The following is a 72,089-nucleotide window of genomic DNA, read 5'->3' as shown; positions in this document are numbered from 1 at the left end:
GAGAGATTTGTTACCATATACGACTACAAATTACCAAATTTCAGCGTATTCGGTTGAAAAACGCGCTCAAGAACCCCAAAATTCCGAAAATTGGGGGGGTACCCTTATATGGGGGATATCCGAAAAAATTCACATATATTTATAATTTTTTGTGGAGAGATTTGGTACATATTAAGAACTTGAAATACTAAATTATAGCCAATTCGGTGGAAAAATACGATCAAAACCCCCAAAATACTGAAAATTAGGAGGTACCGTTATATGGGGGCTACCAGAAAAAGTGGACCTATATTTATAATTTTTTGTGGGGACATTAAGTACCCAATAGGAACCCAATGTACCAAATTTCAGCGTATTCGGTTGAAAAACGCGCCCAAGAACCTCAAAATACCGAAAATTGGGGGGTACTGTTATATGGGAGCTATGTCTAAACGTGGACCGATATATCCCATCTTCGAACTTGACCTGCCTGCAGACAAAAGACAACCCTATGCAAAATTTCAGCATCCTATCTCAATTCCTTCGGAAGATAGCGTGATTACAACAGACGGACGGACATGGCTAGATGGTCTTAGAATTTTACCCTGATCAAGAATATATATACTTTATAGGGTCGGAAATGAATATTTCGATGAGTTACAAACGGAATGACAAAATTAATATACCCTCCATACTATGGTGGAGGGTATAAAAAGGGGTTATATGGGGACTACCCCAAAAAGGGGGCGAATATTAAAAATTTTTGGTAGAGAGATTTGTTACCATATACGACTACAAATTACCAAATTGCAGCAAATTCGGTTGAAAAATGCGCTCAAGAACCCCCAAATACCGAAAATTGGGGGTACCCTTATATGGGGGCTATCCGAAAAAATTGACCTATATTCATAATTTTTGGTGGAGAGATTTGGAACCTTTTAAGAACCCAATGTACCAAATTTCAGCGAATTCGGTTGAAAAACGCGCTCAAGAACCCCAAAATTCCGAAAATTGGGGGGGTACCCTTATATGGGGGATATCCGAAAAAATTCACATATATTTATAATTTTTTGTGGAGAGATTTGGTACATATTAAGAACTTGAAATACTAAATTATAGCCAATTCGGTGGAAAAATACGATCAAAACCCCCAAAATACTGAAAATTAGGAGGTACCGTTATATGGATCTATATTTATAATTTTTTGTGGGGACATTAAGTACCCAATAAGAACCCAATGTACCAAATTTCAGCGTATTCGGTTGAAAAACGCGCCCAAGAACCTCAAAATACCGAAAATTGGGGGGTACTGTTATATGGGAGCTATGTCTAAACGTGGACCGATATATCCCATCTTCGAACTTGACCTGCCTGCAGACAAAAGACAACCCTATGCAAAATTTCAGCATCCTATCTCAATTCCTTCGGAAGATAGCGTGATTACAACAGACGGACGGACAGACGGACGGACAGACGGACGGACGGACGGACGGACAGACGGACGGACATGGCTAGATGGTCTTAGAATTTTACCCTGATCAGGAATATATATACTTTATAGGGTCGGAAATGAATATTTCGATGAGTTACAAACGGAATGACAAAATTAATATACCCTCCATACTATGGTGGAGGGTATAAAAACATTGTATAGGAACTAAAAGTTCGTTTAAATTTAAAATAATAATATAAAAATCAATGAATCTATTAAAAATCGATTATTTTTTTTGTATTTAAATATTTTGGTACACTCTGATATGTAGAGTGTTTTCTTGCACTATTTTCCATTCACATATATATCTGTGTCTCTCGAAACATACATTTATTGCGGTTACTTTATAGTTTATACTTTATGATCGAAACGTCGGAGGGATTAAAAGGAGCTTTGAATGTCCTGTGACCACAATAAATGTTCAAAACGATTCAGTTTTAAGAGGATTACAATTTGTACATATACACTAGAATACAAAAGCATACAGTCACCTATACAGGCATGTACACCTTTGTCGTATCGACGTCGAAACCAAATGCACGAATGTGCCTACATACACATGTATTAGTTTGTGTGCATGAATTGGTGTATACAGATATTAAATTGACATAGAATATGAATATTTTGAATATAAATGCTGCCAAAGATTCCAATATCGTTATTTGATTGCAGACATTGTATGGGATTATCTTTATCACCGGGTTCTGCCCATTTGGTGGAGGGTGTGTTTTAATGTGGGCCGTTGGTTGTTTCTTCGAAGGTCTTTGCTGTATAAATTCTACAGTCGTTTATATTTAAAATCCCCAAAAGCTTTACTAGCTCAACGGAAGCCGTTCATAAGAATATTGAAATTTCATATCATACAATGATCGAGAATACCGACAGACAAATACAAACACACACATACACATACACCAAGCTATACATTTCGAAAGTATATTTTTTCCATTATACTCTTCTCATGCTGCTGTATTATTAGTTTTCTTAAAAACCCGTTTATGTGCATACATACAACGGTACACGGATTCTCCTTTACACACATATTCATTTTCGCAAAGGCGGAAGGAAATGCTGAAGGAAAGAATAAGAAAAGCAGTAGCAGCAACAACAACAACAACGGGAGCAGTGGCAGCAAACTGTTTCGTTAATTTCCCTTGTGTTTTAACAAATGTTCTTCTGACTGTTGACTTTGAAAACATTACTTGCATTTTGGACTAATGGATGCATTCAGCTGTTCTTCCTCATTTCTTCGAGACCACTTTTCACATCTGTTACATTGGTGGCAAGTGATGGTTACAACTGGCGACGGAGGCGGAGACAACGGCTACGAAGATTTTAACGGTCAGTAAAAAGTGAGAATCGAGCAAGAGAAGTGAAACCAACCATGGAAAAGCAATTTGTAATATTGAAGTAAAGATAAACTTCAAACGGGTGTAATTTAATACACGGTTGAAAGCACATCGAACCATGTAATAATGATTCTGTTGAAAGGATTTGCGGTTTCCTTCAATAACTTTAAATAACTTGTCTAAACGCTTGAGGCCAAATTCACATTAGAGATACCACCCACACGTGTATTGCACATATATAAGTATGTGTATTGTAGGCCACAGGATATGGTATGGTGAAGTCATGTAATGAGTGCAGGAAGTCATATAAAATGTATTTAAACTTTCTACTATCAATTTTAACTTATAAATATGCAAAAAAGATGGTAAATGTGGTGAATAAGGTTAAATACAATTAGTTTGTTAATCAAGCTTAACCGAGTCCAGTTATTCCAGTTACACAATGTACTTAGAATATATTCTAGAATAAAAAGAATATATTCTAGCATATAACGATTCAGATATAGATTTAGATATTTAGATATATGTATAAACAATAGATTCTAAGTATATACATATGGGAGCTATATCTAAATCTATATATGAATCTAATCAGATTTGAATCAAAATGAGCACATACGACTCAATTATGTACGCCTTCAAAAATTTTGTCTCAATCGGACAAATGGTGCACAATTTACAAAAAGTGCATCATTTACCTATAATCAGAAGAATATATATATATATATATATATGGGAGATAAATCTAATTCTGTGCAGACTTCAAGAAACCATAACTAAACTCACTCGATTATTAATTCGGTAGGTTAAGCAAAATGTTGTCTTGATCCGAGTTTGGTCCAGCTATCAATACAGATTTCGCACATATTATCACCGCCCAAATTTATTTATTATTGAATCTGATGCTCTAGATTTTGGCGCATAAAACAACGGAAGTATCTCATTGTATAACACATATCCGTACTTAAAATTATTAACATTGACTCAAGTTTCTGGGTAGCTCCATATACAACGGCAATCCCCCGTATTCGGTATTTTTGACACGAATTGGCTGCATTTTGTATTCTCATTGGCTGTGAAATCTCACGATCCAAAGTTATCAATATTTATCCCTGTTTTGGTAAAGTCCCATATAACGGTATACCCACTATTAGGTATTTTGAGAATTTAAATCATCTCATTTAAATCATCTTATTCTTTATGTTCAAGGTCCTATCATAACATGATTGTTTTATCTGGGAGCCCCATTAATTACCGATTCTTTGAATGTCATTCCCATGAAATGCCGAACTTAACGTCATTTTTACTTGTTCCAATTAAAACTTATTCGAATACATTGTTTTATGCTACTGAAAGTTATCAATGAATTTTCCTTCCCTATGATACTCAGTTTTCCATTAAAATAGTTGTATAATGTTGTATTTGCTATAATCTATTAAAAACTAGGTAAATACATTTGTTCAATACATTGATTCATTTGTTAAATGATTAGTCCTTTGGGTAACATTTAGCATTGTGATATTTGATTATTTCGGCGGCAAAGAGCACTTCGTATAATATTATCTCACAAATATGTGAAACACTCGCAATAAAATGTAATTTCAATTATTAGGTTATAACAGTAATTATCTTGAGAATGAAAATGGCCGATACAGCTTGTTCTTTGATATATGTTCGGCATTGAATTTAATTATCTCTATCTCTATCTGTGTACGCAGATAGACGAAAGGGAGCCTAGGGCCTCCGTGATAGATGTATTAATATAATAAATTAATTAAAATGTCTCTATTGTCGAATATAGTGCGAATACATGTTAGCAAATACTCACTCACACACACACACATATACTTGGGGTACAATGGATATAACTTCGAATAGAGTTTCATAACATTAATCATATTCCACGAGGGCACGATTCATTGAAATGAAATAACAGCTGAAACAAGCGCCATTAATTGCATGATGCCGATCACATTCGAATGGGTTCGCCATTACTTTTATATCCGATACGTTATAATAAACCGACAGACAGACTCTGAGCGCAGAAAACACTTGAACTCACACACGAACGCATACATATTCTATTATTTTTGTTTTGCTTACTTACACACACATACATACATGTGTGGTATTGCGCTATCTTGTGTCGATATTCATTAATTTGTTTGGAGTACACGTTCTGGTGACTGAAAAATGCTCATAAATTCAATAGAGAACTTGAACAAGTCCACATACGAACATAAATAGACAATCTCTTACGTGCCACTCCCACACATACCAACATACTTAAACTTGTAGTAATAGTGTAGAATCTACATTGTAGATTGTATATGTAAGGGGATACTAAGACCGGAAACGAAAACTATTCGAAAAGAAATAACCCACACATTATGTTTGTTGTTGTTTTATATTTTCCTCTTTTTGCAAAAACAAGTTAATATTGGCGCCCATGTTACTGTACTTTAGAACAGTGTATCGAATATTAAACAAGGGGACCACTACAAATTCATTCTTACCGAATTTACATGCTTGACAGAATACATACAAACATGTTATTGTTATGAATGAATTTATTGTAACGACTTAACGGTAAGCTAAAATCAAATGACCCATGAAATTAGAAGAAAATAGATTAACTTTTTTAACCAATTGCATTGTAGTGTCTAGACTGCTAGAAAATATCCGATACGTATACACCGATGAGGGGGAAAAAGTTTTCAAATGTAATTTATTATAAAGTAATATATCTAGAATGTCGTAAATAAGAACACCTATAGATTCAAATAAGTATTTACTTATTGACTACTAAGAGGATAATATGTGAACAACTGACAACACAAAGTGTGAAACGTAGTCAAATTACAGTAAAAATAGAATACGAGTTGCTTTTTTATTAAAAGGATGCATTTTTGGATGAAATTCGATTTTATTTTAAATATTTAATTTTTTTAAGAAGTCATTGTATGGTTTAAAGCAAATCAAGTCAAGTCTTGATATGAAGTAAATCAAATCGACAAAAATGTTTAAATTCGATTTTTGAGTTTCAGCTGAAAAAATGCGATTCAAACAAAAACATCGTAATGTTGAACCGGCTTGACCATTATATGAAAACTAAACATGAACGTATATCGAAATTGTTCGGCAAAATGTTTTTCACTCTCCAAGAACCTTTAAACCTAAATCACTGTCACTTGAGTGTAGTAGGAACACACGAGAACCCATAAAATCTAATTAAATTAAATTTAAATTTAACTCCCAAAAATAACGAAATTTGGGAGGTATAGTTATATGAATGGACCAATACTGATCATTTTTTAACCAACGATTTCTACGCGTCGCCCTGATGGCCTCATGTTGTCTAGGGCAACAAAAATTCGCAAATCGTTTGGGGAACACCTAAATAAGATCCCTATAAACAATAATTAAAAAAGCCGAGCTCATTCGAAACCTATAAGAAAATTATTACAATTGTTTTAGATAGAATATCATATAAACATCTGCAGTGGTAACATTAAAGCGCGAACCATTGTTGGCCCAAAAAGCCTACAAAATTTTCCGATGATATATATTATTTTATTTATGAAATCACACCTTGTCTCGCTTCATGTTTTAGATGGGAGGCATTAAAATTTGTATAAAATCAAAATTTTGTTACACATGATAAAAATAATGACAGTGTATTTTCCACATGTCTATTAATAAATCTATTGAAATTGATACTAATTTAACAAATAAAAAATAAAATAAAAAAAAAAACAAACAACTAGTTGACAACATAGTAATAGGTCACATAAAGATTTTGTTAAAAATTGAAATGTTTTCAAGTGAATGGTATATGGAATTTTAACAAGTCTTCATGCAATAAATTTTCTCATATACATACATATCTATTTGATGAATCATATTTTTTTTATTATTCGTTTTTTTTTTTTCAGAGAGACACACAAATGTTTTTCACTTCTGTCCAGTCAGATTGAAATAAAATCAATGAATTTGTTGTAATGTTTAGTAAAATTCTTTGAAATTTGTTCTATTGAGATACTGTATCAATGAATTCTTTGGGGCAAAATGGCTTACAAATATTCCCTGTTTGCCTTTTTGTTGTTATTTTGAAATTCTGTGTCTATGTGCATGCCAGAATGAATTAAATATATACTGATACATTTGTATAAGTAATAGGGCTGACGATATGGTACTAAGAAGCCAGGGATATTTCATTAATATTTATTATTGAATACAGATATGTGGATTTTTTATACATGGTAGCTTTATAATAAACAAGTTTGAATGTACGACGGAGCAGTATATATTTTCTTAACATATTTGCTATGTAGTCACCATTTAACATCGAAATCTCTAATATGTATGTATATCATTGGTTCATTTTGATCCTTTAGAGTAGAGTTATGACATTTGATTGGCATTTATTGGCCATTGTCTGTGTTCTCAAAACACCCATTGTGCTAGCATTTCACTTGCTTATAATATTATTTTTCTATTTGATAAAATTTTGTGTGTTGGGTTGATTTAAAGAATTTCTACCTTTTTCAATTATTTTCATTCTTAATCAAGTTCATTGAAATTCCCCTCTTTTGTTTGAAAAGCAAGCCATGTGGCAAGTCAGTGGGGTTTGTATTTCTATCGAGGTTCCTTTTGCTTTGTTTGCACAATTGCCATTAATGGTTAATAGGCCTATACAGAAATATTCCGACTGACATAGAAAGACATATGTTTGTATGTTTGTACATTCACAGCAATACATTCCTAAGTTTGATGTTTACTTCTTTTTTTTGTCGGAAATGCTTTCACTTCCAATGGCGGCACTGCTACCAAGTATAGCATATCATTTCGGACTGTCGTTTATTTAGGATGTGTCATTATTTGAAATAGTTTCGTTTTCATCGTGTAATGTTGTTGTTATTATGTTTACTCTCTGCTCCCGCCTTCACCCTCTAGAATGCTTAAAAAGAAGAATAAATTTTGTTTGTTTTATTTTTTTGATATTTTATCCTGACTTGGCGTTTTTTTTTTCTCAGCATTGACAATGATAAAAATGACAAAAGTCTAAAAAAGTCAACATGGAACTGGCTGGCTGGCTGGGTGGCGATTTTTAATGTGTGTGTTTTTCATTACAATATTTATGTTCCAGGAATATAAAAAAAATTAATATTGAATTATATTATAATACCATCATCATATTATGTAATAATCAAAATGTAGTTAAGTCCGAGTAGAATTTCGCCTACCCTGCAATAAAAGCAAAACTAAATAATATAAATGTTTCGGTGGTATAATTAAATATCCTAATTTGCTTCTATTAATGAACGAAGATATTTTTAGGAGATACATTTTCGCATCACTTTGGTCACCAACTTTGGTTCAGTGTATCAAACCTAAATTATCGGTTTGGTTTTATGAGAGTTTTTATGATCGGTGGCGGAAAATAATTAAATCCGTTTGAATAACATCTTACATATATTACATATTACATTTATATCTGTAATATTACCAAAGACAACATAACTAAAATGCAAGTATTTCGAGAATAATTATCGGAATATTTTGAAATGTCTTGGAAATGGGAAATATTGCCACGCCTTTTTTGGTTACCTCCCGACGTAAACATTCAAAATGTCGATACACGTGTTTTCTATTGGAGTCCCTCCATCATAACATAACAGTGTAATTAAATCCGTTTGAATAGCATTATACTATTAATAAACAAAAATAATTTTTTTATTAGTAGAACATTTAATTTTCTTCTCGAATGTAAAATAACTATATCAAAAAGCTGCAAATGAAGCGACGAAAACAATATGCCTAACATAAGGTAAAATATGTCATAAAAAACCAATATATATTTTGATATATTAAGACATGTTTATCCATTTCTATATAAATTTAACAACTCCCCTATACCATTTACCTTGTAGATGTCCCAGTAACCAAATACTAAATAAATATTTTGTTGTTTTGGAAATAATCTTCGTGTTGCTCCAAAAAAGAGAAGAAGAAAAAAAAAACACAAAAAGAAAACAATTGCCATAAATCCCATAATTCTTACGCTCAAATTGACAGTATTTTTCCGTTTCGCATTCAGTCGTTAATTTTTACGAAAAGCAATGAAATTCTGATTGTAATCGTTCCCAAAGAAAAAATGTTGTATGGAAATAAAACACAATGTATGTGTGGGTTAAAGTCGTTATTAGAGCTGTACACCAAGGTAGGTATATTTCAATATTTAGTTCCACATTGGGGTTGGATCATAGATATTTAAATGCAAAAAATAGCAAATTCAATTTTAAAATGTATGTTTTTTAGTTAACCCATGTACAGGTCTCTAAACAAATTTTATACCCTTCAGAACTATGTTGTCAGGGTATTATAGCTTTGTGTAGCCCCAAAAGTTTGTAACGCCGCGAAATATTGGACCTAGACCCACCTTTAAATATACCGATCGTCATATCTCGAATAGCTGAGTCGATCTAGACATGTGTGTCCGTCTGTCCGTCCGTCTGTCCATTATAACTTGTAAACACGATACAGGCTACAGTTATGGACCAATCTTCACGAAATTTTGCATGTAGGGTGGGTTCTGGCCAATGAAGACCCTTATTATTTTGGAAAAGATCGGTTAATATATAGGGGATGAAATGGACCAAAAACTTTATTTTTCTGGTCGCTCCACAGGCCGCAATTGTGGCCCAAACACCGCGAATTTTTGCATGGAGAAGGGTATCGGGCCAAAAAATAAGCATGCCTGTTTTTATAAAGATTGGTCAATATTTAGCGGGTCAAATGGACCCTGACTTTTGTGTGGAAAATGACAAAATGTGTATTCTATGGCGTATATATTTACTCCTGATGAACATAGACCCGAGAAGTTGATAGTATATCCAAGAGGAGTGGTTTTCCCTTTAAATTTATATCAATTGCATTGTCGTGTGTACTCGGATGTGGGAGTTACACTTAAACATTTACAGGTCCTTACGTATTCATATATTTTTAGTAACCCATTACCACACTAGAGGGCGGAAATATAGCGCTGATCGATTTAAAATTTTCCATGAGGATCCAGGTATGGTCGTGGACAACGCCTATAATTTTCGGTGATGATCAGATAATAATATTGGGATGAAGTGACCCGAAAACATAATGTTTTGTGTTTTTTGCTAGTCGTTTTATAGACCACTATTGAAAGCCGAACATCACAACACAACCCATGGTAAAGGGGATGTGGATATTAGTAATATTTGTAGACGTCTAGTCGGTCAAGGGGGGTGCAAATATCGCGAAATATTGTCCAAGCTCAGAATATCGAACCATAGAAAATTAGATTTTCGTGGAAGTTGTGTAGGGTATCATATGGTCGGCCCCGTCCGACTATACTGCTCCGCTCACTGGTTTTTGTATATGTTGATAGTTGTTGAGTAAGATATATACATATAAAATAAAACAGTAAGGAACGGAAAAAATCGGATGATACCCTGCACTAATTAGGATACACTCAATAGGTGCCCCTTTTTATTTTTCAGAAAATAAAAAAATCCTCCCTTATAACCTCCTCGATCCACCTCTCTTTAATTTCTTAAGGCACTGAGAACCGCAAATACGACAATTTGTATACCCTTCACCACACTGTGGCACAGGGTATTATGTCTTTTTACATGTGTTTGTAACAGGCAAAAGGAAACGAGTTAGACACATAATTCATTTTAAGAATATGCATATAATCACATTCTGCGTCGATTTATGAACGTCTGTCTATGTTCTTTGGTTCAAAAACACCAAAGACCGAAAGTTTGGCCGATTGCCACAAAATTTTGCAAAACGTACTGAAGCCAGTATAATCTAACATATGTCAAGTTTTGTTGAAATCGGTTCAGGTTTGGATATATATATATATATATATATATATATATATTCATCCGATTTTAAGTTAATGGTGCACCAAACTCCTCATGTTTGTTAGATTGATATGAAATTTTACACAACGTACAAAATTGAGCATTGAATGACGTATTTGCGTTTTGTAGAGGTAAAGACATAGCTCATATACATTTCCGTCGACTTCGTTTCATTGTTACAAAAAACCCTATATGTGTCCAAAAGAACAATTTAGTATAAGTGGCAAAAATAATTCGGTTCACATTTAGACGAAGATCACATATTTCAGTTAATCCAATTTCATGTTAATGGTCCATCAAAAATGGGCCGTCTGTTAAAATGCATCTGTTTAATATACACATAGTGGTGAAGGGTCTCATATAGAAGGCCCCGTCTGACTTTACTACATTCCTTACTGGTTTTTATTAGCATACCCTAGTTTGACGATTATCTAAACCATAATTTACTCTTAAACCACGTCACTTATAGACCTTCAACTGAAAAGAACAAATTTTGTTTAACAACTTAGTTTGCAGAATTTGGTCATTCATGTATTTTACCAAAATGATGAGTTTTATGAATCGTTTAACAGTGACATTTAATGTTCCCTATAGGAAAACTCTTTATTGCGATTAACGTTATTTTTCATTTTTATATCGAATTTAAACTTAATTACGTCAAATCCCAATTCCATATGGTCATATACAAAGTTTCGGTGCCATCGGCTAAAGTCGAAAACAATGCTCACAAGTTACGAAGCTTTTCAACACTGTAACAATGTCATATTTGTTTTGTTATCTGTTTAATGTGTGTGCGTTTCAGCTTCAATGTGACACCCACAGGGTGCCGTTGGCATAAATATTAACTAATGTCATATTATTAAAATATGTCTTTATTAAAGAGAAGGAGATTATTTTTAATTCCGCTCTTTTATTACAAAAAAAAATAAATATAATAAAAAAACTATTTACGAAACAGTGGTTAAGCTGTGTAACGACTACAATTTTTAATATACATATCGTACATGTCCGTGGTGACCAAATATGTGCACAAAAGGTATTACCTTTACAATAACTGATTAATATAATTAAATGTTACCAAATTAAAAGTCAAAACGTGACACTGAATGCAAAAAATCAAAATATATTTTGAGCTATCGTTTTTATAATAAACCGCGCGATGTCTCATAAAACTATTGATGCAGTAATATTTTGCATTAAAAAACTGCAAATCTGAAAATGTAAAATGAGTCAATTCTCATTTATTTGGTCGAAGGTCGAAACCTATTGACATTGATGAAAATAGGTTCGGATTTCGATATAGCTCCCATATATATTTTCTTCAGATTTCATGAAATTATGCACTTAATACCCAAGGATTGTTCAATTGAGACCAAATCGTTCCGAAATAAATATAGAATGAATTGTGTTAAGTTTGTATAAAATCCGATTTGATATAAATGTCACACTAAAATACCAATATTTCTCTGATTACCCATGGTATAATAATAAAAGGTAACAGCAAGTGTTGTTGTACAAAAAACGATACAACAACCACGTGGAAATTTGTTGTTGTAAGTTCTACTAGTGTCAACTCATTTGACAGAAAAATGTAAACAAACAAACAAATTATCATCAAATTATTTTTATTTTGAAAATGGAATATTTTCGAATCCTCAAAATAAAAATTGAAAAACATGAATGAAAATCTATCAAATTTATATTTCTATCGCTTCCACATCTTTCCTTTAATTGAGCCATTGCCATATATATGTGTAACACATATGAAAATGCTGGGAATAGCGAGTAATTCCTTCAAGAAAGATTTGCTTCCTAAATTGAATATGGGAGCACATTAATAAAGAACAATTTCAAATTGTATGCGTTCCCAATTTTCCTGTTGGGTGATTTTTAAAAACATAATTTGTCAAATTCATATTGACACTAGTATTACATTGGAATCAAATCAGCTGGGATTTGCTGTTACCTTTTATAATTGTACCATGCTGATTACCAAGAAATTGTACTAAACTTCAAAATTGGACTCTGAATGATCTGTGTAGAGTTTTATTCAAATAATAGTACGTTTACATTATACCGAATTTATTATTATTTCTTATACGGCATAAGAATCTTAGAAAAATACATTCTGCATATCCAAAGTTATATGATATATAATAACCGATCAAAATCTATAATCCAATAGATATTTAGTTCATTCACGAAAATAGTTATTGGTAGTTTTACCATAAAAAATGTACGGGAACACATCGTATATTTCCTTTTATTTTCAATTTCAGAGCATAAAAGTAAAACGGATACTTTTAATTGTTTTCACCTCTAAACAACACCATATAAAACCCTTAACTGTGGACTTTAATCAGATACATGCATCATTCATTGTCCAATCGAAACACAACTGTGTTGAAACGCTTTCGGTCATACAATGTTACTTTGAAGCAATAAAAAAACATGTTAGATAACTGTGCACATCTGTCATTTTATTCCTCGAGCTGAAAACAAAAGGATTGCATACTAAAATATATGTCGTTAAATTTCAAATGTTCGCATTTGCACTTCGTTCTGGGTCAGCGTGAACAATGGTAATGGTTAGGTAAGTCTGTCTGTGTGGGTATGTGTGTGGGTGTCAGGATTGGTGTACAAATTTTGTCAATATCTCCCCATTCCAGAGATGGCGGACCGACCATGTTAGAATACGCATGCCATTTGGAACATTCCATTCCAATTAGATTCACAGTTCGTACGAGTGGACTGAGTGTTGGCAGGAGATTGAATATATAGCCCATAACAGCATTCCCTTGGGTGTCACCAACATGAGCTGAAACTTTATTATTAATGTTCCGTTTGGCAGCAACAGTATAAAAATGTTTGCAAACTTTTGGAAGTCAGCATCATGACTTTCGAATTTATGACACTTCGAGCTGGGGATCTTGTGATGCGTTGACTCAACGAAAAATCACAAACCTTGCATTTAATTAATGGTCATTTGATTTCACTGAAAGCTAATGGAATTATTTCGAGTTTTATTGTTGGAAAAGAGTAACTACCTTAAATCAATTTTGTTTAAGAAACTCTGTGCACGGACAACGCCCGGTGTCCCCTTGAAGAATTATTCGTCTTCTTCGCCAGATGAGATTTTGCCTGCCAAAGGATTCACATTATTCTGAGAGCAGTCATTTTGCCGTGTTGAGTAATATTGGCAATTAAGCTCCTCACCGTCTTTTTTGTTTTTGCTTTTTGCCTGGGAGCTCTTCTCGGACATAAATACTTTCATTAATTTATGTTTTACGGAAAACCAAGTATGAGCACAGCACATACAATGTTTACGGTGAGTGGACTGGTGTTGGATAAAAATATGGCAGGAGACGACAGCCTGCAACATTCACAATGCTTGGCCTGGTGAGGTTTGTGTGTGATTTAACATTCTTTTGTTTTATTCTTTCTTTTGTTTGCCGTTTTATGTACTTATTATTAATATATGAAAGAAAAGCTTTTGGGGCTAAAAGAGCCTTACAAGGAATTCCATAATCATATCCACATCTTTGTGCCTACACTCACATACACATACACATACACACATACGTGTAGCACTTGTGCACATAACAACAGCGTGTCATACCATACTTAATCACACAAGCACGCACACGCACACACATATATGTATTCATTTGCGCGTACACATACTCAAATAAGCGGGCACACCAACAGTCGCGCTTATTTTCCATTACAAGGACAACAAAGAACCGAAAGTAATGCGGCAACAAAAACTTTCTTCGGTTTCATAAATTATTGAGTTTTCTCGAGAATCGTCGCCACTGTCAACGTCTTCTTCCACATCAGCGTTGACGTTGACGCACATGTCATCATTGTTTTGTGTTTTCATTTTCTTGAGAAATTAACAAAAAAATATATATTTTGTTCTATCTTGTGCAACAAAGAAAACTTACCCGCACATACACCCACACACACAAACAATAAAGAGACAACCAAAAGAGCATAGAATAACCGTTGGAAAATCCTTCTTTTAAGTTTTGCCTAAAGAACTGTAATCCCGTGAAACCACACTCTGCGACACAAATTTGTCAGACGTCAACTGAGACAACAGGGTCGGAGCCCATAACAGTGACAGCGTTAAATGCTTGTCCTGCTTTATTGAAATGCAAGGCAGGCAGATAGGATGTGATAACGCAACTTCTGGCGTCACATCATATTATACTCGGTTGGTGTCGGAAAATTCTCCAAAAGCGGATTAAGTCGAAGGTCTTTCTTCTTCATATTTTTTCTTCTAGTTTATGTTAGAAGTGTTGAACTAAATATGAAACTCTATTTTCCCATGTTCTATTTGTGTATTTTGGAGTTAAGCCTTTTGTTTATACAAAAATTGTTGTTTTGCTATTCAAGATTAAAGCTTTCTTAAAATAGAGACAAATAATGATATTATTATAACTTGTTTGAAATTGACAGTCGATGGGGGATAGAACGCAAATCTTCTAATTTCCAACAAAAGACTTGTTTCATTTGATTTCATTAATTCGTTGGCGAAATACCCCTTCTTTGTGTAAACATTCGCGATGGTAATAATTACCGCCTCTAAAGTGACTAGAAAACAAACAAAAATAATGACAGAAATGAAACATCAACTGCTAAATATTAACGGACCTTTAACAAACCATGTGTCTTCTTTTGCCAGAGCCGGATTTCGTGACGATTAGTCCATAAATTCTAATCGACAGACGGAAGGACAAACATATCAAGATCGACTCAGCTAGTCAAGATATGACTAGTGATGTAGTAGGACTAGAACCTAAACACCATTCTATATTTAATTTCGAATTGCTTATCATCTGGAAATATTTAAATATGGACAAACTTACTAACACTTGTTGAAACACAGCCCGCTGTGCTAAATTCCATGTCGTTCGAACAAATGTTGGACATTTAATGCAGAATTCTTCAAAAATCATTATGGATCTATCAATATTAATAATTTTCAGTACGGATATCTGTTATTCAATGATGTCAAATTACAGTCAATTCGGTTGTATAGGGTTTTATTGGGTCAAATACCAAAATATAGCCAATTTGGTTGGAAAACGTGCCCAAAATACCAAAACTTGGACCGATATGTCCAAGGAATGATTAGAAATCAGTTGACATACTTTCAATATAATTCAATAGTTATATTTTAACTTAAAACATTTGTTTTTGCAAAATATTCAGACTTAAGTCCAGTTTGTTGTTTTTATTAAAATAACTATGTATTATTGGTAACTTAAAACTCTCTGAACAACAGAATGTCCCCAGATTTCAATTTAAAATCAACAATTTAAACCATGAATTTAATTATGTTTGCAATATAATATCACATAATTCGTCAACATAAACTCATTGTTTTTATTTATTTAAAATTTCCTTCCGTAAATCAGATTTGATCCAACCTATTACAAAAGAAAATAATATATATATACTTCATTCAACAGTAATATTAATATGCCACGGTATTTATTAATTCATACATATGCTTTTAATGGGATTACTCTTTGTGTCCTTTGATTGGATAAACTCTAAGCATTGCCGTACCGACAATCGTTGCTACGCTACAATTTTCATATTTGTGTTAATGATATCAGTAAAAATGCGGCTTAATGAGAATGTGATGGTATTATACGCTTTATGGAAATCCTTTATAATTATATTTTTGTTGAACCTCACGAATATGTATCGTAAATTATTTAAATGCGTAAAAAGTGGCGCACTGCCGTTATTGGAAGCAGAGCCGTTCTGTTTGTTGCGGGCTTTAACAGCTGCTATTAAATTACCACTTTGAACAACTGTGATAATAAGTTACCTTAAAGAAGGATATGCCGTAGTACCGCATACACTGTTTGAAAATTAAATGTATATATATAATAATATGTTGTTGAAAAACTTTGTTGCGTTAATTATATGCGAGAGATTTAACACACATACATAAATTCATATATATATACGAGTACTTGTAGTTTCTGTTAATTGTTGTATTTTTACAAATATGTTCGGGTGACATTTTCAACTTTTGACTATTTAGGAAACGTTGCAAAAATAAATTTCCTGGTGTCAAGTTCACACATTTACAGGCAATACAAAACTGTTGAAAACTTTATTAAAGTTAACATGAAGTGTGGAAATGTAACCATCGAAAGGGAAATACAAAACTAGTTTTAAGGTCGTTCATATATTTGTGGATCCCAGATGTATATTTATTCATGTATGTATTCTGCTAATGTTGTAATGAAGGGTACAAATGAGCATGCTATTTATCGATTTTTTAAAATATACTATGCGTCAAAGAGTTATTGAGATTACTAAAATGTAAGACCGATTTTAACCGGATTTTATGCAGAGTGTAGTTATTCATATAGAAAAAATTATTATACCAGACTATATCAATTATGTCATCACTCCTAAATAAATTATCAGAAGGTTAAGACCACAACAGTAGTAATATCGTTGGAAACATTTGGAGCTTGTCGCCAAATTTTTTTAGTATCTATGCCAGTTTTTTTAAATATTTTCGTTTTTTAAATAAATAAAATCGGCGTTATGTTCATTCGTACTTAACTTCTTATACGTTCCACCATGAGGTGAATATTCAAAATAAATATCCAAAATCAATTTGGCCATTTATGAAAAATACCAAGGGGTATCACTATGGGTCACATATTGCCAATGCTTAGTAGGAAGAATTGACAACCAATGAGAAACCAAACATGAAAAAGATTGGGATATTTTTTAATCAATTAGATTGGTATTCCAAAATATCAGCATCTGTTCCATATAATATGTCAATTTTTAATAGTTTTAGCTACCGTTGTTTTTTTAAGTTAAAATTCCATTAAGCGTTATCAAATTTGCAGATGATTATCTACATCATTTGTCACACTGATCACTATTCATTTCATTCTGACTGTCATTCAATAAAACTTAATATTTTTTCTTCAAACATAAGAAAATCTGGAATCTACACCTATTTAGTGTATACTTTTTGAATTTAAACCACAAGATAAATAAAAGAGACGCACATAAATATACGCGTTTCTAAGAAGTGCAATGAGATTTGTGTATTCTCCACCTAAGTTTGTGGCATTGTGTGGAAATTAAAGTCAACCCCCGTAGCAACATTCGCATTTGACCCATAGCATAAAATTATATTAAGCCTATTCCCTACCGCACACGCTACGCTACTTATGTGTATGGTTCTGAACGTGGGTGTGCAAATATGTGTTCTTGTGTGAGTGTGTGTGTAAGTCTGTGTGTGCCTACTTAAACGGCATACTCAATTAATTATGAACAAACATTTTAATTAGCAACATTTAAACGTGAATTGAAAAGTAATATCATCATCAGTTTGCCTGGCGAAATTGTTTTCGCTTTTCAATTCCCACAAACAGAAAGTTTAGTGTGTGTGTGCGTACGTGCGTGTATGTATATAATATATGTATTATTTTATTTATTTACTGCATACACAGACATGTGTTGTGTATGTATGTATGCGTAATTTAAACTAGAGTAAAAAACATCTTGTCAAGAGTATGAATAAAAAACGTTTATTTTATATTGTTTTATAAATATTTTCACAGCCAACCCGAATGGAACACTGAAATGAGAACTGGAGAAGAATTAAATAAAATGAATTAAATGTGGCAAAAAAAGAAGCAACAATAATAATAACAATAACAAAGGCCAACAAGAGCATGAATAAAAAATACAGAAATAACAAAGACAAGAATTGCCATTAAAGCATTTAACTTCAGAACAATTGTGAAGAAACCCACCATCAACAGAAGCAAACTTGCAACAATCACTAGCAACAGCAAGAATAACAGCAACAGTAGACAAGAGTTACAAAAACAACAACAACAATAGCATCAGCACAAATTAAACAATACAAACAGCCAAAGAAAGAACTTTGTACAGCTGAAAGACTACAGCATAAATTCAAGTATTAAGCACGGCAACAAGCAACAACAACATCACCGTCACGTCAGCTAAAACAACAATAACAGCAACAAAAAACAAGAACAAAGGCAGCATTTCCAGAAGCAGAAAAATCAACGATTCCCTTCAAACCATAGCTACAAGAGCTGTGGCAGTTAGCCACCATAACTGACTTTGCCGCCAGTGCAAGATGGCGACGCTTCAATATCATCCTGGTCCAGATCTGCGGCATTGGCTGCATCACAGCTGGCGTCAGATGCTCTGCGCTTGGTTAACATTCTGGGTATTTTTCATGTGTACACTGAGTCCCGTCTTACCAGAAGTTATTTACCGTGTGGATCCTTTGGGTAAATATTTTACTTGAATTTATACACATATATAAATATATACCTACTACATCCTACTACAACACATGTACAACACACACCGACCAACACACAAACATATTGTTTTGCACAAAACATCTTTGCCCTCTTTACTCAGCGTTGTATGTGCGTGTGTGTTGTTGTTATTTTTTAAGTATTCCCCGTTCGTCCTCGTCGTCATCGTTTTCGTCCTATCGGTCCAACGCTTCAAATTGTTCAGCTGGTATGAAGCGTTGCTTGATACGAATACAAAACACAACGTATTTAGCTTTTTGTTTTCCATTTGCCGTCTGTGGCATAACGACAAAACGAAATCCCCCACCATGGCAGAGGGACCAACAACTCTGGCAAAATAGGCAAGCTGGGAGTAGATTGTGGGCAAATACACAGTAAAAAACACAAAGAGATTTATTTCGGATTTCCTCTTGTTTTTCGAAAACTTTTCTCTAAAACTATTAACATTGGGTTTGATAATATTTTTTGAACAACTAAAATACCAACAAACAGAAATAGTTTTAAATTAGCTTTACTTCGGAACTGCGCTAACACAATGTATAATAAACTCTAGTTGACCTAAATAGCATTACGGTCTGTCGGTTAGATACAACATCAAATAAGAGCATATTTATGCATATTCAGGATATTTGTGGGATCTAATTGAAGTTTTCATTTTTCATTTATAACAAGAAATATATTTATTTTTTATAACAAGAAATATATTTATATTTTCATATTTCAGGAGCAATATACATATATACATACACACATACATATACATGACTCCTGCAAATGACTACATTCAGTGTCAATGTATGTCCGTTCAATCTTTAACCATTTTTAAGTTTCAATTTAGCTTCACTATAAATACAATTTGTATATTTTCGATTATAGTCTAGGATAGTTATTGTATGGAAATTTTCAGTTTTGGGTCTTGAAGCTAATGAGCGATATTTCTAGGCAATATTATGCCTTAGGGATGTAAAAGTTGGTACAATTGTACTAATTTGAGCACTATTTGGAAGTCAAAACTACTATATCACCCCAATGATATATTTAGCACTATTTCTACATTGTATCAAATAATTTTCACTTAAAAGTATTATAAGTGCTTACGAATGGATGAATTTTTGAATCAGATTGATAAATTCTGGAACATTTCGGTACATATATTCATGTTGTTTTTAAATACTCAATAGCTCGATGGCTTTCACGTCAAGAAGTTATTGAAACGATTATGGGGCAATGGCAATCACTTCAATATTATTTTAACTCAAGGATTTCGAAGCTGATTCCCAGAAGTTAAGGCTCAATTTTACTATTTCAACATTTTTAACCCCTTTTTAAAAACTGTTATTTTTGTTCTTACAATATGAAATTAACGGTCTAATATTGCAGATATGTATATGAAAATAACTAATAAAAACAATTTTGTACTATTTCGAATCAGCGTAATTACGTTTTTTCCTAACTCTTTTTAATGGAATTCCATAGTTTTAATACCCCCGTTTGAAATGAATGTAATTTGTAAATATCGAATTTTTCTCATTCCATTCATGCATTGAATGATAAATTTTCAAAATACACCCATACCAATATACTCGGCCGGATTCTCTCTGTGCTCTAATGTAAATTGAAATTGTTGTGATTACATTTTAAATTGACTTTTAATTCTCCACAATCAAATTAGTGGTTTCACCCAATTATTTTCTGTGTAGGGATTTTGGGAGCACTCGTGTAACACTCATGTGAACACGAATGAAAGGCATAATTGCACAAGCAACTTTTTAGAAAAAATGCTAAAAAGAATCCCCTGTGTACAGAAATTTATGTACGCACATACTCGTATGTGTACGATATGTGTACACATGTATTTTGTTTTTCATTTTCAAATATGGGATTTGCAATTTGGCTTCAGATTTAATATACCAGTCGAGCGGAATGAAAAAAGAACACATTAGGGTGGAGTATGAAATCCAAAACCATGTAAAAGTAATATTTCAAGTCGATTCAATATATGAATTCCAAACGTATCTGATATAAATTATATTGAAAAGTTCTAACCCTAATATTCGGTCAAGAGTTTTACATAATAGCGAGGGGAATTGGGCTTCGTAAAATAAGTTTTGTTTTTTTTCTAAAATGTAATGGACATTAATTTATCCTTCCGGTTTCACTTTGGAGGTTTGTCCTTCGGATTTTATTATGTTTAACATTTTAGGGGTTTCCTTTGTTGTCTCTTAACGCCAGCCTAATGAACAAATACACAACAACAAACACACACACAAAATATCTATACATGAATATTTTTGTTATAAAACAAACTGTAGAAAAACAACATTATTGTGGTCTATTCAAAGATTTAGGAAGACGGAAATCCAATAGATTGCTGTTAAATTGTTAATCCAAAGAATCAATTTTGACATCTATTTAAGTCGAACATGGGACATTTGAGAGTCGAATATCCTTAAGTAAAAACATTTACATATATATATGTGTGTGTATGTACATACACACGCATTTATTCAGTCTGTTTCGAATTAAAATCCCATTGCAAAATCTACACCATCCGTTTTTTGTTCAAACATGACAAGTTGTCATGTTCAGAGGGGTTTTTAGTAGTCAGTTTGTTAGTTTGCTGGTTGTTTATTTTTTGTTACGACATAAAACGTGCTAGCACTTGTTGGTAAATAGGGCCATTATAAAGCATTCAGTTTTTCGGCTTGACCAGTTTCTAAATTTCTACAATCGTCTGGAAAATTTTAATGGAATTCTATAAAGCCATTTCGGAAACAGTAAAATGCTGCATATATAAGTACATGTTAACTTTGGGTTGTAGCACAACTGAAATAAAAAATCCTTAATTGATGGTCTGGGTCAAAATTAGATATGACCTAAAAGTTTTTAAGTTTTTTCATATATCCCCACATTTGCATTTTTTACGCGCATATATTCACATATATATTTTTTATGAGAGTACGTGAGTTTTAATCATTAAATAATGTTCCTTCTTGGGAATTTTTTAATATTATTTTGAATTCCAATGTCCCTGCTCAAATGTTTGTCTCATTTAATAAATCCCCAACAGTTTATAATATGAAAGGGTAATTTCGGACTCTATAAAATGTTAGGCAACATATGCAATTTCTTATATGGGAAACATACAACATTTAAAAAACTGGATTTTTTCCGTAAATCGCTTTAGTGCTACGTAAATGTCTCGACTCCCAATTCGTTCGCTACAGAACTTTTGATTGTTGTGCGCAAAACTTATGGATGTTTCAATTAAAATTACACTTCTTAGAATATTGACCAAAATCGTAGATGGCTTACTTCTTTATATATGAATACGGGAAAAAGTTGTAAATTCTCGCGAAACATAAGAAAAATAATAAAAAAAAATTAGTATATATCATTTTAATTATTTTGAAGACTTAAGTCTCAAAATTTCAGCATCATTTAAGGTTGAATGCAGATACAATTTTTGAAAAATGTTACATAAGGGACGTAATCCTCATTTTGTTGGCTTCACAAATCGTTTGTCTTGACCTGTTTTATACATTTTTTATGTTAGATGTCAATATTTTAAACATTTTGCAACGACAGATCAAATAATCCAAAACTATTCAAATTTTCTGATATTATTACAACTTCCGTGCTGTTAAGTGATGACCCTCGGCTTCAGCTATGCCCACATATTTTCTTAATCAGTGTAAATATTTACGTTGATAGATATGTCCGCCTCTGTGTTTTGCTCACACTAGCCTCTAAAGGAATTGAAGTAGTTCTCCAAAATGTTGTATTGAGGTATAATATTGTTTCAGCCAGATCAAGTTCAAATATGGTTTACATCGGCTCACATAAATGTATGGACCTCATAATTTTACCTAAAATTTTTGTTATTTTAAAACTTTCTTCAACTTATTTGTCATCTAAAGAAATTCTGATAGACCGCCAATATCATTCATAACTATGCAGGCAGATCAAGTTTGAAGATCGGTCATATTAGTTCTCATTAAGGTATGTCCCTATCTGACTGTGGATTTGGATTTATATATATGAATGAATTTATATATATGAATGAAATAACTGGGGAAATTTAAGTATATATTAATTTATATGTATAATCCTTTTAAAACGGTACTTCCTAAGTCTGGATATTTATACCCTACACAACTATGTTGCCAGGGTATTATAGCTTTGTTCAGCCCCAAGAGTTTGTAACGCCGCGAAATATTTGTCCTAGACCCACCTTTAAGTATACCGATCGTCATATCTCGACTAGCTGAGTCGATTTAGACATGTGTCCGTCCGTCTGTCTATTATAATTTGTAAACACGATACACGAAATTTTGCATGTGGGATGGGTTACAGGTGCTTACATATTATTATATTATTTAGTAACCCATTACCACGCTAGAGGGCCGAAATATAGTGTTGATCGTTTTGAAATTTTGCATGAGGATACAGTTAGGGTCAAGGACAATTTTCGGAGATGATCTATAATTTTGGGATGAAGTGGACCGAAAACAATTATAAGCCGAACATCACAACACAACCCACGGTGAGGGGAATCTGGACAAGTAATTAGAAGGGCTGTAGGGGAGACTGGGGCACCTTCGGCATCGGGGCACCTTCGGCAATCGCGTTTTCGATATGAAGCTCTCACCGTACATCACTAGTTTCGATACATGGGTATCGAATATCGAAATATATAACTGACACAAAGTTTGAAATTTCTAACTAATAAGCATATTTAGATACATGGGTTTTTGTATTTTTATAGAGGTTTCTGTAATATTTCAATTCCATTTCGTAAGTATTTCGTGTATAAAACTTTTAATTTTTTTAAGACAATATTATTAAAATGTGGTTAACTACGATGTGTATTATTATAGAAATATTTAAAAATATAATGTTTTTACAAAACTGATCGAAAACAATGAAAAAAACTATAAAAAGTACATTCGGGGCACATTCGGCATTTTAAAGTGGGGCACATTCGGCCATTTACAGATTGTGCAATATTATTTCCTTAAAATGTTTTTGAGTTTGTCTTTAAAACTAATCCTTTAATATGGTTCGAAATTGCATATATAAGATCAAACGTGCTTGTATTGACGAAAATGCGATAGAAAAAACCTATTTCTGATAGTGTGTGCGACCTTTAGATTTCAACGTCCGTCGCTAGGAAATACAGCCCAGAAATTCAAACATGTTGTCGTGTATTAAACCCAATAGAGCCTTTAGAGTATCTGAATTTCAACCAGACTGATAGCGATGATAATTACCCGGCTATGACTATGGTGCCGAATGTGCCCCATAAAATGCCGAAGCTACCCCGGGTTGGGGCACATTCGGCAAATTTGACTTTTTTTACAAAACTGTAAAATTTTTTAACTAATACTATTTTTTTATATCTTTTTGGTACTATTTTTTATAATTAAGTGTCCGAGGACAATAATCAGCCATAAAGTTGTTATATATGTTGAATAAGTACTGAGATATAGAGCTCTAAAAAAAAAGTGCCGAAGGTGCCCCAGTCTCCCCTACTTAATATTAGTAATATTCGGAAAATATGTTAGTGTAAACGGGCAAAAGGGTGTAAATATCACGAAATGTTGCCCAGGCTCGGAATAAATATTCGCAGAATGTTAGAGTTCCGTTGCAGTTGTGTAGGGTATCACTTGGTCGGCCCCGTCCGACTATACTGGTTTTACTGGTTTTATGTTTTTGCACATTTTCTAACTTGTATTACACACATTAATAACATCGACACACATTTAGTTACCTAAAAATGTCTACTTTGAACAGACCGGCAAAATAGGTAGTTACAAGCGATAGTAAATAGATTTCAGCGATAGTAAATAGATTTCGATATATGGACCCATATATCGTTATAAAATCGATGTATCTCAACACATATAACATTTGCTTCTGTCGCACTGCACTGTCTTCCGAAGAATTTCCAGTCATACCGACAATAAAATCATTTGATATTTATGGTGGGTTATGTTTGGACAAAAATTGGATACTCAATTCATATCAAATGTAAACATTGTCGGCTTAACTCTAGTTTAGTATTGCCCGCATCAACCATCGAAAATAGGACCGACATTTCAATGAGGCATATTTTTATTGCATTATGAGAGGCTTACCCGTAATTATATTTCATATTTCAAACACACGCACAATGTGTTTTGATTAAATTTTTATTTTGGCATTTACATTTTTTCGCATGACTAAGCAATAAAAATGCATGCAGCGGACTGAAGAAATTGTGCAGATACTGCAATGTAATGTATAAATAACATTTCTAATTTTTTGAGGACAATCTAATTATAATTAAGTGCAGAAAACTATGAAAAGTGACACTATGTAGTACTGTCAAAATATAGACTGCTGTCCTGCTTTTATATTTTTAACTTATTTTTAAAACACAAACTATTTAATATGTAATTGTTAATATATGGATACAATTACAATACAGAAGGAGGAGAGATGATAATCCAAATTTAGAATGATAAAATAAATCAAAATTCTGATTTCAAATTTGTTGTACAATAAGACCAATAACTACCATATATATATATATATATATATATAACAATTATTCAACCGAACATCACAAACTTACTTACAACATACATGTATGTATACCTACATACAACACGTATACCATCAATTTAACAAGAGCACAGCTATATTTTGCTGCAATTCAATGACGTGTAACTAATTGTTTTTCATTACATAAAACTGTTTCAATCAAATTACATTTTCCGAATTTCTCCAATCAATGGATGAATTCACTGTAAGACATACTTGCAACTCCACTCATATATTCAAATGCTTTAACTGTTTACTTTATAAACGTCACAGTTAAATAAGAAATGAATTTTTGTAAAGAAGAAGAAGAACTTGGTGATTTAATACTTGTTTACTACTCGAAAAGAACTCATTGTGATGACATAGCACAGACGAAAGCATATATAGTTGTTTCCCCCTTTTTTCGTTGTAAAATACATTTGTATAGAACTTTGCAAAACCCTTATGAAATTTCCCAACAATGGATACAGACAACAATTTATGAGATTCTGTGAAAGCCGCTTCAAATCTCTTCCTCGGCTTCGTACATTGTAAATGTTCAATAACTGCTGCCGTCAATAATAAAAAAGAACAACAACTTCATGCCCATTATACTCCCTCATCTATTCAGCCTGATTGCGCTTTGTATTTGTTTTACTAACGGAAGTACATTACAATAGACGATGCATTGAAAGGACAAAGCAAAATGAACATGATAGGTACTATGTTGTTGTGAGCGATGGCGAGAGAGGGCGAGTGGGGGTGTGAGTTCTGCTGTAAACTCGAGAATCAAAGCATTCCTTTCATTCGACTTGTTTACATCCGTACAAGACAAGAAAACGACCATACATTATGGCACATGATTTTTGCTCTTTTTCTGTGTTTTCAGCTTGCTTTACATGACATCATATTTCATGTCCATCCTGCTCATGTATTTGTACCCACACATTCACATACGCACACACACAAACACAATAATCAGAGATGTTTGCAGAGATGGGGCAAAACTACCATATATAAGACATAACTTGACAAAGTTTTTTAACAATTACAAATACAACTTAACATAATAAAATGTGGTGGTTATAAATTGCCAACTTATTCAATGTGGAAAAAAGGCCGACTTGTAGGGACAACAACAGCCAAGACAATTGGTTATACCCACTAGATGTCACAAGGACTTATACGAAATCCCAGGCATTTTGTGTTCGTAAAGTTGAAGTATTTGTAGACTTCGAGTGTGTATTAGAGTGTATCGTATGATTTTCGCAGATGTATTTAATTATAAGAAGATTTTATTAAAGCCAAATATATCGAAATATTCGGTTTTCATTTTGAGCAAATTGATGTTATAATAAAGCCACAAAGAATGAACACACCACTTTTTGTGTATTTTGCAAGAGGCGCTTTTAATATTTATGTTATAGTTCATATTAAATTATAACCATAACATATTTATTCCTATATCTGAACCGAATTCATTTTCCAGGATATATTCCCTTGCATATGCAAAATTGTCATCAAATATGTGGAAACAATAGTTTTTTTTTGCGTACCCTATATTTTGAACGATTTGTACAAATACCAATGTTAAATTTTTACAGTTGTTTTACAATTGAGAATATTAGAAAGTCGTAAACTTTTCAACAAATTTGAAAACTTAAAAAAAATTGCAGAGTAAATATTACCGGAGAAATGCGCAGGGAAACTTAACATCTAAATATGATCCGATGTTTTATTTAAATGTGACATTATAATCTAAAGTCGGTTGCCTTGACAAAATTTGAATTTACATGGAATAGGAGAAAAATATTCCTGTGGGGAATAAATGTTATTCTATTCTCACTGATGATACCAAGAAATTTGACATGTCCTCTTTTTATAATAATACTGGTACAGATAGCAGGAAAACATTAATAAATCGACTCAGAAAGTGATTTACCAACTTGACTTGTATTCTTCTAAATGTCACAAAAACGTTTTGCTCTGAGTTCATTTTATTTTTTAAATATAATGTGATCTGGATTGAAGCATTTTCTTAAAAGTATAATTTTAATCCAATTCCTGGAAATATTCTTTAATTTTTGTAACATTTAGATACTATGAAAGATGCAATTTTGACATTGGTGCACAATAACAGCTAGTATTGTTGATTTTGTAAAATGTATATATTGATCCTCATTTTAGGTGTGTTCTTTTTTTGAAAACTTTCTTGCCAAAATATATGTAGTACCAAGAAATATTTCGGTCATTGTTAATCTTTGTTTTAAATCACATGCGCTTTTCATAATGCATGCACCCCTGCCTCATGTCATAAAAATATCTTTTACGCATAAACGACCTGTAAATTTAACAGCCAACGCAATAAACAACAAGTTTTATTTTTGAAACTTTGATAAACCTATTCATTTTTATCTTTCTACATACAATGCGAACTAGCGAGAGTACATACACAGGTTATTAATATTTGATTACCGTTTCTTCCTGGGAAATAGATAACAACTTTTAATCCTTTCGGAAACAAAACTCGTAGTACTTCGTATTTTTTATAACTTAGTCTTGATTTTTTCAAGCAATGAAGGACTACTCATCTTATTCGGTAACAAGAAATTACCAGCTCACATGTTTTCGAGCAATTTTCATCATCTACCACTGCCACTGTTTGTCACTGCTGTGGCTGTTATTGCCGCCGTTTTTTCGGGTAGCATCATTAAGTTTTATTGTTGTCATATATTATGCCGACATGGTAAAGTAACTGCTATTAATGCATTTTATGCGTTTTCTTCTTTACGCATACATGATTTTAATGTTTTCACAACATTAATTCATGTCTGGCTCAAGTGAAACGCCCGCTTATGTTCGCTGTATCCCCCCACCTCCCCACTACCTTCTGCTGAGTGTGGCGAAGTATGTGAAAGGTACGATTCATGTATTTCATATCGTACAAGGACTCACATGCACGGATTTCATTAGAAATGAAAAGATGGGAGGAAATGTCATGTTTTATGCTCGGGCAACCAAGATAAAACCGAAATGACTTGTCGACTGTGGTTGGTTGGTTGGTTGGTTGGATATCTTCCAGTGTGACTGAAGACTCATATAATAAGACAAAAACGTGCCTAATAAATATTCAATTCAATTATACGCAATTTGTTACATGGCTGAAATTAATAAAACACCAGAACGTCGTCAACGTCGACAATGATGCCGCCCGATGTAATGTTCACATTCAAACGATGTAAACGGATGTTAACGAGAAACGGCCGCATCCGAACAACCCAAAAACACGAATACAAAACACCAACATTCATATTTCGGTACCTCTGGAATGAGGTAAATTCGTCATTTTCAGCACATGTTTATGAACACTCACACACATACGTATACAAATACGTAAACCATAATTGCCAGCAACACCTTAAAATAAACATTGGCTACTGGCTCACAGTACAGGAATGACGGATGATAATTTTGAATGAAATGTTGGCCTGCTACAAACCATAGGACTGAACTTAACATCTAACGTGAATGTCGTGTTTTGTAAAATTTTCCTATTAAGTTGACCATTTAAATTAAAAAAAAAAATCACACAGTTTAAGACATGTTTTATAAAATCATTTATAAAATACCTGAGTAATTTGAAACCTTAGTGAAGTTTAGAGGACATGTAATGTTTAAGGATGGTTTAAAAGGTGCAGGAATTATCTTTGCAAAATCTGAATACCGGGTACAAGAAACCCGTGGGCCGGGTCGGGTATAATTAAAATGAAAAATAACTCAATTCGAATATCTTTGCACGTATAAGAAAAAATCAAAATATTAACCCATTGCACCTGTAATGTGGTTTGGCATAGTCTGCACTAATTTGTTTGTGCTTTCATACTTTATATACAAAGACTGAAATTTTTGTTGCCATTTTGAATAGATTTTAGAGATTTTTGCTTGTCTTCGAAAATGATTTATCGGACTTAATTTGATGACACTAAATTGTTTTTATACCCTTCACCACACTGTGGTACAGGGTATTTATCTTTGTGCATATGTTTGTAACAGGCAAAAGGAATCGAGATAGACCCATGGTTTCATTTGAAAATATGCATAGAATCACTTTCTGAGTCGATTTATGCATGTCCGTTCGTCTGTCCGTCCATGTATTTTTGTGAACAAAGTACAGGTCGCATTTATGTTGCGATTTGGATGAAATTTGGCACATTTCACTTATTTGGCCCAAGGACGAGCCCTATCGAAATCGGTTCAGATTTAGATTTTATGTAAATGGAGCACCATACTGCCAATATCAGCCCGATTAAGACAAAATTGTGCACAGAGTACTGAATTAGGACTAGACTGATAGGTGCCAAGTTTTGTTGAAATCGGTTCAGATTTATACAGCTCGCATAAATATTTTCGTCCAATTTTATGTAAATGGTGCACCAAACTCCCAATATTGGTCCGATTGAGACAAAATTTTGCACAGAGTACTGAATTAGGACTAGATTGATATGTGCCAAGTTTTGTTGAAACCGGTTCGGATTGGTATGTGTATAGGTTGTTTTAATTTAGTTCAAAAGTTTATGTACCTCACGCAGTTAATTTCGTCCGATTCCATTTCAGTGGTCTATTCTAGATGCTATGTCTATTCTATCTAAATGATATTATACATCTCTTTTATGTACCCAAAGTGGTGAAGGGTATCATATAGTCAGCCCCGCACGACTTTTGAACAGGCGTGCTAATTAGGTGTCTCTTTGAAAAGTTGACTTGTTTCCTAAATATCGTTATATATCAAACATTTTCCATGACTATTTTCTATTTTTACATTTAATCGCTCTAGTGCAATACTCATAAGTAAGTTAAGAAAAAAAAAACAAATTAAGAAATATTTAAAAATATTCCAAATGAATCGAGGGTTAATGAAAACACTTTTCCCTTTAGATGTTTGATAATTACGTGACTACCACCACTGTATATCGGACCGGGCGAACTTCGTGTCGAACCAATTAACCACAGCCACAAACATTTCGAGTTTTCTACTAAGAACTTTTAATTTTTTCTTAAAATATTTTTTCGTCAATACCTTCAAAGTGAAAATGGCCCAGCTGGTCTAAATTGATGTATTAATAGACACGTTTTACACCAGATATATATAGACATAATTATATGTGATCTTCATATAATACTTAGTAACTTTTTTTAATTTTGAAATTTTATTATTATTATTTTCAGTCTCCTTTTCACGAAACTCCTTTTTCATAATGCTCCACATTGTTCTCAATTCCTAGTTCAACTGATGATGTATTATATAAATATTGAGATAAATTATTAATTTTGCTATGTAAGAAATTAGTTTGTTGGGTTGTGAATACAACAGCCATACATATCTATACACATTTATATTTATGTGTAAATAATATGTAGTGTGTGTGTATGACACATATTGATCTGTGTGTAGTGTGTACATTGAGATGTGCTTTTAGTATTGGGCGGTATATTTTCTTTGACAAGATGTGTGTTTGTGTGTGTGTGTATGTGTGGATGAATCTGAGACATGGGGGGAGGTCTTATGATATTGTCTGTTGTGTTATGTTATGTTTGTGTTTACAATAACATGAGAATCACTTGTACCACCAGATTGGTATTGAGATATGTTAATTTACTCTTAAATCTGCACTTTTAACAAGACCATTTAACTAAAGGACGACGAGTACCTCTACATCAATGTCTTTGGGGATATCATTGCGTATCCGCATGCACACACATACACATACACTGCCAACCATTGTTTGTGGGTGAGTGTGTAGATATGTTACACGATTGCTGTGTTCATTCATATCATGTGTACGTGTGTTTACAAGCATTTCATTTTTGTACAAATGCGATAGGACATGTGTTTCTTTTGGGAACCTACGTTCATTACATATGTGTGTGTGTGTGTGTGTGAACATAAATTGTATACGTCACTGATCTGCAATCACAATTTGTGTAAAATATAAAACGTGTGAGTTGTTGCTGCTATTATATTTGTATTTGAAACACTGCAATCTACACTATGTGTGCGTTCAGTAAACTTACATATCTTTACGAGCAGTACACATACACTTAATGTCAACCCATATCAGATAAACAAGATTCATTTTGTGGCAACAAATTCACAAGAAACCATTGCGGCCGACCACAAACAGTGGAACGACACGTCCTCGTCAAATACCCAAAATAGAACGCAACTGCAAATAAATGAAATTTCCATTTAATTCAAAACAAAACGAAACGGAAACTCAAACAAAAATCAACAAATCTGGCACTTAGCGTGTCGTCTGCTGCTTCAAAAGTTAGAGTAAATCTTGTTTGGAAAAGGAATCGTAAAGCAGCGTTCGAACGACTGTCTTCTTGAGTTTTTCATTGTGTGCAGAACTTTGTGGCAACATCACCTTTTGGTGTCTGTTGTGCGTTTGAAGTTGTCGTAGAGTGGTTCATTAAAGATTAAGGACCCCAAATGTTTTCAAGTCGCTTAGATGTCAAGTAAATGTTTGAAAAGTAATAACGTGACAGGAAGACATCTTCACGTACAGTTGTGAACTCAATAAACACCAGCAGGATTGGGGGGTATTTTCGTTGTTAGATAATGCCATGGAACGTGTACCGAAAGATTGTGTAAAATTGTATTATGTTGTATCGAAACTATGCTGATAATAACGTTTATCGAATACACTTAGACGTAAAGGAAGCGTAAGACAATGCATTTATTAATGTGACAATTGATATGTTCCAAAATAATTATAAGTCAATATTTAAGCGAGTTTGTGTGTTGTCACTTGAAGAGAATGTTCAAAATGTATTTATACTGTATACATACCATACTTTGAAGCCGTATTACTCGGCCCCATCCGAATAACATTTCGTGTGTTAAATATTCAGTAACACAAAAACAGTTTTTTATGACTGTTATAGAGCAAGCATTTTACATAATAGCCTATTTTTTAAATTTACTAAAGAATTTAAAATATTTTGTATTCGATAGTCTTTTGGGGACAATAACAAATACACTTCCCCTAACATAAATCGTAAATTGACAAGAGCATAAATTTCTTTAAAGACATGTATATCTTAAGAAAGGAATGCAGAAATAATTCACATATTTGTTTGGTAAAATTATTTTATTTTGTAATTGTTGTTTTCTGTGTCTGTTCTTTTCAAAAGTTATCTTCTTTTTTTATAAAATTCATAAATGTTTTATTATGAATATATGTACGTACATTCGTACATATATATTATAAATATGTTTACCTTCGACCCATTATCAATGCACTCAATCCTTTTACAATAAAAATATGGAAATAGTTAGATTGTTACAAAGCAGACATATCGGAACGCTTGAAAATTCACCAAAAAATTTCACTCTTTAATATTTGTATATTTAAAGCATTTTCTTTGGTTTTCATTTTGAAAGTCAGCTTTTTTAGGGTCGTACCTAACTTCATGTGTATGCCTACGATTTTATTCACCTCAAAAGTTAAATATATGTATTTCAATGAATGTTACCCAAATACATTGCGTATAAAAATATAAAGTTGAAATTTTTCAACATTGACAATGCGTATTTTGAATTTTTTGGTTTTTGAAAATAGAATTCTAGCCATTGAAAAATTTGTTTTTCTATACATGTAAACATTTTTCAGTTTATTAAGGAAACGATTTCATTCAATTTCGCCGTCTTCAATTGACACACAAGTAAATAAGGTCCTTGCGAACTTGGTTAATACGGACGTTCAACAAACGTGAGAAGGTGAGTGTTTTTGTACGGAGCCCAAAAAATTACGACCCTTATATGTCCTACTCGTTTTTTTATTATTTATTTTTTGATATACTACACTTAGGAATGGTGAAAGACCCATGGTTAATATTGGCATCACTAGCATCCGTTTATGACCATACATTAAAAAAAATGTCTAATAATTTATCCAATAGCAATAAAATATGGCACGGGTCCTTGCTTTATTTTGGGATGGCCCACATTAAAATTTGTGTGGATCTGTACAGTTTTAAATATATAATTATATCATGCTGTCGACATAAAATGTTGCACACAATTGAGTTTGACAGAGTCGTGATAGCTAAACTCAAAAACTACTGCGCCGATTTTAACCAAACTTTATGCACATGCTCTATGGGGCGTGAGCAGTGCATCGGTGTAATTTATTTCTGATAGGTATATCCTCATGTACCTTTGCCCTATAAATTGCACGATTTTTGGCATATTTTCTACCCTATCATGCGTTATAAATATCGGTTTACGTTCGTGGGTTTTGTGATCTTGGAAAAATCCACATTAAGAGTTGCTGAAATTTCTTGAAAAATTGCCAGCTAAATTGACTGCAATTTAGTATTTCTGGTATCCTGTATCATGGAATATCATTGGAAAATATTGTGAGAATATCCCCAAAATTAGCTTGACTGTCAATTTTAATGTTTTGCTTTTTCTCAATGGATTATTATCTTAAAACTGTGCGCAAACAAGAGATTCGTCTTCGTCATATATATCTCTATGGAATCGCTTAAAACCACGCCGCTTTTGGAGGATTTAAAATCTATTGCGAAGGTAAAGATATCAACTTAGGTATATCTGCCTCGAACAATGTTGCGTATGGATATTTAAAAATTTGTTTTCCATACGCCCCCTTTGACCAAAAAACAAACATACATTTTGATATCTCAGTTATTCATTATTAAATCTACTATGTTGTTAAATAAATAATAAAAACACAAAGTTTTTCACCATTGGGTTTCCTTTAATTAAAACACTTATTTTCTCTTATTAACTGGTCTTTAATGTGAAACGATAAAAAATACATACGCTTCAGTTGATTCGAGTGGTCGTTCGGATACAGCCAATAACTTCGATATGTTTACAGTTTTAACCCAACGAATTAAAGTTTCATCACCGGCTTTCCGTGCCGCTTTGCCAAAGATTGAATATGTTCTCCGTTACTCGGATACGCATTAATACTTTATGAGCTCCTATCTAACACTGTGCACATTCTGCTGCCAACCTTCTTCTTCTGTACATAACGAAGTATATGTTTCTCGAATTACAAATAAAAATGTTTTTCAATCACTTGGGAATTTCATGTCGTATCATGTTAAAGATTTTTTTCTTCTTCGTTAAATCGAATAAGAAACTCCTTTGATCTGGTTAACATTGGATGGGCAGTCTGACAGCCATATTAGGTTTTGAAGCGGAATGTAAAAAGTTGTTGAAACAACAACAAAAAATCCAAACAAACATTCGTTTTCTATGTAGATAGACCAAAATAAATAGACACAGTTCGATCGAAAGCAATTACGTTACGGTTGCTCATTACAGCTGATGAACTGGACGTAATTTATCTTCGCAGTATTTTTTGTTTTTTTTTTCAGACAGCATAATTAATCAGACAGAATTGTGGCAATTTTCATTGGACATTTAAGGCATTATTTGCGAAAGCTTTTTAAGTTTTTAATATGCGGAAACTTCTCCTATACTGGCAAAAAAAGTTTGCACAATCGTTATATTAATGTGAATGTGAAATATAGAGCTCTAATTTGAAATACGATGTTTTGACATTTAACGGTTTTTAGCAAAAAAAGAAAATGAATTGAAAATGGTTTACAAAGAAATTTTAACGAACAGCTTAACAACATTTAACCTTTACAGTATTGTAAAATCTGAAAAATGTTATGTAAATAAATTAAAAAAGTCCAGATGATTTTGGTAATAAGTTTATCCACATATTTTTTGTTTCCAACATGGTAACAATTTTACATGGACAAAATAAAAGAATCAAAATAAAGTCATATTATCAATGGCCTATATTTTACTATAAACATTAAATTTATAATAGGTATCAACGATGTCCCCATGTTCCAAGATTCCCCCATGAAGAAAACTAGTATATTTTCCAGTGGGGGACTCAGGACTTTACATCGAGAAAGAAACATGCTCAAAACGTAGAGAGCTTATCATGGACAAACAAACTTCCGAAATATTGAATTTTATTGTGTGGAAGAGAAGACATCGCCTTGAGGAGATGTTAATTCTCCGGAATACTGTCGTGTGACGTATAAGGAAATTTCAGAGCGCTGTTGCGATATGGAGCGGATGAGGATGCAAACATTAGAAAACGTCCCATAATACAGATCGTTTTAATGGAAATAATTGAAGAAGTCAACAGTGATGTATTCTTTTCGGTTTTAGCGGATGAAACTACGGATATTTCCGGAAATGAGCAGCTATCAATATATGTTACTTTTTTCGACAAAGTATCTAAAAAAATCAAATAATGTTTCCTTTGCTACGTCGAAGTGGAACGATTAACGTAAAAAGAATTTTCGACAACACAATAATCAGGCTTGGTTTGGATCCAAGGCCAAGGATATGACGTGGCATCTAACATGTCAGGTATTATAATGGAGTGCAGGCCATTATTAAATCAAAATTCCCTTCTGCAATAGCATTCACTCATTAAACCGAGCTTTGAAGATCCAAGAAATTTGTATTTTCTAAAATTTCGAAAATTTCCCCATTATTTCGAAAATCCCAAAAAAAGGTCTGCTACTTTATGTAGAATATTTCCAGAAGCAAGTACATTTTTCAAACAACAACATTTATATAGTGAAATACGATAGGTTGGTCGGCATGGTTGATTAGAAATATTGAACGAATCTATAAAAGCAAAAATATAAATAAGGGAAAATGTTAAAATTTAATTTGAATTGAATCCCAATAAATAAGTAATGCATGTTAGATAAAAAATCTTTTTATTTCATACATTTGTATTGTTAAAATTACTAAATTTATAGTAGAGAATATTTTCTATTAAAAAAAAATATATATTAATCAGGACAAATTAGGCAGAATGGTATTTTGGCTTTTATATCATCAGAGTACACAACAAGCATTTTGATGTTCAACTAAAGATCTGAAATATTTTCCATACTGTATTTTTTTTCTTCTCCTAACAAACCTAACAAACATTATTCTATCCAGAAAACATTATTAAAAAATATTTTGTAATTTTCTAAAATATTTTGAGGACCTGATTAGCACAGCAAATTAGCTTAAAACACTGCGTGTTCTGCGGTTATAATGGCCAACATACCCATATCGCCATGCTCATTTTGTTGTGACTGATATTTTTTCAGTGATAAAAATTATTCCAAATAATAATATTATCTAAAATTAATTTGTTTTAAGAAGTAATTATACATTTCTAGTAGTTCCACCAATTTCGGGTACATTGCGACTATGTATCTAGCAGAATTCTCGAATATTTCTCAACACAAAAGTTCTTTAATTTTTGTATACTATGTATCAACTTCGTAGTATAGCCTATAAAGAATTCTATACCTGATTACGCCAATAGTACAAAAGTATCGAGCACATATAACTACGATGAATATGCAGGGTTATGTAATATTGCATGATTTGGACCAATCTGGAAAATATTATTTTTTATAACGCGTATATCTATTCATCGTAAAAAAGCACACAAACCTAAATAAACATATATATATTTTGTTAGTTCTATTCATTACATATCAGCAGTATTAAATAATTGACACATACAAATATATACAGAGCTTATTAAATTCGTATGGAAACTTATTTAAATTGTAACACTTTTAAAAGGGAACATCGGTCTCTTTTTTTGCCGAAACCAACAAAAATATTGCAATCGTGCCAAAAATATGTATTTCTTGTCTGTACATGCATTGGCATATTGGTAATTGCGATTTCAGTAGCCGACCATGTGAAATGGGATCAGAGTAACATGAGTGCACACGAACAGGGAATGTGGTGTTTTGGTATTCAAACTTGCATACTTGTCCGAATGCCAAACAACAATTGCTGCTCGAAACGAAAACAAAAATTGGAGCAACTACATCTGAATGTGTGTTCGTTGTTTTTTTTCATTTTTCGTTTGGTTTTCGCTTTGTAACAAAAATTCGTTAAATCTTGTGTTAACATAGTGACCATTAAAGCAAATTCCAAATTAGGGATAAATTTAGTTTTTTTTTTGTAAACTAATGCAGTCGAACAATGCAGTATGGCCAAGTAAATGATATTCGGCGTTTGTGCCACACATCTAATGCGTGTGTAGTGTTTGTATGTAATTTTTCCCATATACAATTGAAATTTTTTATTTAGAAAGAAAAAAATAATAAGAATTCGACATACTTAATTGTTGTACAATATAATTGCTCTATATTCTAAGGACTGAATTGCATAGATTTTTTTCTATTAGCAACATTGCATATCCGCAACTTTCTGACAGCTGCAATGGACATAGACAAAATATGTTGCATTGTTCAGAAATTTGCCCTTGGTTTGATTTACCTATCAGAACTAAAATAGCCGGTGTTTTTAATTAACTTTCAATAACATAGCGGTGGTTTAATTAAATCGATAATTTGGCTTTCAAGTATGGTACTTTTGGTGCTGACGTATACACCATGTTTAATTCAAATTACCAATATACACAAGAAATCAATACAAATGTTCAACATTCAAAGACATATACTGTTCAGGAAGTTGTGTATTATGGTATTTATTTAGAATGCATAGAAACAATTTCTTGGTCGATACATATATATTAGCATATGTCCACCGCTTCGGGTTAAGTTTTATATTGAAATGTGTGTGGTAACCGTAATGAAATTACGATTTTTACAGAAACTTTATGATATTTAATTTAATTTTTTGGAAAATAAAAATATTGTATTCTGGGAATGGTAAGATATATTCTATGCATGATTTCAAAAATCGTTTTATATATATCTTATATGACATAAACAGAGCCACATAAGACCTAACAAAAGAAATGCAGAAAAGATAGAATTAGGGAATGTTTAGATTAAACATTTTGGGTTTGATCCCCTATGATTCTAGGAATTCCGTGTTTTTTGAGAACTCCTTCAGTCTTCTCCATTCGCACCACCTCAGCTCGGTTTGTCCGTTAAAAGTGTCATTTCCCAAGAATTGTTTCCGAAGGGATGTAAATGCTAGGCAATGGCACAAGAAACGTTCCAATGTTTCACTGTCTTCCCCACACGCTCAGATAGCTAGTAGGTTGATTCCTTTGTGACTCGGTACCCATATAATTCGTACAGGTCCTTGGTTTGAAAAATCATTAATGGTATTTATACATTCCAGTACAGTTTTGTATTTAACTGTTTTGAAAGATATTGCATTTATAGCTTGTTAAGACACTCTGTTATAGCTTGAACCACCCCCTGTAGATCGTTCTGTGATCTGTAAAACGAAGAGAAATTTCGGTACCCGGTTCTTCGATAAAATGTCCCAGTCCAGTTTTTCCTCCTAGTTGAGAGCCATCTGTCTAGCAACAATTACCAGCCGGCATCTGAACTAGTGTTCCATTGTTCTCTATCTGGTATTAAAGCTGCAGCCGCCGCTTCCTATTTTATTTGGATGTCTATTGGATGCATATAGTATTGTCTCCAAAGCCCTAGTTAGTGTTGTACGCATTGCCCAACATATACCAAGACAACACGTTCTCTGAACTTTCTGAAACGCTTTTACGTTACATTTTTTATCCATTGCTGTCCACCAGACAACAAATACAGTGAACTATCTTGGGATTGAAACCCCATTTAGAGCCTACGGCTCTTCTGCAGAAAAAACAAGCATCTGTAGGCCTTGTCAGCCCTTTGCTGCATGTGGCCTTTCCATTTAAGTTTCCTGTCTAGAATTACTCCCAAATACTTAGCATTGTTTGATATGGCTATCGTTTTGTTTTGGACGATGGGCTCTTCATACTGACCTATTTTTGTCTCCCTAGTGAAAAGACATATCTCCATTTTGTCCGGATTTACGTTTAAGCCCCTCGGTTTAGCACAAAAGTGGGCGATGTTTAGCACTGTTTCGGCTTTCCTGAAGAAGAAGTATTATAACGTCATCTGCATAACAGACTATAGTGTACACGAAGAATCAATCAATAAGGAACCATATTTAGGAACTGGATCGTTATTTTCAAATAACATGACATTTATCGTGAGCAAATATAATATTTAGTATACGTAAAATTTTATTAAATTTTAGACGTTTAATATACGCTCCAATTATCATTTAGCCACTTATAACGCAACATTTTATATAGATTCATAACAGACTATAGTGTTAATCTATTCCTTCAAAAATACAATATTGTCAAATTATTGTGAAGCCATATTGGCTAGCATCATATTGGCTGCAATAAAAATCGGAGTACATTTAAATGAATTATTCTCACCCACACTTTACAACAATTTTCAATAAATGCCAACATGTGTTTAATAATCAAACAATATATCAACCTTACTAGACTAGAAACATCTTGCTCAATCCTCTAAATTTGTTGGGGTACCCCTCCTTTTTTTAGATAGTATTAAAATATATAAAAAATCATCGTATATGCAATAACATTTAAACTTTCTCAGTATTAAAATTGTGTATATGTGTGCGTGTTTTACTTAATATAAATAAACTCCCCAATGTGTATTTATTTGTTGTGTAGTGCTGCTATTAATTACACTTCTCGTAAATGTTTCACTTATCTGATTTTTGCATTTTTTCCGCTCAAAGTTGTTGCATTTTTAAGTATTTATCTAAATTAGTTTTTCAAGCAAGTTATGGGAGTACCATTGAGTTATAAACAATTTATAGAGTTTGTGGCATTTTTTAATCACGATAAGCCTCACATTTTATTATACAATTCTATAGATAGTCAATAGTTATTTAATAAAATAATGAAAATAATATGAATACATGTTTACACACACGGGCACAGAGGCATTTGTATTAGTGTAGTATCCCAGTGAACAAGAGAGAAAATTGCATTGGACGTTAAGAAGTGTATGTATGATGTACATACATGTACAATGGAATGGGAAGTTATTTAAATTGAAAATATTAGAACGATGTAGTTTAATTTTGAGCGCATAATGGAATATAGATAAATATTTTTTACATTAAATTATTTAAAATAACAAAAAAATCTATAAGGGTGAAGTTAGCTTGATTAAATATATATTCATTATGAGAACGGGGTCGAGATTTTTTGACCAGAGTTCGACTTAAGTTTGATATTGGGTACTTACTTGTAAATAAAATTAACTTAGAATCAGAAAAAAATATTTTTATATAATGTTTGAATGGAGTTTCACACATATCTGTCCATCCATCCATTAGGATCGATGGACGACAAGTTTTGGACAACAACCCAGTAGTTAAATAATAGTTGATGAACTAGAAATTTTACTAATTATCTGTAACTATTACTAGTTACCACATCATGCACTAGACTGGTTAATTTAATATTATTAATATATATATATATATATATATATATATTATTGTAAATTTTCATTCAACAGAACATTTTTGCTTTGACAATTCAGAGAATTATTAATAGTTTCTAGAGTGTGACAAATGTTTTTTTTTTTTTTTTTTGTTTTGTTTGACATGGTACAATTATATGAGGTAACTGCAAAACCCAGCTGATTTGACCCCAACGTAATACTCGTGTCGATATAAATATGACAAATTGGATATATCCAACAGGAAAATTTAGCATGCATAAAAATGGGAATTGTTCTTTATAAAATATTCTCCCGAATCCGATTTACAAAATCTGACTACTGGGAATGTTTGAAGTAGTAAATCATTCGCCATAGAATAATTTCCGAATTTAGCATTTTCATATGTGTTACACATATATTTGCCAATGGCTCAATTAGAGCAAGAATATGGAAGCGATAGAAATTTAAAATTTCAAAGATTTGAGTTTCTAATTTTTATTTTTAAGATTCAAAAATATTACATTTATTTTTTTACATTATGCGATTAAATGACGTTGACACCAGTATTACTTAAAACAACATATTTCCATGTGGTTGTTGTATCGTTTATTGTGCAGCAACACTTGCTATTTTAGTACATTGGTCTTTTCACATATATATTCAGAGTGTATATTATTCGAAATTAGATTTATTAGACATAGTTTTTTTTAGTATGTAAAATGTTCATAATAACTTAACCCTGCTTTTCCAAAAAGTTATGATTACTTTGAGAATTACATACCAATTCTCTGATGTTATTTCGTCGAAATGCTTGTATGCCACCCTTAGATCTCTTTTTTACATTATCAAAATTGAAATTCATGATAAGGAAATTACTAGCTTTATCTTGGAAGAAAGTTTATTTCATTTACTGTTTTCCGTCATCCGTAAAACAGGTAGTTATACAAGACTGCTAACTAAGAAGCAGAGCAAAGTTTTAAAAAAGAAGATAGTTCGTAGGCATTGCTGAGACACACGTAACATATCATTAAAAGTTATAAAAAGTAAAATTAGTTTTAGGTTTTTTTTTTTGGATCAAAACTTTTTTTAGAATCACATCAAAGTTCCAGAATGTTATCTATGCATGTTATTTTCCGTTTTTTATTTTCGTTTTGATTTGACTCATTCTCTGATTACAAAGCGAGTACGGAAAGGAAATATGTTGAGTAGATTTATTTGTTCAGTCATTGAAAGCTGCAATAAATTGCAATAATTTGTTAGTTATTGTCACACAAATGTTATGTTTCTGGTATTATTTATGAACGGGCATTGATTTAATATAACCACAGTTTTCACAATTTTATTATGTTTTGTTGTTGTTCTTCTTGTTTTTGTATAAATGTCATTACCTTTTCGCATTAGTAAAAAAGTGCACACTTCCTCTGGAGGACCACAAAATGCAAATAGTTTACAAATTATTCATTGATTTATTGGGGGAAAGAATTAAACGGAGTTTATTAAAAATCATTGCCATGCATATGTTGTTCTTATTACAACAACGACAACAACAAGTAATAATAACAATAATATTCGCGCATAAAAATAACAACAAAGTTCAACCGCAACAAATAAATTTAATTAGATGAACATGCTAGCAGTGCATAATATTTCAATTAAATATATGTGTGTATGTATGTAGCATTATAGTAAATATAATATTCCGCGCTATTGCTTGCATACACATACATGCGCATGCATGCAAATATAAACATAGAAAACAAATATTAATTTTTATATTAACTAAAGAAGAGGTTATTAAACAAAAATCACCAAATTAAATTGTGCACTTTTTATGAGATAGGGGAATTTAGGTCCCTGATCAAGGGTGAAGTCACAGCGAAAACTTTTTGCTGTGATGAAAGGATATGTCATTTGGAAGTTTAGGGTACAACAAACCATTTCTGCTTTTCTACTTTTACAACTAAAAAATATAAATAGATATTTGAAATATGTTAACAGACATAGCAAATAGATATGGCTAAATGGACTGAAATAATCGATCAAGAGCGCATAAGCTATGTTTGCTTTCATAGGGGTTTCCAAATTTTGATATTTCTAGTGTTTATTAAGTTGAAAGCTATACACTTTCTCCCAGAAAAGTATGACCATGTTCGGGTTGTATTTTGGTTTTCCTTTGCGCATGTTTTCAACTGGATTTGGCTATATGTAAGGAATCTGATATTTCACAGAATAAAATACATCATAGCAGAATTTGTCTATTATAGGTTTAAAGTTTTTTCTGAAATAGCTCGAATATAAATATTCACCCCATTATAAATAGTTGTAACATAGTGGCCGCATTTACCAATTGCAGCGGATAAAATATCTCCTCATAAAAATTGTTATCACTTGTATTTTTTCCCATAGTGAATGACATATAAAAAGTATGTTTTGAACTCGCAACTAGGGTTGTCATCATGGCTGGAGTTGGCTGGATTGTTCGGCTTTGTTAATGCTTGTCCAGTTTCAGTTTGTTAATGCTTGTCCAGTTGTATTGTAATGTTAAAACAAATTTTTAGTATATCTCCCGACATCTCCCATTACACACACTGGCTACTTTCCTTGTCCCTTTGGCACGCTAAATATTGAAAATCATTCATACTTATTCTATGGCTAGATCCCATTTCCCGTGTATTGTTTTTATATCCTCCATAATAAGGAAGAGTGTATATTAAATTTGTCATTTTGTTTGCAACACCTCGAAATAGTCACCGACGTTTTTGGTTCTTATTGAATAACACACAAACGTACAAAAAATGATTAATATTGACCCAAGTTTCAGTGTAGCTCCATATAACGGTACTCCCCAATACTAGGTATTTTGGGGATTCTAGACAGATTTTCCAACCGAATTGTCTGTAATTTGTAATTTATTTTGAGATGTAATTGTATAACACATTTCATTACTTAAAAATGTTAATATTGACCCTCGTTTAAGGGTAGCACCCATATAACGCTAGCCCCAATATGGGGATTTTACACGTTTTTCGATCAAATTGGCTGTAATTTGGTATTTTGGATTCTCATAATGGTATTACCACAAATTATGTGTTTTGACCCAAGTCGGTATATTGAGAATTTTGGACACATTTTTCAACCGAATTGCACTTTGAATCGTATTTTTCTCGCGTATTTTTCGGTACGTTCAAGGTCCAATCATGACATGAGTATACTCCTAGGAGCCTCATTAATTTTAAATATATTGATTGTCGTCCTCATGGTGGAGGGTATAAAAAGTTCGGCCTGGCCGAATTTAACATTGTTGTTACTTGTTTCATCTTTTCTTTTTTGTCCACTTTTTCTTTTTTTAATCTAGTGTCTATGATGTAGAAAGACGTCTTCAGCATTTAATAATCAGTGATTCTGAAATTTGTCCCAAATATTAAATATTTATATATTGCTCACAAGTATATTTTCCTGCGATTTCGGGTTATCAGCAAATTTTTCACAGGGGTCCGTAAATTACGCGCGTTTAGTTTAAATATGTTCAGATATATATAAACAGAATCTAATATGTGAACAATATCACAAAAAGTGGAATAAGAGTATTATATCTCCTATCTCACTTATTTTTTTTCCGTTATGACTACTCAGATATCCAAGAATAAATAAACACAATAAATTTTGAAAATGCTCTATAAAATTAAAAGGGTATTAAAATATGGACCATTGAAACTTGCGTTGGCCTTGCCCACTACTTGATGATATGGAAATAAGATCTATTCATATTCCATGTCATGTAATATTCATCAAAATTCATAAGATATCGATTGAATATTGTCTGCAAAGATGCCAAACGATGCTATTAAATTGCTTTCGATTTCGCGTCTGATGTTATTTGGCATACAAATGATTGCAATTGTTATTGTTGTGGTTCGGGAAACAATGTATTCATTGATTGCTGAAATCTTATTACGTTCGAACATACATACACGCACAGATACAAAAAGCCACCATAATTTGAAATATATGTAATTGCTCAGCCTTGTGTCGTATTGACGGATTTTTATCGATGTTATCGGTCATTTATTACATTCAAATTTTATTGGCGTTTACAATATACATAAATACATATATTTTAGTTCGAACACTTGGTCATGCTGAATGTGTGGTGCAAATTAAAGTTTGTCGGTTGCATTGTCATTTCATTATTCCGTCGCACATACAAAATGTATTAAGGTGGTTTTGTGGTTCTGTCTGTTAATTATGCATTTTCCAGTATTTAATTTAAGATTTTCATTATACTCACACAGTTTTGAACATTAGTATCAAACGTATGAACAACTTAGAAATTATATGTTTGTGGAAAAAACAATTTCGTAGAAATGTCTGTAATTTTCACAATTACAAACATTTAGTGGGATATATATTTGCTAATAATGACTCCAAAAACAACTCTTATATTAAAATAAATTGAAATCATTTAGTGCAGTGAGTTTTTTATAAAATCGCCTAATCATTTATAAAATCGCCTAATCATTAAGATGTTGTCTATACTTATTTAAAAACTTATCAAAATATGATACCGAGATACGAGTTTGCAAAAAAGTCATAACCCTAACGAACACTTTATAACTTTAAAAACACTAAAATGATGTTATATTCTACTCTATTCGTTTCTACAATTATTTAAATTGTTGCAATCTACAACAGAGCAGACAAAGATATAAATTATTGTGAGGCCGTTTAATGTTGATTTGTTTCTGAACTAAAAACAACAACAACAACAATGCGTATCGTGATTTTGTTTTCAGTTTTTGGTAGTTGAAACGTCCTTTCCACACAAAATACAATTCGATTATGTGCTTTGAATGAATTAAGTTTGGTTGCGATTTATATTCAAGTGTCGAATCGAATCGAATCGAAAAAATGCAAATATTGTTTGGAAACTAAATGAATTATGCTTTCGAAATAAATGGAACAAATTTAATTTGTAGTTAATTCAGTTATTTATTGCAAAGTTTAAATTACTTTTAAAAAAGTGTTCAATTGCTAGTGAACGTTTTTGACAGGACCACTGTCTCATTCCTCCGAACGTATTTGAAAACGGTAAAATGTTGAACGTTTTATGGATTAAATTGAGAGAATGGTGATTATGATATATTGAACAAAGAACAGAAAGGGGCATTGGAAAATTTAAAACAATGTGGCATGGAATAAGTGGTCGTAGATTTTTATTGGAGTAGAGTTTTTATTGGCAGCCATTCGTGGGGTGGAAATAATTTTTGTCTCACAGCAAGATAATATTTTGCAGTGTAATGTACAAGAAATAAGAGGGGTTAAATGCAATTCTTCAATAAATTTTCATGGATCAAAAATGAGCATTTTATATATTTGAAATGTATTTAATTAATGTATATATAATATTGATTATATACATCAAGCCCGGTCCCTATAGACTAATTTACTATGATTGTGCTACGGTTATTGATCTATTTATACTTTTGTGATTGGTAAAACACCACTAGAAACATATAATTTCAATTTTAAATTTCAAATACTACGATATACATATGGGAAATTACAAAAATCTTTTAAATTCCTTGAAGCTGAGGTTTGCAAGGTTATAACTCGCGAAATATGAACATATTGCATATAATTTAAATTCAGTTCTATAAAATGAAGTGTTCTTGTCAAAATCTTAAAATATTGGTAATAAATAATAAGTTGCGTGGAAGCTGTGATGGTGGTAATGTAAAAAAATGGGTGAAAATGTGTTGAAGCCAACGAGTTTTTTGTGTTCGTTCCCGATTTGTGGCTAAACTACACAACGCACGCACATGTGATCCGTGACTAAGTTGCAGAATACCCCATGGACAATATGGTTCTAATGTATGATTTTTCGATATAATCACTGCATCCACCCAAAATGGATGCTGACATTTTGAAGCCGTATTTTCCGTGTTTTTTGAATTTTTCTTATAATTAGGATGCGCATCCAGATAATCGAATAAACTAATTATGGGATTGTAGAACTCGTGATTCTGCTTCGTTTAGTGCATATCTCATGAATGTGCTACCCGTAGCTTCTTTGCAATTGGGTTCCAAAGACGAAAATTTGGTGCGTAAATTTTTATAAAAAACATATTTTTTGAGTCTAAAATTAAGGAAGTCCATTCAAATTCCGTGGAACCCCGCGTGATTTTAGTTTTTTTACGTGCCAGATCTAATGAGCCCATCCATGTTAAATTCCGTCCAATAAAATGGCGGATACAGGTACCTTGAATGTGGGAAAAACTGCAAAAACTTATTTTGACAAATTCGCGTAAATAATCGCGGTTTTCTTCGAATTAATTTTACATGCATTTATGCTTGTATTGTCAAATTCGCGAATCTGTGTGGAAATAGGTCAAAAATATATCGATACGCGAATAATATGCGTATTTTATCCAAAATAGATTGTAGAGGCACATCCGCGGTTCTTAACCGATCCTTTTAAAGTAGGTGTCCTTTTGTGTATTTTCATAGGAGATTACTGAAATCGGATGCGCATAGAAATCGTATGCACGTTGCGTGATTTTTAGCCATTTTTAGGGTTTTTGCATAGTAAAGTGCATCGAGTGGCACACTTTGACCGCTATATTAAACATCGAAAAATTCATAATTATTGAAAGACATTGATTCGGTTTATACGAAAATCGCATGCGCATCAACTGATTTCAACTAATTCGCGAATTGCAAGCTTTTCAATATTGATCATTTTTATGTATTGTAAGTGCAATATATTTAGCCATTAATGACGTCGAAACTCTTATCAGATGAATCAACCGATATTTAACAATCATCTAAAAGAATTTGCAGAAGAAAGCGTCGTATATTTTAGAAGATTAAGGCAAAACCGTATCCTCTTAACCATACTAAAAAAATCGGAAATTCAAAAAAAAAAAATTGTTTTAATTCAAAAATTAATTTATTTTATTTTCCGATAACTTCATGTTTCTATTTGTTTTTCGCGACTATTAAACCGTATTGCAGTGTGATTTGACTAGTATGCAAAGAAAACAATAGTGTTTAACCATTTGTGAAGAAGTTCGCGAATTACAACGAATAGGAATCCATTTAATTTATATTTGAAATACAAGATTTAAAACCGCTATATCTTTTGTGCGCAGCATCCGAATTTGTGAACGCGAACAGATTTCGAATCAGCATATTTTTCTTAACATATGTACCAAAAATCATAAATGTGCTCGCAAAAAAATTTTTCAAAATTTTTTTAATGGAATTTTAAAAGAATTTTGTAATTTCCCATATATTGGAAATTAGAGCGTTTCTGAAACTGTGAAGACGTTTTTCAAGACTGTCGTATACGATTATTCCAAAAAATTTAGCATACTTTTAGGTAGCAATTGGAATTAACAATTTTATATCCTCAACTATCGTATCTTCTCCCAATTATGTATTATTTATCCAAAACTCTATGTGACCCTAAATTTGAAAACACACACCCACAAACCCAAATCAACACTTGAAGCAAATATGAGTACTAAATAAGCAGCTTAATAGTATTTTGTTTTGAAGGTATTATTATAATACAAATCAAATTTGTCCCTTATGTTTAGATTTTGCCACAGTATCTTAATAATCTACAATTTAATCTACTAACAGTCTGTAGAATAAGCTGTATACCCCTCGATGATTCCATTTGCATGACTCCTCCATATAATGTTCAAAGCAATTACATGGACAATTTAAGGACAGCAAATCTATTGAATGTCACAGATTGATTGTGATACAATAACACATCCACAGGCACACACACACACACTTCTACATATAGTTTTTGGACTGCATTTTTTTTTTTGTGAAAACTCAGGAATTACATTTCCGCATACAACTCAAATTGCATTAACTCAATTCATGCAGAAGTAATACAAATATCATTTGTTTCCTTTCAGCGCTGCTGGCAGCTACACTGAGGACATATCAGAGGGCCGGCTGTGATTCCGAACAACTGTCGCTCAGTTGTCCGCGTGGTACCAGTATTTCCATTGAATTGGCCCAGTATGGTCGAGCAGGAGGTATGTGTAATAAGTAATATAAACACCCATGCACACATGAACACACAAACACACTCACACATTCACCATTGAATCAAGAAATTTCCGTTCATAGAAAACTTGTGTGTGTGTGTGAGAGAGAGATTGTGCTTAAATTCTATAAGTCGTCCTTTCAACAAAGCTCTACCCTTTAAGATAAACTAAGCAATACACGAACGTAAGCATGTACATATTTTTAGTGAAGCTACACTCACAATTTTATCCCAAAATATAGAAATAAATTTTAATAGGTGATACATATTCACGTGAACGATATAAAGTGAATAGTCGTGCTTTTCATACTCACAGCCTTCTGTTTTCGCGTTCAACTTTTTTAGTACATATTACAGCATAATTTGAAAAATATTACATCATAAAATTGCCTCATTTGCTTTGAAATTAAAATACTAAGAAATAGTTTGATATAATAAAGAAACGTTTTTTTTTCTTACCGCAAAACATAGTCACTACGACAACGAGGAATAAAGAACTACGATGAAATAATAAAACATTGGAAGAATACAAAACAAGGCATAGAAATGTAGCAGGAGATATTCAGTGCACAAATTTCGGATAATTTAAATTTACACAAAAGTTCCGTTGCAGTACTAGCTAATTTTTAAAGTTTTGCAACTTTTTGCTCAAAACCCGTCCCTGTACCCACAAAACTAGTAAAATATGCAATAAATTATAGAAAACTCACAACAAAATATGGTTTCATTATAAACTTTTTATTCGAGTAATTTGACCGAGTAAACATTATAACCAGGAATGCAAAAAAAGGTATTTACCGATCTGAAGAATGTTGCAGGTGACTCGATAGTGTATTTTTTTTAATATTGTATTTTTAAACGCTTAAGCCACAAACGAAATGCAAAAATGTATACGGATTCATTGATACGGACGGATATGTCTGAATATTTCGAAGTGTTGCAAACGGAATGACAAATTTATTACGTATTCCACCTTTTGCTGTCTAATATCACAAAGATTCAAAATGTCCGACCTTTTTAATATATAATAAACATAAATGTGCACAAGACCCGAATGACGATTACTGTATTACGACATTTTGTTTATTTTCGTTTAATAAATATAAATAAATTATAACAAATACAAATTTAATTTTTTGACAGTTTTTAAGTTGTGTAAATACTACGTAATTTTTCCTGACTTAAATCTAATAACAAACATTTGTAATGTTTACAATTTTTTTAGTCTATATACACACACTATCTTTTTATATTAATTTTATTTTGTGAGTGTAATTTTATTGTCTTTACATCTTCTATCGTCACAGATTTAAGTGACCACAGCCTATGTCCACCACTATCCCAAGAAGATCTAACAACCACTGGTAGCAGTTCGGGTGATGGAAGTGCTGGTCTCATTGGCACTGGTAGCAGCACGGGCGTCATTCATAGCGGGACCCAAATCGAAGTAAAGCCTCCGGAGTCGTGTACAGTAAGCGGATTACAGGTGAGCAACATAATTGAAAATACCTTCATGTGGCATTTGTGTGTCAAGAGTTTTGTGCGAAATTGCAAAGACTTGAATCGAAGCAAACGATGAACAATGCCGATGATGCGACTCGTTTTATTAAACGGATGATTGTTATTCGTTCAGCAGATATTCGAACATCACACAGGGTACAGCACAGCCATCGCAATGGCTACAATAGATAGATAGATAAAACTTTGTTCAAATATTGACTATGTAGTAGGTTCAGCCAATATGTGTGCGATTGGGCTCCTGAACACACAATTATACACAAGTGTACATTCCCCCATTCACAACATGTAGCGCTTCACCGACACAGAGTCATATTCTTTGGCCAGCCCGCACATGAACATATCCATACACACATACATACGAGTACTCGTTTTTCAAAGTCCTACTGCGTAACGCCAAACAATGTTTATGCCATAGACAATATTTCGAAAGAGTTCCGTCCAGTATGTCCATGGCTATGTGTGCGCCGGCTGACGCTATATATGGTACGAGGTGAACGAAGATGAGATAGAGGATGAAATGAAAAAAAAAATTAAATACATACCAAACACGTCCAGGCTACATAAATATGTGTGCATGAATGTTTGTACAGATATGCAATATACTAAGTATGTACACACGGTAACTGTAAAGGATCCAACATAACGCTACACAGTGTCCTAAAATATAAGACCAATCCTATCTTTAAACGCACATTCTCAAAATGCAATAAAAAATAAGGTTTATGCCAACTAACCAGCAACAACAAAAAAAGAAAAGATCGAACACTCGAACATATCATAATCGTAAAATAGTTTAGGTTCGTTTGTACACGTTAGTGTCATTCCCATGCCCGCTTTTCTACTTTTCAAAAGATTTTTTCATTTGATGGCCGATTAGTAACATTGACCACTGTATCGGCTGGCTCATGAACGATGAATCCCTTTTGCATTTGTGTTGGCTTCTAATGGTGCTTACCGATGACTGAAATTCGAGCTGGAGCTGATCGGTTTTCATGCATTGCAGCCACTTAGATTTGTCGAACTATTCGGATTCCTGCATGATTTACATTATTACATTTCAATGATTTCCCCATATCCGTACATTGTTCTGGGGGTCGCATATACACACACACATATGCTGGGCTGTGTTCTATTCTATTGGAAATTGATATCAGACCACAGGTTATTCTGCATGCATACTCGCATGTACACCATCGTACATGCATTGTTATCTAGCAAATGGTTCATATTAATATGCAGATAAATCTGACAAAGAGGGAGTTGCCTACTTAGCGAGTTGGCTAGATATAAATCGTACGATACAATCAACAATTTATCACCAGGTAAGAGTGGTACTCTAAAACTTGGAATTGAAAAGTGTGAAATAATTTGGCACCATTTGATGACAGAATAATGGATAAATAATGCTATCAACTTGGTAATAATGTCCAAAGGATTATAAAAGAACAGAAACAAATTTAATGTATTTAATTTATTTTATATAGAAAGTCGTTTACACTGCTATTCAGTTCGTTTAAATCAGTTATTTGGCGTTTGAAACATCACTTTGTTGAATATTTTACGAAGCATAATTTTTTTTTTTATTAAAAATTTTTAGAACTTAATCTTAAAGTTTAAAACCAGTATAGAAATGATCGGGAATAATTATTAAAATTTATTTAATATATATATACTTTACTCAACAAAATCTATAATTACGGACTTCATTATAATTCACAGTTATTTCAGTGACAGTGAAATAATTTCACTTGGCAAATTTAAATAAAAATTATTAAAAAAGAATCATTATTAAAATGCAATCATCGAATAAATCAATTGTTTTCATATTCTATTTTTTATGATCATTTAATATGCAAATGTGTTTGTTGCTATTCCGGCACTCGCACAGCCCGGATGTATTTACGTTTTTCATTGTCAGCAATAAAACAATAATGTCAAGATTCAAATGCAGTTAATGTCGTTTGTTTGTTCGTCTCCCCAATGCCACTGAAATACTCATTGCCCTACTTAAAAAAAAAACATATTTATATTTTTCTATTTTCTTTTTCGACTTTATAGTATGCCCTGCTGCAGACGGTAGTCGACGCCTGCCAGAAGAAACGTCATTGTAAATTTTCTGCAAACTCTAAACCTTTAGCCAGTGGGGATCCTTGTGCCGGTATACGAAAATTCGTTGAGATAGCATATAAATGCCGACCATGTAAGTATACAATGATTGCTAGTTAAGATGTATAGATTTTCGAAATTTTATTACAATTAAAAAAAAAAATATGATAATATATTTATATATTCGTTTGCTGGAAACATTATATTAAATATTATTTTTACTTAGATGAGTTAAATATGGAAATCAATCATAATATTATCTTCCACACAATGTTGGAGCATATAACAATGGGAGCAGATCTGGGAAATACGGTGTCTGTAGCTGAATTTTAGTGTTGCATCTAGCAAGAAAATATACAAGAGACTTTGAATAGCGCTCTGCAGTCAAGCTAAGCCTAATTAGCAGTTAATACAGCTTCCATTGAGGTCCACTTAGCAGGAACTCAAAATTCTGAAATTGAAGAAAAGTGAAGGCAAATCATAACATTTGTTCGAATGTGACACACAGTTTTGGGCTTGACTCATGTGCCAGTATCTATTGAGAAAATTCTGTTTTCGATTTCTCATCATATCCACAAACTTAAATATACCTATCTAAATATCCACAGAGTATTCAAAATTCGTGAAACATTCTTAGTCTCATAGTTTTCATATATATATATATAGATATTATAGCAATATATTTTCCATGTCCTAGGCGGTTTTCAGACCTTGGTTACTTATAGAATTTTTTAAATGCTTAAATTTTGAACGGTCTAAATTAAATGTGGTGCATATTTATGGCTACATTTAAAGTTTCTACATTTCAGTCTCACATTGTAAAATATTTCTAAATTCATGGAATGGACGGCTCATAAATAAAACGAAATTACATTTTGTTAGATTCTGAATTTAATAAATAAAAAACCTCGAGCCATAGAACATTGCTTATAACTAAAGCAAATACGAAAGACGCAAGCCTATAAATTATTTGTTATTTGGTATTTATTGTTGTGGTAATGATAATTGGGTTTGGGGTATGTATTATAAGCTGAATTATAGTACAAAGAAAATATACGTATATAAAAATATAAGTATGTATATATGCCCTTTCATTGCAAAATTTGTATTTGTTTTGTATATTCTTGGAATTGAATGTATATTTTTAGTTGTCCACCGTAAAGTTAACATTTTACAACATATTTCTAATTTCTCCACTGTTTTTCGGTCCACCAACTGAACTGCAATTTATATTCAGAAGTTGTTATATTTGAAAATTCTGTACATGTTTTAAATGTTACCACTCACAGTGCCCAACGGCGTTGCACGTTATGAAATGTATTTGAGAATAAAAAGTTGTAATTAATTAAATAATTAAAGCAAGCTCGGTGGGAATGCTAGAAATAAAACACTCTAAACGACAAATTGGTTCCAATATTTTCTTCTTGTACGGGTGTGGAAGGTCACTTGCCAGAGGTTTGTTTTATATTCATCCAATGACCCTACTTTCAATTCACATCTGTAGGATTGGTATACGATTACAATTTAATTAAGAAATATGGCTTTTATGAAAATCCTTTTATGGCAACTGACTGACTGACTGGCATCTGACTGACTCACAGCTTTGAAGCATCCCTGAAAAAGAACCAAATTCTTTATTTCAAGAGATATTCATTCGGAAAACAACTTTTTGACATTCCATGCTATTCCAGCAGTGGGGGTCGTTTCGAGTAATGTCCAATAATGGAGCAATAACCTCTAATTAGTAACATTTCATTGCTTCAACTCGGTGCATTGTAGCGTGAACATAGCAGCGACAGTAACGATGTTCGACTGTCTGTTTTTTTTTTTTATTATTTTGTGTATCCTTATAACAGTTCATAGAGCAGTGAATGTGAAGGCAGTGTAAGTGCAGTGAGGATACGCTAAACCATACGGTGCATAAAAAATATATACAGAATGCATGAATATTAGGGATGGACATTGAGCAGGAAAATTTAGCGTATATATTTACACATGAACAATTTTAGCTTTCTTTGTGAAAGTTGTTTATGCTAGTTTGCAAATCAAATTAAATGATGCCAAAATAACATAAATATGTTATATTTCTTAAATATTGTTTAATAAACACATATGACATAACACTCAATTCCGAAAATATTTCAAAATATGATAAATGTGTGCCTAACCCGGCAATTGTTTGTGTGTTTTTAATATAACAGAAGGTTTTTGGCGAGTGAGGGTTATAAAGATCAAATTCTCAACCAAAATATTTTGCATCTCTCAATAATCGCACTTCGTTTTTTAATGAAATAAAAAAATAAACGTAAAATTTTTATTTTTATCTGGAAACAAATACCTATTTCTATGCAGATAATCAAAAAAATAAAAAAAAAAATTGGTATTATCGAAATTAATTTTCACCGTCACCGATCATAGCTGACGTAATAATGGAGGAATTATTGGACACTTCTATAGAAAAGATGACGATAAAACCAAGGTTATTAACGAAGTACGTGGACGATATTTTTTGTATAGTAAAGAAAAAGGAAGTCGAAAACACACTAAAGATTTTGAATTCATTCGACAAAAAAATACAATTTACGCACGAAGTAGAGAAAAATGGCAAGCTCCCATATCTAGATGCAATAATAATAAGACAAGACAATAACCTTAAACTAGATTGGTACCAAAAACCAACAGCATCTTGCGACTGATAAATTTTCATTCAAATCATCCCCGTAGAGTGAAAATAAACACGGCAACGAATTTTATACATAGAGTGTTCAACATAAGTGACCAACACTTCCATCATAACAACGAAATAAAAATACGACGCATATTAAAAAAGAACAATTTTCCACAAAAAACAATCGACGACCTATTAAAACATGCTAAGCAGAATAATAACGTGCGAATTAGAGAGGAAAATGAAAAATGTTATAAATCTTTTGCTCATACATTCCTGGATTTTCGGAGAGATTTGGCAGATCTAACTTTTACAATTTTTGGACAAATACCAATTAGCTTTAAAAACCACCAACAGTGTCAACAATATGTTCAGCAAAACAAAAACGAAGACTAAAAAAGAAGATAAGTGCAATGTAGTTTAAAGGATAGCAATCTTGACGAACTGAAGTATGCCAAAAGGTATATATTGGCACTTAACAAAAACAAAATTAAAAACTCGATCTTTCCGGACATAAATCCGATCAAAAATCTGAAAAGCCACTAGAACAAAAGACATGGATGTATAGCTTTGCTTTATAAAAGTTAACCTTTAAAGCAAACTTCAAAGATTCCATTTTAGCTCGTCGTTAATGAAATAACAGGGTCGATTCACGAGAAATGTTAATAATAAGAAAAAAACAGTAAACAAAATTAACTAAGCAAACTGACAGGGTGGGATGTTATCACATATCTAAAGTATATACAGTTCGCAACAGAAAATTTTTTTTCACTTTTTGTTTTCAATTTTAACAGTTGTTTTCCTTCACAAATTTAAAATAAAAAAAAACATTGTAAGATTCGTGTGTTTTATAATTTTCTTGTTTCAATATGTAACCAATTGTTTATTTTGTAACAGATCCCTGATGATGATTGTCGATGACAATCGAAATATCGGAAGAATAAAAAACTAAATAAAAACATAAACAAAAGTTTTTCATTGACCTTTAGCCGAAACATCATCAAAAACATTAACAATTTGCCAGGTCAACTATAAATATCAACAGCAATTTTTAAAATACATTTAAGTCTCTCTCATTCAATATAACAGCCAATCATGGTAATATGGTAACAGTTATTTGTTTCCAATTAGTATATGAAGCTTGATTTAATTAAAATCATCAAATATTCGTCCATTTCCGATACTAAAAATTTGAACCTTAAGAAAACCTAAATTCATGTCGAATTATTTGGCCTATGATTATCATAGAATGTAATTTATTTTGCATTTTTCCAATTTCAAGAGATTTTACCAATTCATTGTCCACAAAGTGTCCTCGTGTGTCCTATAAAATTTACTGATTTAATTACTTAGACGCTAAATAACTGTTTAAGCTCTAAATTACTGTAACTTTGAAGATTGAGTTGAATTCCATTGCATAACTAAAGGACACGATTAAGACACTCCTCCCCTATATCCATCCATGTAATGAAAAAACCATCGTCTTCTAACGGCACTTTTTTCATTTCGCGTTTATTATGTACCCCAAAAAAGTGGCACTGTCCCACACCATCTGGACTATTCACAAAAGATACAATTATGACCGTTGAATGTAGCCATGCGGATGAGTACTGACTACATTTTCCCAACTACAGAAGTTCTTGTGAGTGCTTATCTAAACACTCTAAATCCAATGTAATTAACTGCATTTTGCTCGATTCTATCCGTTTGGCTGCTTTCGCGCCGCCTTCGACGCTCTAGTTTAGTGACCTTTTTTGGGTTTCTCCGCAGTTTCTTTGACAACCCGAGTGGAAGGCAGTGGAATACCGCAAACGGCAATAATGAGGCAAAAAGAAGCAGTAATATTATTCCGCAAAAAAGGTGGCAATCATTGATAAACTGAAGCGGAGCATAGAGTCTTAAGTTGTTCGGACTATCTTAATTATACGTTCATTATAAAATGCGGTTTATCTTTATGCGAGAAAAGGTGTAAAAGTTGAAAAGATTGCACGCAACGACCACAATTTGTAAATGGATGTATAGTTTTCTTTATAAAAGTTAACCTTTAAAGCAGATTGTTCTCGAGATTCCATTTTGACCTCGTCGTTAATGAAATAACAGGGTCCTTCCGCGGTAAATGTAATAATAAGAAAAAAAAAACAGTAAACAAAATGAAGCTGAAGCAAACTGTAGAGTGGGATGATTATCTTCCAGCTGAAAGTATGTTCGCACAGAAATATTTTTTTTCAGTATTTTTGTTGTATCAATTTTAACAGCAATGTTTTAAGCTTTAAAGGGAAAATTGTTACTTGATATCACAAGTAACTTGAGACATACAGAATGTATGTATGTGGCTAATAGTGCCATTATACGTACATACGTATACAATACTCCCTCTATGGAGAGCAATTATCCTGTCTACCCCAAAGGAGGAATAAAGAGTTTGTTAACAGCGCAAAAAGAAACGGAGAAAACCCATAAAAATTCTAGTATTTCTTTGTGTTGCTTTCAAATCGGTCGTTAAAATAATATTTTTGTCAGGATGCTTATGATGTCGTTTAGATTATAATGACTTAACAATAAAGATTAAATGAAATTTGTACTTGGTACGGTGTTGTCAGAATGATTTATTTTTGCTTGAAGGAACGGAGATCGAAATTGTGGAAAATTTCATTGGAATTAAATCAAAATGTGTAGAATTTAAAAAAAAATCATAAATTATATATGCTAAGGCTAAAGATGGACGAGGAAGACACGTGAGATTCTACAGTACCATTTTGTAATTTGAAACCAATTTTCAGATAAAACTTGGTATTTTAGACCAAATTAGATTGAGTTTTCGTGATTTGAAAATTGAAAAATGACAACTGGTTGAAATTATCTTACAATTGTTATGATATTCTTCTTCGTTACTACCAGAGTCTGCGTGCCTGGATACATAAAGTTTGCTGAGTATATCAGCTCATTATTTAAAGCTTGATTAAATAAAAATTTGAAACTACACAACATATATCGTCATATCAATGTTCGCTTATATCAGATACACAAATTGTCAGAACCTTGACCATGTGTGGTTTAAGTCCATTTTAGGTTCTGATACAAATCTCGGTTTTCTAAACAAGTTTACAAAACATATTATGCTATATATTCTATTATGTTTAAGGGCACAAATCCACAATCAAAATTAATACCACTTAATAATATGTTTGAAACAAATTAAACCCAAATCTATTAACATCTGAATATAAGAAAAAATTGACTTAAGCCAATATCAAAATAAAAGACTTACGTGTCGATATTCAGCGCGTAATACCCTTCATTGGCATCTAAAATTTTGGAAACCGGGACTGCCGGTAAAATACTAATATTTAAATCTATGTCTACGATAATTGTTTTTGATTCAAGAATAAGGTATTGGATGTCTAGTTTCTTGAATAGAGTATTTATAGACGATATTTAGAAATTTATTACTTTATTTAAAATCTTGGAAATATTTAGAATGCCCCTTTTAAACCCCATTCAGTATTTAACAAATTTCCAGAAATTTGCCACCATTCAAGAATTTGGAAATTTAGTTCTGAATGCATTATTAATAATAGAAACAAAAACGAGAACTTCCACAATTTGGCATTCTTCAAATTAAGTGTCAAATTTATATGAGATTCGTAGTATTTGTCAAAAGAAGCAAAATAAAAATAAATTAAATGTGTTTCGAAATAAACGAAAACACATAAATAATAAAGAGAAATCCATAAAAAATTGTGGTGATATTTATCAAGAAAACTAAAAGGATGATTTTGCTGTTTTCATTTTGTTCTTTTACATTGTTCCACTTATCTGACTAAACATTCTAAGAAGAAGTGGCTATTGGGAACTGGGTTTGGCACGCATTCCATTTTTTGATGCTTCTGCTACTTTAATCCACAATGGCGTGAAATAAATCTTCTTCCAGTTGTTGTTTTGTAATAAAAACGAGATTTGTATTTCGTTTTTTTTTTTCTTTTTTTTTTTTGTATACACATTCATATTGGAGCCAGAAAATATTTAGATTTAATATTACAATCAAGTGTACGAAATTTAATTTTTAAAACAATATCATTTCGAAAACCCAATCACTCTGCAGGAGGTTCTCAACACATGGAATGATGAAACAAATTTTTCCAATAATGAGTTTAATTTTATTTTGCGTTTACAATATCGAAGTGTTTTTGACACTTCCAAGTTCAAAGATGGATTGGCAATGTTAAATAGTTGGACCGTTCATACTGAGTGATGGAAGCACACTATGTTTCAGTAAAAGCAATTTATATGGCACGTTTTTAAAATTTCATTATAATGACCATTTGAAATCGAAATATATTTCGAAATAAAAAAGTGAATTTAAAAAAAATTGCAAATGCGTTAATTTGCAATGCAACTAAATAGAAGATAAAGATTATTATGAGCATATATCGAAAATGAAAGTAGTGGTAGTGAAGTTAAATACCCTTCTCAATTATAAACCCAAATATCAAATTATAACCTCTTCGGTGGAAAAACGTCCCCGAAATCTTCATAATACCGAAATATAATACGGGGCTCCATCTAAAAGTTAAACGATATTCACAATTTGTGGTAGAGTGATTTTCTACCCATATGAAACGAAAACCTACATTACAGCCATTTCGGTTTTAAAAAGTGTGTCAAGTCCTACCAATATGAATCCTGTATCCAAATGCGGACCAACATTGATAATTTCCTGTAAGGGAATTTCCAACCCAATGATTACACAATAGGGATTTTCTAAGCAATGAGAATTCGTAATACCAAATTTCAGACTATTCCGTTTAAAAACGTGTCTAAAATTCTTAAAGTAACGAAAACCTACAAAAAAAAGCGTTTATGCGAAATTTTAGCTTTGTAGCCAATCGGTTTATATGTGTTTATTTGAACAAATACCGTAGTAGTACCACGTGAGTACCATATATGCTTTCCGGTTATTGGCTTCTGTTTTCCTTTATGTTGAAAGTATATGCTATTACATTTTATTTAAAATCACGAAAAATCTCTATTAACTGAATTGATGAAATAAGAAGACACGTATACAATAATATAAAAATTAAATTTAATCTAAAAACGCTGATATAAGTACATATGCATTGACGTAATTACTTTTATGGGAACCTTCATATGAAAACCCAATTTCGGAATACTTCCCTCGTATTCCAAAATATAAATGTTCACCGAGTCTGATTCTTTTAAGCTCATTAAATTAAATATTTTTTTAATATATACTGCTTACTCGTATGTATATTAAGAGATATACAATTACTTGACGTAAAATTGAAACATGTACATTCGCCATTACCCGTCCATTTGTTTCAATTCACATTCCACCATCAGCTTAGAAAAAAACAACAACTCCCGATTTGTGTGTGGGAATTTCACTTTGGGACAAATTCTTTCAATTTGTTATTAAATCAATTTATGAACCAATATCTTCTCGTAATGAAGTTACAATCCATATCTGCAAAGTATAAAATAAACCGAAACTTTGTCTGCCACAAACAAACAAATTATCCCACGTTGGCCATTTTGTGTAATCAAACGTACCGATTCATTGCCGTTGTTCTCCAACTTGATTGCAATTAGATTTCGTTACGGAATCACAGCTCAACACGACCGAGGAGCTGATAACAATGAAATAGGCATTGTCACCACATTCAATTGGAACGGAGCAACGAAAACGGAAATGCTTCACGGCACATTGCCACTTCAGTGAAAAATTCAGTTGACAATTTTTATTTAATTGTTCAAATCCAAGCGAAAGTAAACGGAAATTGGAAAATCTTATTTCCAGATAAACATGTTAGCATTCTCTACTTTTTTTTGTTTCGCTCAAGGACTCACCACGCTCAGTGTCCGTGGAAGCCAAGTGCCAGATGATGTCTCCAAATATTTCGCCAAAAGAAAACGGTGGCATCCGGCAGCTAGCACTGCGTACAGTGAAAAGGGCCATGACATAATCTACAATGGCGATTAAATTAAACTTTATGACATTTGATACATTTTCCCATTAAGGGGGTGGGTCACGACGGCTGTAGTTCGAAAGGGCACTAACAGCAACAACAAATACTTTCTACGCAGCATACTAGGAATACTAACCTAAGGAATTGTATTTCTTCCCTAACACTCACTCACTCACTTCTCCCTCTTGCAGATGAGTTTCGATCCAAAGTGGCATGTGAAAACGACAATATGCCACTTGTGTGCAATCCCTACTCCAGAATAGCCATCTATAGCGCCTCGTTTGGCTACATAGAGCGTGAAAGTGTACAATGCCCGCACAACAGTAGCACACAGCCGTCCCAGACGCAGACTACGCCGGATACGACTGGTAAACAGAGTAAGTATTAGCAATTGTTGGTTGGTTGGTTGTGTTTGTGAGATGCAATTAGGGCTGCCATTTCGCCCTGTCAACCAGTAATTGCGTGTTTGTTACTATGTATTTGTCAGTGTGTGTGTGTGCGTGTTCGACTATTTGCATTTGCAAAATATGAGCAACGAAATGTCTTGCTGCCAGCCAAGCAGCGAATAATGTGCAATGCAATGTTGAAATACGTTATACACTTTAGATGATGAAACTTAATCATGTGGCTTGTTCCTTACATTTTTTCCTTTTTTATTTTTTTGTCATCTCTCTTATTCCTTATTACTTTTGCCTGCAGCTTGCCTGGTGTCTTATGCCACGGAGACGGTTATGCAAATTTGCCACGGACGACGTCGTTGTTCGGTGACAGCGGATGCCGGCACATTTGGAAGACCATGCAAAAATGATATACCGATGCATTTGAAAGTCGTTTACACTTGCAGTAAGTATTGTATAATACACCGTCACATTAGAATATACAGTGGGTCAAGAAATTAGCAAGTTAAAATACTTTAGTTTTACGTATTCCTTAAGGATTATAATTTAACAGAAGTCAATCAAAAATGCAAATCAATATGTTAGAATAATAGTTAACTATTGCTAAAATATTACGCTTTTTACATTTTCAAATGTGATTTTTTACATAGATTCAAAACTCCCCTGAATTCTCGATTTGTATTTTAATACCATTGCTACGTTTGTAAAAACGCTGTTTCGAAAAATATACTTCAAATTTGGAATTTCATACTATGACATCATAAATCGCCTATAGATTTTTTAAAGGGAAATTCTTGAGTTATTGTAGGCGCAATTATACAATAATGGAATAAAGAAATTTCTTGAAACAGATAATGGGTTGCCCTTAAATTAGGTTTGAGCCCCAACTAATTAGTAGAACTTCAGAAAACATTTTGAAGATATTTCACTTCTCGACAATAAATAGCTAGCTTCTTTAAGAAAGAAATTTATAAACGTAAATTATATTTTAAAAGAAAACAAAGGGTATATGAAAAGTGTATCAGAGTGTATAGATTATCTGTCTCACGTTCATAATACAACAGTAATGCTGTGTGGTATGTAGGTGAGACAGTTTACGCTTCGTATATATCAAATAATTTTAATAACCACATTAATTTAAACTGAATTAATTTCGATGATGGATTTCCTACCCACACACAGGCTTCTATGTTGATTTAATTAATTTTATTTAAAATAACAATATCAATTTTGTATTCCAAGAAAATATTCCTAATTACCCATTTACAACAATTCGTGGAAATAAATAAGACGTTGGTTGAATAAAAAATAACTACGCATTATCATCCCACTGTTCGTTAGTGTCAAACATAGCGTCAAATCTAAAGACCCGCCATAATTGTATTCAAATTACCATTTTATGAGCCAAGACGAAACAATTGTGGCATATTGTTCTCTTTCGTTTTGAAATAAATAATTTCATTTAATTTTCTATTAACAGTACCACGCAAAGTCCTTAAGGACCGCTATGAAACTGCACCTGAACCCGATGAACCACAACAAAGTGAACTCGACATGGACCAAGATGAGCTCTATGATGAGGATCAATTCTACAAGGAAGGCGAAGCCATACCCCCGGCCCCCAAACTACAGGGGGCAATACCAAATGCAGCATATCCGTTCGATTTCAATATGCGTTCAAGTGAGCCCACCACAACGTTGATGCCCTCAATTCTCTCGCATAACGACAACACTTTGGAAGGTATGTTAATAATTAATTCTGTTCATTCATACTTTACTCGTCCAGTCATACAACCAGCCAGCCAATCATTGCTGTTGTGTGACCAGGCACATTGTATGTGGCTGAAATGCAAACGGATTTAAATGTACAATATTTATTTTGGTTTGCACTATTACACTGCGTTGCGGTTAGAACACAAATAACAGAGTACCAACATCTACAGATATTCAATGTTTTTCCCAGCATGTCGTTGTGTAATGCATTGCGAAGTAATGACAACACTTTACGTCTCTTATAACGATGCCTATTAATTTCGCAACTGGACTGGAAGTTTTCGGCGGAAATTGCACCCCAGGAATATCCTTGTAGTCTACAAAATGTCGTTAAATCACAAATAGTGATTGAATTTTATTGGTAATAGCATTGGTCAACAAAAGAAGAAAGAAATACGAATCAGACCTCCTTATTGGTATTATCATCACATATATTGGTTCCTAGAACTATATTAATGAACCATAAAGTTTTCGAAGTCAGAAAAATGGGGTTTTGCGATATTTTTTTAAATAATTTGTTTATCGGATTTTGGTTTTAATTGTTTTTAAGGTCCTGTCCTGGCGTTATAATTTGCAAAATCTCCATTTTATTATTCAAAACATATTTGGGATATTTTGAAGCCGTGACGACTATATGTAATACTCTCATCTTGAGATTAAGACGAGAAATTACAAAATATTAAATAAAATATTGCTGAAGAATGTATTGAATGTAAATGTGAGAAAATACTTAGGAAAAAATACCGTGGTTTATTGGAATTGTCGTCAATTGTCGTTATAGTATGTTGTTAACCGCAATCGTAACTATAAAAAGACCAAACGTGTGCTATGTAATGATTTTTTCTAAAATAACAATAAAAAGCAAAATACTTTTTTTGATAAACATTTTTGGGTTGGTATAGATTTTGGGCGATATCTTCGAGACCGATAGGTCTTTCGCAGTGATTCTTGCAGAACTACGATCTAAAGATGTCCACAAACATATTCCACCATTCATAATTCATTTTACATCTTTAGTATGCTGACTTTACACATACATATAGACATATATATTGGAATTTTTTCCAATTTGTATTGAGGCAAAATACTTATTACAGTCAGTGTATATACCTTCCACCTTATACACATAATTTTCAAATTTAAAACATATCGATCGGGTCAAATTTTGTTATTCTTTGAGGAACCTAAATAAGAAATTGCTGATATCTAGGTTGGAAAATGCGAATAAATTCTTCGGAATACCTAAAATGAGATGGGACTTCTATATGGGGGACTATGCCAAACAACGAAAATTTTCATGAAGGAAAGTATTCCTTTATACACCAGAATTTATACACCCTAAATTTGATAACAAAATCGTCATTGCGGTTCCTTCAATGCGGAACAACAAAAAATTAAAATTTAAAACAAATAAATAAATTATTAGTTGCGCTCGTTTGCATTTTAGCCTCAGGACAAAATATAGCGTTGCAACACCAACATTATTACCGACAAATTTCCCTATTTTTGAATAACTCCACGTCACTATTCATTGTGCAGCTTCTTTCCATTCATGGGCTTTTCCAATTTAAGGGCTTTGCGAATTAGTAATCCATGCATCACTCATTCTGTGCAATATTTATGTTATCGACCAGTATAGATTAAACCGTATGCTTTTTCATATGGCTATAAATTAACCCCCCAATTGCAGTGTAGCCAACCAACCACCCATCCACCACCAGCCATCACCGCAAATACGTACACAGGTAGCTTACAAGGCTCCCTATTTACATCTAGTGAACACTTTACGTTTAATTGAAAATGTATTGATTGAGAGTGATTAAAACATTTTCATTAATATTACACATCTTCCTGCATTGAGGTTAATGAGTCAGTGAGCATAAAGTTAACTCACCACTTGGCCCCCTCTTCGCATTGCAGGACAGAAAAGGGGTTGGGCTGAATGTTAATGTATGTTCCGTCCAGCACACCCACCGAACAATCAGAAAATGAAAAGTACGCAAAACCGGAACACGGTACGAGGTATTATTACTTTCGAGTCATCGAACGATGAAAGTAATGGCCTTAACGATAACAAAGGTATTCCGTTGCAAAGCATCGGACGGGATACCTGGATTTGTTGGAGAAAATCAATAACTTCCGAAACTGCGCCAAGGCAGGCCGTTCAATTGGTAGAATTCCATATTGGTATAAATAAATAAGAAGCAATACAATAAACAACTTGCCCCACAAGCATTCACATACACTCACACAACCTCCCACACACACACACACACAGAGGTTAACGGATATTGCCATCATATGCCCTTCGCTATTAATTCCACAAGAACAGATTGAGCCTTTAGAAGGTGAATTTACTGGGGAGGAAAAAAGTACCAGAGTGTAAATGATGGTAATTTGTTTTTAATGCGAAAGCAACTCAAACAAATTGAAATAAATAATTCAAAAGAATAAAAGAAAAAAAATGAAAATTAACACAACAATGATAACATTCAATGAAAATTATTTTTGGTATGAAAATATATTTATATTGGTCTTAGAGGAATAAATAGTTATCAGCGTATATAGTAGCCAGATATCCAAAATACAAATAACAATAATTTGTTGATCAGCACATGCCTTCTTTAAATGTAGATAACGAAGCGAATAAATTCAATATTAAAATATTTATTCATTAAAGAAAGACAAGTAAAATCAGGAACCTACACCATTTAGAAAGTATACTAAAAATCTTAATGGAATTAATTCCACAAACAAATTCAAAGTAATATTGGCTACATTGTAGCTTAAATAATAAAACATAGGTTAAGCCATATTTAATGGAGAGATGTTTCTATTAGCGGTTAATGTATGTATGATGCCTGGTAACAAAAATATGTAAAATAATGTCTGATCTTGAGAGCTCGATTTAGATATCCAAATTAGATGAAAACCAGTGAGCGGAGCAGTATAGTCGGACGGGGCCGACCATATGATACCCTACACAACTACCACGGAACTCAAATTTTCTGCGGATGCTTATTCCGATACTGGGCAATATTTCGCGATATTTGCACCCTCTTGGCCGATTAAAGGTAAACAGCTCCTCTTCCTCACACTGACATATTTTCCGAATATTACGTGTATTCAGTACAGCTATTGTCCAGATTCCCTTCACCGTGGGTTGTGTTGTGATGTTCGGCTTTCATATGTGGTCTATTGATCGACTCGAGAAACCCCAAAAAATAAGTTTTCGGTCCACTTCATTCCAAAATTAATATCTGATCATCACCGAAAATTAAAGGCGTTGTCCTTGACCATAACTGGAACCTCATGGAACAGTTCAAAGCGATCAGCGCTATAGTTCCGCTCTCTAGAGTGATAATGGGTTACTAAATAATATACGAATACGGAGATACCTGCAAATATTTAGGTGTAACTCCCACATCCGAGCACATACAACAATATAATTGGTCTTAATTTAAAGATCAACCACTCCTCTTGGATATACTATCAACTTCTCAGGTCTACGTCCTTCAGTGGTAAATATATACGCTATAGAATACAAATGTTGTCATTTTTCACACAAAAGTTAGGGTCCATTTGACCCACTAAATATTGACCGATCTTTATCAAAACAGGCATGCTCATTCTCTGGCCCGATCCGCTTCTCCTTGCAAAAATTCACGGTGTTTGGGCCTTTATTGCGGCCTCTGGAGCGACCAGAAAAACCGACAAAAATTTAGTATTTGGTCCATTTCATCCCCTAAATATTAACCGATCTTTCCCAAAAACAATAGGGGTCTTCATTGGCCAGAACCCATCCTACATTTCGTGAAGATTGGTCCATAACTGTGGCCTGTATCGTGTTTACAAATTATAATGGACAGACGGACGGACACACAAGTCTAGATCGACTCAGCTAGTCGAGATATGACGATCGGTATACTTAAAGGTGGGTCTAGGACCAATATTTCGCGGCGTTACAAACTTTTGGAGCTGCACAAAGCTATAATACCCTGACAACATAGTTGTGTAGGGTATAAATATATTTAACTTATATATGTAAACAAATCTTTAAACATTCGTTTCGAAAATAAGGAAGATTGCATTTATCCTAGTTCATACGATAGATGTATACAGTGGCGAGCAAAATCCTTAATGAATGAGATCCCAATACAAATGTTTCAGGTTTGGTTACTTATTATATTACATTTGTAATATTTAAAATCACCTACAAATTTTGGATAGGATTAACATACTCGGTTTGTGTTTTCCATTCGAGCAATTCAAATTTTTGGTTACACAACCAATTTCTAATAATTTTCGAGTTGTGCTTAGGATCTATATCTTGTAGAAATTTTAACTCCTCCTAGGATATGCAGTTTCCTACACATTTCTATTATATTTGTTTAAAGAATATTGAGGTAATTATCCTTCTTCCCTTCCATAACTTCTCTTCCTTCTACCATATTCAGCATTATAACTTATATCATAATGTTCCACAAAGTGAAACACCCAACCATATAATTTCGCGGTTTTCAATTTTTCTTTGTTTTATAGGACTGGTTTATTTTTTCTTGACTACTGCAACTGGACCAATTCTACCTAGGAATTTACGAACAGTCCAATCTAACGTGTTTATTTATCACCTTGGCAGCTAATTTTGTTATTCTAGAATCTCTATACCTCATTAAGTTTTCAAAATGCCGAGCATCTGCGTCAGTTAACAATTTTGAGGGACGTCTTTTACCAACAATTTGGACACTATTATTGACTATTTTTTAAGTATTTAGCTATTTGTCTGCATGACTGTCCAATATCAGTCAGATCTTTATCTTCAAAGTTGAACTTTATTCAAATTTTGAGCAGCTATGGTATAGAAAAAATCCATTTGAAAATCTTGATAAAATCTTTAAAGTATATTACTCCCTTATATGTACTGAATGACCCGTAAATCCCCATTTCAAGAGGTTACTAACGAAAGACTTAGTTTGCCAAAAACCTGGAACTTTCGTTGTCATCTGCGAATTTCTAGTTGATAATTATAACCGTCTATTATATTTTTACAATAACATATATAACATAGTAAGTTAAATTCATTTATAAAAGGGAAAATTCGAAAAGGTATTCAACATATTGACTGAATAAATTTTAAACTCTGACTTGTATGTGCTGCACACACAAGTTATGATATGTTGTATTTTATAGAATATTTACTAAGGCGTATAATTATGTGTTATGATGAGCAATTATCTTCCTTAATTGTTAAGGGCATTTTCTAAGGTGTTGTAACATCCTTAAAATATAAATTCGAGATCATTGTATCGAACCTAGTTTGATATCATAAAATGTTTTAACAGTTCATGTGTTATAATGTGGTTAATGTCAGCTGCAGACATGTTTCTACGATAAAATCAGATACCTTTGTTTCCATTTTGATAGGACGATGTACTTTTCTTTAAAATGTGTACATACATACTATACATAATATGTATTATACACACATGTATTATGTATATAATCTATACATGTGTACACTACAACTACTCTTAATACTATAGCAATAAAACCAATACAATCAATCATTTGTGCAATCAGATGAATGAATTAATAGCTAACATATATCATTTCCCCAGCATTCGGATATTATCCCCAGCATTCGTTCACATCTCACCCTCCCTTGTACATAGTAGTAGTACTCATTCCGGTGTACGCCCGTTGCATGATACGTACGTGGCCAAATAGCAAGAGCTTTATCTCATTCACATACTACTAATAAGTGGAAACAAACATTTGTCAAGTGCATATCATCATACTCGTACATACACACATACGTACTCATGTCTGGTGTATGATTATTGCCATGTACGTATTTGAATAAATGTATTAACTATTGGTAATAATAAATGTTCAGAACGTAACTGAGAATATATCAATGATTGGGCATTGGCATTCACTGTTTGTGTGCGGATTTTTTTGATATGCTCTTTGAATGACAATCACATTCGACCTCGATAGACGACCAGCGCTTCTTGTGGCTGTGTAATTAATAGTCCTTACCCAAGGACGTTGTCAATCAAATTGAATGCGTCAAAATCGAATGGTTAATGCCACCCAGTGATTGGTTTCAATGTTACTTTTCGCAGACGTCAACACCAAGGATGATTATGGGGCCTCGTCGAAAATAAATGAAAATGATTTATTCCACAAACTGTCGAAATTCTTCAATAAAAACAATTTAGACGACGATAATGAAGTAGGAGACGAAGACGAAGACGAAGAAGAAGTGGCGGCCAGCACAATGATGGTGGCAACAACATTACCAACTGACGATGGCAATGATGAGCCGTCGTCGCCTTCAACAAATTACATACACCGCAGACGTTGTCAAATGGAAGATGATTGGGGCCCAATTGGCTTAAATTGTACCGCAGATGATGTTAATGTAGAACGTGTGCCTGTTATTGGATTCATCGTCAATTGGATAAGGGCATATATTCACATAAAACGTGAGTTTATCTTATGTGGGCTTTCCAATGTTGTTGTTGTTTTTTTTTTAATACTAATGTACGCCGCATTTAACCACATCTTCCACTTTTCTAATGGTTTGTCATCCTTTAAGCTTTGTCCGAATCTTCATTTTTAGAGCACTTTAGTAGCCCTGAGCTTATAGAATGGAAATGTTGAAAGATGACTTTCTATAGATCTCAGTGGGTGACAAATCGTTTTGTTATTTTATAATTGACAATTTTCATGGAGCACATAACATAAATTTTTGACTATACATCATCTCATCTCAATTTGATGATTTTCGAAATATATATACCCAATTGCAATGAAATTTATCATGACTGATTTTATTGGCCCAATTTTATGTAATTGATACACGAAATATACTACGTCTGTCCAGTTGAAAATTTTCAAGTGAAACGATAATGTGCATAATGGCGTGTGACTAGTATTTTTTAATCCTCTATATAATTTATAATGTGTTCGAGTAAGATTCTGAAAGCACCTCCAATATTCTTGATCTTTAATAGTGTAGGGTATCATATAGTCGGTCGCGTCCGGTCCTTAAGATGAGAGAGAACTTAAGATAGAGCTCTGAAATTTTGCAAAGGCATTGCAAGTACTTCTAGGATGTTTGGTATTGCAAATGGAATATATCGGCCCAAGTTTTGGTGTAGAGCTCATATAACGGTAACCACCAATATTCGGTATTTTGGACACGTTTTCCTATCACATGTCTGACTGGCTTTAATTTTGTATTTTGGGTTCGCATTGAAACACATATCCATACCAAAAATTATTCCGGGTATTCCGTACTAAACATTTTTAACATTGACCCATGTATAAGGGTAGCCTCATACTATGGTACCGCCCAATATGGGAATTTTGGACACGTTTTTAATCGAATAGGCTGTAATTTACTATTTGGGTTCACATAAAAGCACATATGGTGGTGCCGCACTAAAAATTATTAATATTGACCCAAGGCGGTATTTTAAGAATTTTGGATAAATTTTCAACAGAATTTGTTTGTAATTTGGTATTTTCATTACAAAAAAATTACAATATTGATCCCAGTAGGATTGTTGCCCCATGTAACGGTAGCCCCACTATTAGATATTTTGAGAGCTTCAATCATATTTTTCTCACGTATTTTTCGGTTTGCTTAAGGTCCTATCATAACATGAGTTTTATCCTAGGAGCCCCATTTATGAGGGCACGGAAAGTTCGGCCGGGCCGAACTTTATATCGTTTTTACTTGTTCATACTGGTTTTGTTATTCAAAGGTGTCATGATAATCATTCCATTATTACTGTATTTGAACACAACAAATCTATGTTATTGTTTCAAATAATATTCATTGCATTTGTTACTATGATATATCACTGCTTTTGTTATCCAACTAATATAAAAAATATATATTTGATAAATAATTTTTCACAGGACGGATAAAAAACATTAAATTAGCATATACATAAAATACAATTTCATTTTATTTTTTCTTTAAAAATCTTTTAGAACACGATAATTCCCATTAAAGTTGTACGTACGTGCGTAACCACCACCCCCACAAAATAAGTTGTCAAATAATTGGGAATAAACCAATTTTTTCTTCATTTCGCATAAAAACATTTCGTGATAAATCCAATCGAGAAAATCGACAGCTGGTATTAACAACTCTTGTGGTCATTCGGTTTGGTAGGCGGCATTCGAACCAACCGCATTAAAAGCCCAGGTTAAAATTCTACCAACTATATGTATTGATAAATCCGTAAAAAGCCTGTTTCATAAAGTAATCGATGTAGGATCTAAAAAACACAGATAGTCCTTTCAAGCTATGACACATATTTTGTTATTATTATATAAAAAATCGCCAACTCTACATTCACGGAGAAAAAATAAAAGATAGCCATATGGAGATTTTGGCTATATATCAATATTCGTTTATGTAATTTATAATTAGTATTTCAAATTAACTGTTATGTTTTATGATATTTTCCAATACAAATGGTAGCAAAAATGATAAATCCTGTTGTATGAGGCCTAACTGTATATGTAAAAAATTGGATCATTTATCGTCATTGTTATA

At 32.7% G+C, this 72,089-nt stretch overlaps 1 protein-coding gene across 1 annotated transcript; it reads left to right on the top strand.

Annotated features, from left to right (window-relative positions):
* Nucleotides 1–18,821: 18,821 nt before the first annotated feature.
* Nucleotides 18,822–69,999, top strand: LOC133334243 (uncharacterized; the record flags this gene model as incomplete). Its single annotated transcript, XM_061542531.1, has 8 exons — nt 18,822–19,051; nt 48,922–49,044; nt 50,363–50,541; nt 52,635–52,776; nt 61,529–61,714; nt 62,037–62,180; nt 63,216–63,569; nt 69,637–69,999. Coding segments are annotated over exons 1-8 (1,648 nt in total), but the record flags the coding sequence as incomplete, so codon positions are not given.
* Nucleotides 70,000–72,089: the final 2,090 nt, after the last annotated feature.

This window comes from Musca vetustissima, unplaced genomic scaffold, assembly GCF_032173495.1.
Source record: "Musca vetustissima isolate MV318-11 ecotype Yass unplaced genomic scaffold, APGP_CSIRO_Mvet_v1 utg73082, whole genome shotgun sequence".
Classification (NCBI taxonomy): domain Eukaryota; kingdom Metazoa; phylum Arthropoda; class Insecta; order Diptera; family Muscidae; genus Musca; species Musca vetustissima.
This window is presented reverse-complemented; position numbering and strand designations above follow the sequence as displayed.